General features: G+C 35.8%; 4 protein-coding genes and 2 pseudogenes across 4 annotated transcripts; 3 read left to right on the forward strand and 3 right to left on the reverse strand.

The window, feature by feature from the left end:
* Positions 1–10,753: 10,753 nt before the first annotated feature.
* LOC145003966 (putative F-box protein At4g22030 pseudogene) lies at positions 10,754–12,210 on the forward strand (annotated as a pseudogene).
* Positions 12,211–17,803: 5,593 nt separating this feature from the next.
* LOC145004077 (putative F-box protein At4g22030 pseudogene) lies at positions 17,804–19,277 on the forward strand (annotated as a pseudogene).
* A 9,964-nt stretch (positions 19,278–29,241) lies between these two features.
* On the forward strand, positions 29,242–30,687 carry LOC145004039 (putative F-box protein At4g22030). Its single transcript, XM_078962940.1, has one exon. The coding sequence runs from the start codon at positions 29,354–29,356 to the stop codon at positions 30,623–30,625; it is 1,272 nt and encodes a 423-aa protein (XP_078819066.1). The 5' UTR covers positions 29,242–29,353; the 3' UTR covers positions 30,626–30,687.
* A 4,705-nt stretch (positions 30,688–35,392) lies between these two features.
* On the reverse strand, positions 35,393–37,573 carry LOC145004269 (Glycine cleavage T-protein family). Its single transcript, XM_078963162.1, has 4 exons — positions 37,433–37,573; positions 36,566–37,134; positions 36,310–36,428; positions 35,393–36,047 (listed from the first exon to the last, which is right to left on the reverse strand). The coding sequence occupies exons 2-4, from the start codon at positions 37,121–37,123 to the stop codon at positions 35,504–35,506; spliced, it is 1,221 nt and encodes a 406-aa protein (XP_078819288.1). The 5' UTR covers positions 37,124–37,134; positions 37,433–37,573; the 3' UTR covers positions 35,393–35,503.
* Positions 37,574–40,152: 2,579 nt separating this feature from the next.
* On the reverse strand, positions 40,153–43,106 carry LOC145005494 (U3 small nucleolar RNA-associated-like protein). The gene is made up of 6 exons (XM_078964580.1): positions 42,597–43,106; positions 41,750–42,397; positions 41,245–41,661; positions 40,977–41,149; positions 40,648–40,831; positions 40,153–40,488 (listed from the first exon to the last, which is right to left on the reverse strand). Exons 1-6 carry the CDS (start codon positions 43,023–43,025, stop codon positions 40,408–40,410), a joined length of 1,932 nt encoding a protein of 643 aa, XP_078820706.1. The 5' UTR covers positions 43,026–43,106; the 3' UTR covers positions 40,153–40,407.
* Positions 43,107–43,638: 532 nt separating this feature from the next.
* Positions 43,639–46,756, reverse strand: LOC145006460 (uncharacterized). The gene is made up of 7 exons (XM_078965544.1): positions 46,410–46,756; positions 46,247–46,323; positions 45,748–45,784; positions 44,348–44,471; positions 44,102–44,234; positions 43,897–43,980; positions 43,639–43,811 (listed from the first exon to the last, which is right to left on the reverse strand). The coding sequence occupies exons 1-7, from the start codon at positions 46,663–46,665 to the stop codon at positions 43,707–43,709; spliced, it is 816 nt and encodes a 271-aa protein (XP_078821670.1). The 5' UTR covers positions 46,666–46,756; the 3' UTR covers positions 43,639–43,706.
* Positions 46,757–72,089: the final 25,333 nt, after the last annotated feature.

Below are 72,089 nucleotides of genomic sequence, written 5' to 3' on the forward strand. Positions count from 1 at the left end.
TGGTATTTGAAAAAGTCTCAAATTATGAAACATTGATTTCTAAAACTCTTGTAATTAAAAGGTGCAACTCTTAGGTTAATAACTTAAAATCAATTAAATAGTTTTAATTTTGTATTTTATGTTTAGAACCTTAATGTCTTTTGTATAGTTAAATTACACCTTATGGAATTTATTAAATTGATTAAAGTGTTTAATTAAAAGAGAATTAATTAATCCATAATCATATGGTTTAATGTTAATTAAATTAAGAGTATAATTTATTAATAGATTAAACCACCTAGTATTTTAAAATTGTAAAATACACCCTTATACTATATAAAATTATAAGTTTAAGAATTATATATGTATAAGACAAGTCAGTATTACCGTTAGTAGGCCTCATTCATGAAGCCTGACTATAAGAGGGGGGGGGTATAAGGATACTGCCTACAAAATGGTGGTTTAATTGGTGTCCACTCTCACCCACCGCTTCCTTGACTGGTGGAGAGTCGTTTGTCGAACAGGTAGGATAGGACACTAAACCCTCATTATAAGTATAATGAATTATTAAGTAACTAGATATTTTATAATTTCTAAATCTTAGTTACTTTAGGAAAAATGTGAATTTGATTCTAACCCATGAAATTGAACTTTTCACTTTGTTAAGTCGTTAGTGGAGCGTGTGTGGTTAACCGGCACACTAACTTGGACTAAAAAGGGTGGCAAAGGGTAGCTCGATGTTTGTCATAGATCAATGGAGTGTGTGTAGTTAACCGACACATTGACTACGTGATAAATGACATCGAGAGTACCAAGCTAATTTGCAAGGTTATTCACACCTTGTTTGTGATCCTCGATATCCTAGTCACAAACTTTTAGGGCATACTTGAGATTAAACATGCCATTGAAAAGTCCAATGAAGCTCAAAATATCTAGGGATTTCAATTCATTTAAAACCTAATGTTCAATTTCGTTTTTCATGGTGGAAATTGGTAAATCGTCATTTACCTACCTTCAAATATTTTGCAATTTGATTACGGCATCCCTCTTCCTAATTGTAAAATATTTTGTTGGGTCCTAGCCTTAATATTTCATTTGGGTGTTATATTAAGGACTTAAATCAACCAACTTGAATTTCTCCTTTGTAGATGTCTAGTTCTGACAACTATAATCTTTCCGAATCTTTTAAATATAAATTTCCTTATAAATATGATAATCTACAAGACGATCGAGGTGAAAGATTAATCCTTTCTTTGTGATGTAGTGGAACTTTCCTTCCTCCACCTCCTCCAATAATTATCTCTAACCCACAAGTTCAAGGTCACTCAAGCCCTATTGGCTAGCAAACACTAAGATGGAAGGTCTGCGTTTGCACATGTCTTGGAGATGAAGTCACACATTGACATGCTGGGAATTTTGGGTGTCGTTGTGTGACATCCCCAAAATCACGGCCAAAAAAGACCAGTTTGTTTATTCTTTGTTTAAAAATCAGAGTAACATTTTAAATAAAAGTGTTGCGGAATTTGTCCCAAAACAAAATATGATAAAGATTTATCAAAAGCATTTCCATAGAAATGTATTTCATTAAAAGACTCGAGATGTCATGTTTGTACAGATCAAAAGCATAAACAGTACAATATAAGCCTTACTACATTATTTCATATCTACATGCCGATATCCGTAATCCCTCGTCCAAACATCATATCTATGCTCAAGCTCCACTACCTGTAATACATAAAACTGAGTGGGTCAGGCTTGGGAGCCTGGTGAGCACATAAGGTTTTCAACCCACAATAAATAAGTTTATTAACTTCATTAAATTAAACAAACCCGATTACCCGTTCCCGTTATCCTCACATTATGTCCCTAAGCATCTATCATAAGGGACCTATCCTAAGGATTATCATCGGGATGGACACTACTGCTAAAGGGATTCCTTAGCAACAAATGTCCTTAAGGCAACCACGTGGGGGATGGAGTACATCTGGTGAGCACACAGTTCAAATAAACACACAGTTCGAATAAACACCTACAAGTTGCGAGTCTGCTAGTGTTCCACTGGACTGTCTAGAATAGTCCGTGGTCGTCATCTATACTCCGTTAGATGACTGGATCATCAATAACATCTATAACGAGGCCTCTCATTATTTTATTTTGTCACACAGCAACTATTACATCTACCCATGTTTTACCCAACACATTTTCTAGATATAAAATACATATATAGTATAAATCTTTCAAAACATGTATAAAATGTTCATCCAGCATAGATAGCAAGTATTCAGATAATATGCACACATAGCACGTAATTTATATTAAATACTTTATATCTATGTGTAAGCTGAAAGTAACTATGCACTCACTTGAAAGGTGGTGACTCAGCACTCAGACAGCGCTTCGATACTCTCACAACGATTTTCCTTCGATAAAACCTAGTATCGATACGACTAGGGTTTAGTCTAATGATAACCGTGACAAATTAATTGTCTGACTATTATTATTATTATATAAGTGTTAATAATACTCAATATAACTCATAATAATAGCCCACATAATTATTTTAAGGACCTAATAGCATTCCTATAATTATTTGAAAGCTATATTAAAAATTGCGTAAGCGTAGCACACTTACAGCAAATTTTATCGAAAACCGGAACTTAATTAGAGCAGCGTTTCGAAACCGAAAAACTCCTTTTTCTCGGGACTCCGGGAGCCTCGCGGCTTCCCTAGGGTGCTAGGGGTTTTATCTAGGGCTTAGGGGGGTTTATAGCACTTAGAGAGAGAAAGTTTGTAGAGAGAGAAGTGAAAAATGGTGTGAGAAATGAAGATCCCTCGGCCCCCTTTTATAGCCTCCAGGTCTCGGTCATTACGTTAGGCGTAGTCTCGGATAGGATTTCCAGCTTCGCACAGCTGGCTCGTACCTTCCCCGGATGGATAACACACGAAGGTACGCGGGGCGTAAAACGAGGGTGGCGTGTCACAATCCGAAGCGAGGACCGTGGGCCGCAAGCGACGGCTGGGATCGTGCCACGTCATCAGCTTCGCAACAGATTTCGCAAATTCATGCTTCAACTTTAAAAATTCGTAACTTTCGCATACGAGCTCCGTTTTCGATGTTCTTTATATCCACACGAAGGTGGGAACGTACTCTACAACTTTCGTTTAGACTCCGTCGGCTAATTTTGATTCAATTTTAAATTTTATATTGTTAACGGGCCGGGACAGGATTGGTCCGTTAAATCCCCATAACTTCTTCATCCGACATCCGGTTTTGCCCATATTTTTCTCGTTACGCTAATTTTAACGAGACCTTCGATTCTCGTTTCTGTCGTGTCGGCCAAAAACCACTCGATCTAATGTTCAAATTTCGGGATGTACACTGCTAACTCGAAACTTCGAAAAATCATAACTTCTTCATACGAAGTCAGATTTGGGCGTTCTTTTTATCGATGTTCTTAGTTTAACATATTCTACGACTTTCATTTAGATTGCTAAGTCTAAATCTCGCTCTATCATAAATTCACTATTTACGCCGGTTTTGTCGCGAAACTTTGACGGGTCATAACTTCTTCGTTATAACTCAGATTTCAGTGTTTTTTATATCCTCGGAATCCTTGTGTCGACCTCTACAACTTTATGTAGAGATATCGGGCTTATCCCACAATTTAATTTTGACGCTTATTTTTATTCTTTGTTAATTATACATTTATAATTAAATAATAAGCACATAATTACACACAATTCACATAATACTCAAATATTTCATCTTTATTACTTCAAAAAGACTTACAAGAGTTGACCTAGACTATTACATTGACAAAAATGTTTAGCCCTGAAACTCGGGCGTTACACGTTGTTTCAAGGAAATTGTTTGTTGACTTGGTTCTTCAATGACTTACTAAGTCATATAACGGGCTCTTTAAGGACTACTATGTAACGCCCCTAGATCCGGGCTAGTCAATTTAGAGACGATAAGCATCAAAAATGACTTTTTGATGGAAGATTATTTAGAAGGATTAATCTTAACTAAGTTATAATATATGTTACAAGGATTCCGTACATATAAAGAACGTCGAGTTATAACGAAGAAGTTATGACCTATCGAAATTTCGCGATAGAAATGACACAACGCTGAATGACGTAAAATACGAATTTAAGATAGAATGATATCTAGCCTTAGTAATCTAAACGAAATTTGAAGAGTTCGTTAAACCGAGAGCGTGCATAAAAAGAACGCCCAAATCTGACTTCGTATGAGGAAGTTATAATTTTCTGAAGTTTCGACTTAGCAGCATGTAGCCCAAATACTCGATTTGAGATCGAGCAGTTTTTAGCCGAAACAATCTAAACGAGAATCGAAGATCTCGTTAATAGTAGTGAAACGATAAAAGATAGGCGAAAACGGACGTCGGATGAAGAAGTTATGAATTTATAACGGAGTTTTGTTGCCCCGGCCTACTAAAAATAATATATAAGTAATATATTTATAATATATTAAAAATAAATTCAAAATTAGCCAACAGCATCTACAGAGAATTATAGATCATAATCTCACCTACGCGTCGATATAAAGAACGTAAAAAACGGAGTTCGTATGCAAAAGTTGTGAATTTCTGAAGTTCGGAGCGCGAAACCCCAAAAATGTCAGATACCATGACGTAGCAAGTCTTCTAACACCTCCTGGAGTCCCCCAGATGCAACTTGCGATGACGCATGCAGTGACGACCAAGCCCACGACGTGGAAAAAGGTGCCACGACGTGGCAAGGGCCAATTTTGCCCTATAAATAGATTTGAAGGGCCAGCCGTTTAGGGTTGCTATTTTCTCTCCACTCTCTCCCATTCTACCTCAATTTACATGCAAAGAAGTACCCCCAAAGACCCGGTATCATCCTGAGACCCGAAGCGAGTCCCGAAGCCCAAAGATCCCGAGAAGTGAAATTCCCGAGCCGAAGCTCTGCCCGCGAGGAGCCCGGTTTTTGCGAAGATCTTCCAGATCTACTGAAGAATACTACTTTTACAAGTCGTATTGCTGTCCGAGCATCATCTAATCATGTGAGTGTATAGTCACTTTCATCTTACACATAGATATGAAGTATTTTATAAAATACGTACTATGTGTATAATATAAAGTTGTTTATACGTGTGAGTGTGTGGTTACTTTCTTCTAACACATAAATATAAAGTATTAGCTATGAAATACGTGCTATGTGTTATGTATTATTTGTCTATTTTAGATGGGCTTGGAATTGATGTTTTTTATACGGTTGTTAAATGATTCAAACTATATATGTATTTTATATCTACAAAATATGTTGGGTAGAACATGGATAGATGAAATAGTGGCAACTATGAGATGTAGTGCCTATTTTATAAACCTTGGTGACTATGGAGTTAGCGCCTACTGTTAAGTAAACCTTGGTGACTATGGAGTTAGCGCCTATTGTATAAACCTTGGTGACTATGGAGTTGGTGCCTACTGTTAAGTAAACCTTGGTGACTATGGAGTTAGCGCCTATTGTATAAACCTTGGTGACTATGGAGTTAGCGCCTATTGTATAAACTTTGGTGACTATGGAGTTAGCACCTATTGTTAAGTAAATCTTGGTGACTATGGAGTTAGCGCCTGATAGCTATGGATTTAGTCCCTGATAGATAAACTTTGGCAGCAATGGACTTCATGCCAATTCCTTAGGTAAATCCTTAGGAACGAATGAATGAAGGATAGTCGATTCTTAGGGTAAAACCTTAAGAAATAAAGAAGATAATGGGGATGGGTAATTGGGTTGATTGTTTGACGATTGAATATAATAAATATATTAATGTGGGGTGAAAACCCTATATGCTCACCAGGCTCCCAAGCCTGACCCACTCAGTTTTCTTTGCATTACAGGTAATGACACAAGGGTATAAGTTGGTGGACTTGACGAGAGATTTTGGATTATAGATCAGTAGTTATAAATAACTGTTGTAAGGTCTATTTTATATTGTTTATGCTTTTGGTCTGTATCGGAACATGACATCCCGAGATTTTATTATTTAATGAAAATACATTCTCTTTGAGAAATGTTTTGATAAATTTTATCATATTTTGTTTTGGGAACAAATTCCGCAATTCTTTTAATCAAATAATTACTCTGATTTTATAAAACAAAGCATAAACAAATCGGTCTTTTCTGATCGTGAAATTGGGGATGTCACATACTATATGGGATCACGACATGACTCGTATTGATCTAACATATTTGCTTGTTGCTGTTGAATCAGAAATGGTTTGGCGCACTGGTAAAGCAAATTTGATTGGAAGATCTACTTCCCAAACCTCCATGGACATTGACATTGGAAACAATGGAAGTCCATAAAAGTCTTCTCTTCCCAATAGAAAGGGATCGGCCATGGTCAAGTCAATTGACCAAATGGTAAAGAGAAAGGCTAAGTCTGAGATAGTCTCGTGTACCATTCCTAAAGATTCCATATGTTTCTATTTCCAAGAGAAGGGAGCATTGGTTTCAAATCTTTCGTATTTATCTGAAAGATCGCAAGGATGGTAAAGTCAAAATGTTTGACTCTACTTCAGGTAAGCCCACTATCTAAATCCATTAAGTTCCTATTTGAGATTCTTAATAGATGATGTAATGTAATTACATTTTAATGTTTTGTAGGATCGAAGAAAAGAAATGAAGCTTAAAGGAAGAGTAAGCTGATTCTGATCGTGAAGAGATGGATTTTGATCGCACGGTTCGATGATCAGAAATTTGAGCTGCTGCTTAAGAGTTATGATAGGTTTCTTAGGAATATATAACAACATAGTTTTCATTTGTAATTGCATTGTAAGGAAAAGTTTTTCCACAATTTTATAAATAAAAGAAAAAAAAATTGATTTTATCTTATTTTAAATTTCCTTGCAATGGCATTTGTGAAAATTGTTGTTTATGTGTTTCCATTGATAGCAATATTGGAAAATAGATTTGATTCTTTCGTTTGTGGTAGTGTCAAGATTTACCAAATAAGGAAATATTCACATCACACAAGTTTAAGTTGGATAGAAACTTGGAATCATGCAACTTGTATTGTGTGATGAATGAGGACCTTCGTCTTTGGGAAATTAAGACTAATTCCTTGTTCACATGTATATGTGAGTCAAGTGAAGGACTAGAGGATTGGGTACACTTGGTTGTGCACTGATCAGGTCCACCAAAAAGAACGATAAGACTATTTGTTATGATTTACTTAAAGTTTAGTAAATATGGTTATACTTAGAAGATTAAGTGTAATAAGGGAGAGTACTTGAGTACTTGAGTATCGTGTTTTATGATCATCTTAGTGATTATGGAACCATGTCACAATTGATCCTCTAAGTGCATTTGTATGGCTAAGAAAAGGAATCAAGAATTGTTGAAATGGTTAAATCAAAAGGTGAATCATACTTCGTTCCAAAATCAAGTCTTAGACTCATACTCCAAGATTGTAACTTGAGTGATATAATCTTAAGAAAGGTTTATAACACTTATCAAATGTAGAGTAAGATGTTTCTTACTCTTGTACATTTGAAATTGGTAAGTTGGGATGTCTTGGATAAGACAAAGACCAACTAAGACCAATTGTGTGAAGTGTTTGTCTTAATAAGAAACCACACTAACTCTTGAACATTTGTTTGTCAATGAATGATTCTTGACAAAGGAATCTTATATGTCAAGAGGTTAGTGGGAGTCTTAAAGATCTTGTAAAGTTTCAAGAACTGATTAAGACTAACCGTATTGTTAACCACTAGCCCACGACTTGAGGTTTTTAACCTATCGTGTTGACATATTCTTGTTTCTGTGCCCATCCAATTAAAGTTGACTATGCATGTGAGTTCTATGAGTGCTCAACTGTTTGCATAACATCTTGGAAGCAATGGTAGTCCTTGAGTTTCCATGTGACATGAAATTGAGCACATACACCATAAAATCTAAGTGTCATAAGGTTTCTCTCCAATACATGAAAATGATTGTGAGGAAACGCTTTCACCAAGTAGATTTTAAGGAGATAGCATTTGTGATATTTTCATTCTCAAATTCGATTATAATTATGACATCCCTCTTCATAGTTTGAATTGTGAGAAATGGCAAAAGGTCTAAACCTTCGGGACTTATTACTATAAGTTCTGAAATTATTTAGACACACATGTGAGTTATCTAAGGAAAGGCGTATGAGTTTGAGGAGCCTAGATAAAGTTTTATCAAAGCATCTTGTATCAAAAATCTGAACTTTGGTAAGAAAGCCAACAAGTATTGATTTTTAGAAGTCCAACTGATTTCTGGGTACATGGCAAAGCTAGTGGGAGCATAAGTGTTATGCTAGTAAGATAATAATTATTATGCTAATGGGAACATAATTATTATGGTAAGTGTTGCGAGTTAGCAATGTTAATTATAGAAAACAAAAGTTCCAATTCGCAAAGTTGCAGAGTTTGAAAAGTTGTTTTGTTATAATTAAGGGAGAGGAATTCATATTTCATTTCGAATCTAAAAGCTTAGATTGAGATTTTAATCGACTTTAGTCATGGACATATGTGAATGTTATGTTGAAATGATTCAACTTAAGGAAATTCTATATGTGGAAATATTATAACGAAAGACTGGTAAAGTATCATGTCCTTATGTGAGACATTATGAATCGTATTCCATATGCATTGGATATAGGATCGATTACATATGCTATAATATTAATATGTTCTAATTTTCCAAATGCCTATGGCATTAAGAGGGAAAAGGGACTAGAACGAGATATGACTAAAAAGGTCAAGCAATTATCGAGGATAATATGAGGTTTACTAACGAATTGGTTGCTTATGGATAGTTGGAAGTATAGTATAAGTTTTGGAAGGTCCATATTGACAAGTTTTGAGAAGAGGTAACTCTTGTTCGGAAGTGCTAGTCATATGGAAATGTTCCATAAGTGAAAGTTAATCATAAAATATGTGTAAGATTAGAAACCTGAATGCAAGAAGGATGTTCAAATGAATGTACTTTGAATATAAGACTCCACTTCCATGGAATTGGTCCAGTAACCAATATCCAAAGGGAATACTTTGTAATGTCTGTTACCAAGTCTTTATGACTTTTGTGCATAGTCATTACAAGATGATCATTGCATATAAGTTTGGAATCTAACAGTTTTAGCAAATAGTAAGAATTTTGTAGTCTTATATTTACGATAAGGATTTGGAATTGTGGGATGATATTCCGTGATCGATCAAAGAGTGGCTCTCTTGGGTTGATGCCCAAGCAATATCTCAAAATAACAAGTTGCCGCTACAAGTGATTTTGGTAACAACATGTTGGGTGATATGGAGATTGCGGAATTCTTTGGTGTTTAATGCGGTTCATTTTAGGAAAATTCATTGTTTGATAGTGTTATTTTACATTCTTTTCCATGGTTAAAGTTTCGAGCTTCCAAGTTCGATGTAATTTGGAATGCTTGGATTATAAATCCCTTGTAACTGAATATCAATTTTATTCTAGCAATTTGCTAGAATTGTGAATATATCGTTATATAGTTGTTAAAAGAAAAAAACATGTCTTTCTTGAATGTGTTGCCGGTAAAGAAACAATGTTATTGGTATTTATATGGTGGGATCAAAAAGTGGGTTGGGTGAGCACTTTAGAGGACTTGGCAAGGCTGATCTCCGGACAGATGTCGAAAGACAAGGACGCAAAGGGGTTGGGTGAAATTAGACTCACTTTCGAATGGGTATTATGGCAAGTAAGAAACAAGTTGTACAATAACTTGGTGAAGTCTCAAATGTCCTTTTTAATGAGATCCAAATGTTCTCATATATCTGGATTAGAAAGAGATCTAAATGGGATAGAAATGTTTCTTGGATCTATGATGTTTAGATCCAAAAATCATTTATAATGTTGTTTTCAACTAGCATAGCAACTTGCTGGTTGATGACGTTTAATAAAACTAAAGATAAGAAATGCATCATTTTTTCCAGTTTTTTGGCGAACTAATTAAATAAATAAATAGATAAAATAAAAATAACAAAAATTTTAAAAACTAACATTGTTGATTCACTTTTTTTTACCGAATCAAATGTTGGCTCACTTTTGTAACAACTTTAATAAATCATTGCAAAAATAATCATTGATGTATTTTTTTCGGCTTTTTTGTAAGTGATATTATTTTTTATTATCAAACAATTTATTTTGTTGATTTGTTCAAAATCATACAAATGATGCATTAATTACCCTTACTACTAAATAAATAGATCTATATCCTATATATATATATATATATATATATATATATATATATATATATATATATATATATATATATATATATATATATATATATAATAGATCTATTTATATATATATATATATATATATATATATATATATATATATATATATATATATATATATATATATATATATATATATATATATATATATATATATATATTATATATTAAGTTATCCTGTCAAAAAGTTTTCTTGAACCACGGAATTATATAAAAACTAGAGACAAGCTGGTTCTTGAATAGTTATATGTACATGTAAAATTATGATACTGTCGTTCCCAATTCGTGACCATATCAATTAGTTGTGCATGTCAAATGATGGTTAAAGGTCAAAACAAGCCCATAAATGACCAAAGAAAACGAGTTAATTTTTAGATCCTTGCATATTCAAACTTCAAAGGTTTGAAAAGTTTGACTGATTCTGTGTGTTTCTGTGTATATATGAACAACTATACTAACTTCTATTAAAACAAACCAGACTAACTCTTTCATACACTAGCACCTACTCCATTTTTCTTGCACTCTTTTTAGCATTCCTATAGACCATCAAGAAGATTGCAAGTTGAAATCTAATTACACCATGGCAGCTGTTAATCAATTAGCTTCAAGCTTTTTGTGTTCCTCTTCATCATCATCATCTTCTTCTTCTCGTAGAGATGTATCAAGATCTTCTATTCACTTCCCAAAGATTGGAACGAACAATCTGAGTAACCTTATCCCAAAGATCCAATCAAACATGGGTTTGGTTGAAGAAATAGATTTCTCGACATTCACACACAAGAATACGAGAAAAAACTCTAGAACGTCTCCTGATCCTGAGGTGATGGAGAAGCTTTATGTGATATTGGAGACTGTTTCAGATCGGTTGGAGATGCATAAGAATGTCGGAGAACAAAGGAATAACTGGAACAGTTTGTTGTTAACATCTATCAACACCATTACTCTTTCTGCTGCAACCATGGCTGGCATTGCTGCTGCCATGACTACTATACCTGGTGCTCCTTTGGAAGCACTTAAGCTTTCATCTACTTTCTTGTATTTGGCCGCCACGGGGATGTTGGTTATCATGAACAAGATTCAACCATCACAACTGGCCGAAGAACAAAGAAACGCTGCAAGGTTGTTCAAGCAACTTGAAAGCCAAATCAAGAACAAAATCACTATTGGCAAGCCTACTCTTAGTGATGTGAATGAATCTATGAAGAAAGTTTTGGCTATAGATAAAGCCTACCCTCTTCCTTTACTTGGTGTCATGCTGGAAAAGTTTCCTGCTAAAACTGAACCAGCGGTTTGGTGGCCAGAAAAAAGGACAACAGCTAAAAAAACAAACGGAAACAATGGTTGGAGTGTGGAGTTAGAAAAGGAGATGAGTGAGATCATCAGGGTTTTGGAGGTAAAAGATAAAGCCGATTACTTGAGATTAGGTGATAAGGCTTTGAAACTCAACAAAGCTTTAGCCATAGCTGGTCCTCTACTAACCAGCTTTGGTGCGCTTGGTTCAGCCTTTCTTACATCATCTCCTCATAATTCATGGGCGATGCTGCTTGGAGTCATGGGTGGTGCGATGGCGAGCGTCGTGAATACTATTGAACATGGTGGGCAAGTAGGGATGGTGTTTGAGATGTACCGAAGCAATGCAGGATTCTTTAAGATGATGGAGGACTCCATAGAATCAAACCTAAAGGAAAGAGACGTGGAGAGCAGAGAAAATGGAGAAGTTTTTGAGATGAAGGTGGCATTGCAGCTAGGAAGAAGCTTATCTGAACTTAGAGAGGTTGCAGCTTCATCTTCAAGAAACGGGGTAGACATTGAAGAGTTTGGAAGCAAGCTTTTCTAAGTAATTAATTAATTAATTAATTATTATGAAAGTTTAGAAAAAGTATGGATAACTTAACTTTTTCATGATGTGTATAAAATAATTCTAACTTCTAACTAGCGATTTGGAATGAATCTTTTTGTTTGAAAAAAAACTTGATTAATTTTTTCATGATGTATATAGAATAATTAAATCATGAATTCGTAAGCTAGTTGAAAACTTTATATTTCCTTTCCCTTGTTGGCACGTATTTATTATATTATCCCTAACTAATTAAACAATGATCATTAAGTTATTAATAATGTTCTTATATTCAATATAATAACAACACAACACTACATACTCTATAAAATATATTATATGCATGACCTCTACATTGTTATATTTAAACATTAACACGTTGGAGAATAAGTCTTTTAGCAAATAAGTGGAATTAGGAATAAATTAATTAGGTTTCTCGTTTATTTGTGTGTGTGTGTATATATATATATATATATATATATATATATATATATATATATATATATATATATATATATATATATATATATATATATATATATATATATATATATATATATATATATATATATCTTTACTATCTTATAAAAGAAATCTAACTATTTCTAAAAATAGATTGATTATAATAATAATATTTTTTTAAGACGTCCAAATGATGAAGCTAATAGTACAAGTAACCATTAATAAAATAATATTAAATTTTAACCATATTTTGAATTCAAATGTTTATCATCAAATCTCCTTATATTTCTCAGCAATTTGATATGGTTCCCTCAAATCCCGGATTAATTCAAATTTTCAACCCTGTTAGATATCCTTAAATTTAGCATGTTGATTCAAATATCCCTCCAATCGCATATACCTCTTTGTTCCCTCCTCTGCTATAAAGCCCACCGTCTAGGAACAAAAAATGATTTCATCTCCCAAATAACACCATAGTTTGATTATTTTGTCTTCGACATGTACTTTCTTTTGTAACATAACATTTTTGTAGAGGAAACATATCACCGAAAGAATTTACACGTCCCGCCGCTTTGCGCAGGTATGCTGCTAGTATATACATATATATATATATATATATATATATATATATATACAGAGAGAGATAGAGAGATAGAGGTAGGTCCCATTGAGATTAAGAAAATAAAGATTTTGAAATTTAACTCCAACCACATATTTTACATTTGTCGTTCTAGCTAACCCTCCGACGTACCAGCATGGCAAACCTGTTATAATCATAAATGATTATATAGCATCGTCCGTTCTTTTCTCCTCCGTCACCATACCTACCACCACAACTGTCACCGCAACCACTACTACCACTTCTGACACCAGCCAACATCACCACTGTCACCACCGTCACTTATACCACCGCCACATCTGCAAACACCACCTTTTATGCCACAAACTATGATAATCATATATGATTATTCAATGTGAACATACATATATGTATAATCATTTATAATTAGACATATACGTATAAACATGTATAATCATATATGATTATACATCTCTGTCATATAATCATTTACGATTAGACATACCTAACTATTGTTAGTACGTTTGAACATTAGAGCAAAAAATAAGAAATATATGGCTGATGTTAAATCTCAAAATCTTTATTTTATTTAATTTCAAGTGAACTGTCATACATATATATATATATATATATATATATATATATATATATATATATATATATATATATATATATATATATATATAGGGGATAGGGAATATACATTACAGCCCCACCTAAGCTTAGGTACTAAACCTCAAAAATATGTCGTTTTAACATGCTAAATATACCCGGTTTGGTTTCACTTAGTAAATACATCATTCTCCATAACATTTCTTTCTTTCATTATCGTTTTATCATCTCCGTTTTCTTTCCTCAATTATCGTTTATTACTTCATCCAAGTGAACATTACTAAACCCTAAACCTAAACCTAAACCCTAAATTTAAACCCTAAACACTAAAGCTAAACCCTAAACCCTAAATCTAAACACTAAACCCTAAACCCTAAACCCTAACCCTAAACCCTAAACCTTAACCCTACACCCTAAACCCTAAACCCTAAACATAAACCTAAACCCTAAACCCTAAACTCTAAACCCTAAACCCTATTGCATCGATCTTGAATTTACATCTTGAAGTATTAATCATGAATCCATTAACCGTAATCTTTATATAGTAAAACAATGTATTTTCAAGAGGTTTAGTACCTAAGTTTAGGTGGGGCTGTAATGTATATTCCCTTTTCCCATATATATATATATATATATATATATATATATATATATATATATATATATATATATATATATATATATATATATATATATCCAAAACTAATATCGGTATTACAATGGTTCAAAACATAATAGAATAGTAATCATTCATTATTTCATAAATTGATTTGTACTTAACATTTCTTTTTTGTTTATACATAACAACTTGTATTTTATATTATTTTATAGAGTTATATTGTATAAAATTCAAAGCAAAAGTTGTTATATATATAAAAAAAAATTTGTTGCCTTCAAATCAACTATTTTGAAAATTTTGGATTTTTTTTTTTTTTTTTTTAATGTTTTTTGTGTAGATACTAAAATAAGAAAAAAAAAATACAAAACAATATTATATGGTACACCCCACTACTTAAAACACCGATTTATATGACTGACATACTTAATAGATATATCTTATATAAAACTAGGTTATAATCCGTGGAAACCATGGTCGGTATATTTAAAATTTTTATATAGATAAAAAATAATAAATGTCAAAAAAAAAACAAAGATATTGTCGATTGTAAATAATTATGAATTAATTTGTTTAGCAAAATAAACATAATAATGTTATTAGGATATGATTTTGTATTTTCAAAATTTGAATTTGATTTGTTACCATAAAAAAAGGAAATAATAAAAGTCATATAAAAATATCACGTGTCAAAAAGACATTCTAAAAAATTGACACGTATCATTTTGAGGTTTCATTATTAGAAGAGGTAGATTATATATTTTTTTCTTTTGGTTTAATAAAGATTGCACCTTTAGTCCAATTTTGCATTTTGTTACATCGACTCCTTGTTTTAATTTCTTGGAACTTTGGACATTGGTTTGTTTTATAATTAATATGAAAAACTATTGTACCTATAATTTGTTTTTTTTAAATAAAGTTTGTTTTATTTTATTGACTCATCCCTTCAACTTCCATTCCCTTATTTCCTCTTTGGTAGCCACCATAGTCGTGCCCAAACCATCGACGCCCACCCTATTACGTTGTCTGTGATGATGTCACCACCCTTCATCGGTCCTTAATTCATTCCCATTACCTCCTTATCCACTTACCTTCCCTTTTATTCCATTACTCCTCAAATAACCATCCTTAGTTGTCAACTTACCAGTACCACCTTTACTAGTTCCTACTAGAGGCTTGCAACTTCTAGAATCCATGTGGAATCGTGATAGGGTGACAAATGCCTTCAACGAAATTAACGCCTGAAGAACATTAAGACAAGCACTCCGCCACATTAGTATTTTTATAACGACTCACTATAGTATTATTATAACGACTCACTAGAATATAACAGTATCATTTAGAGATTCACATGGGAACACATTACAAACCATTAGCACATTGTGTTGATCGTCCCCATACATGGTGTTGATTGTCCACATTCGTTGTGTTGATCGTCCACATGCATTGCGTGGATTGTCCATAAACACCCGTCGATTACTCACACCACCCCGATCTTAGGGTTTTAAGACCACCAACGATTACACAATTTACGCGTATCACATTCTTTTGTTCATCATCAATTATGATTTTGAATATCTCGAATGAAACTTTATCACACAAGTCTTAGGGTTTTAAGACTACTATTTTTGTATATCAGAAAATTTAGGATTTTCTGGAGGAAACGATTCTATACAATTTCGAGCGATGATAAAAGAAAACACACATGCAACTATACCGGATTGGAAATAAGACTTACAGTTATTTTAACAGAAAATATTGGATTTTCTGAGTTTCTAAACTATCACAAATTATTATACAAAAACACAGATGTAACTATACCTAATTTGAAACGATACTTACTACTATTTTGACAAGAAAGTACTGGATTTTCTAGGTTTCTAAACTATCAAATTTTTATATGAAAATGCTTATGAACTCACCAACATATTATATGTTGACGTTTTTCAAACGACTTGTATTCTCAGGAAAATAGTAAGCAAGCTTTTGGATTGTGGATTTTGGATTATTTTGTTGTAGTTTGGAATTTACTTACTAATGTCTCTTTTGTGTTATTGGAGAACAAATACACGATGTAAACTATGTAAGGTTGTTATTTTAATGTATGATGTTTGGATTTGCTATGTTTCATTACTATTCAATTGTTATGATATTGTACAATGACATCATCTGTCTCCGGACGTTTCCGCTGCTCTGGTCCGAGGGTGTGACATTTGATAGTTTGATAGTTTGGTTTATGTTGATAGTTTGATAAATTGGTAATTATTAGTTTTTTAGTTTGTTATGTTGATTGTTAGTTTAACCTATAAGGTAATTATATAGTTTGTTAATTTGGTAATTGTTTATTTGATAGTTTACTTATATTTTGGTAATCATTAGGTTGATTATATTTTGGTAATTAATAGTTTACTTACATTTTGTAATTATTAGTTCTATTATAGTTTGGTTTATGTTGGTATAGTTCTATTATAGTTTGGTTTATGTTGGTAATTTCTAGTTTGCTTTTATTTTGGTAATAGTTAGTTTGTTAGTTTCGTAGCTTTTGGTTAATGTTGATAGTTTAACTTATAAGTTATAAGTTTATGTTGTTAATTATTATGTAGTTTGAGAAACTTAGAGCAATGCTTAACCACCCAGCGTGTAGTGTTGAACTTCAAGCGGTTTTTAAATCGATGCAACCACCAAGTGATACCGGAGAAAACGAGGGGAACTAAGATGAATCTTTATAAAGCTTTTGGTACTTAATTTAACATGTCGTATTGTATAAATTTTCTCTGTAATTAATGTTTTATGTTTTTGATATTTCTTATTGGTTTTTTTGCATCAGAAAAAAGGGTTGTTTAAAAATAATTATTAGCGGCGACACGTCGTGTTAACGATGACGTTAGTATCATCGGTGATAGATAGAATTAACTGCGATTTTTGAGCAATAGCAACGTCAGAATAGCAATGACTTGTCATTGTTTTTACCTTTAGCAGCGATTTCCGCACTCTTTAGCTGCAATATTTGTCGCCGGTAATGAGGGTATTTTTTGTAGTGATTAGCATTAGATTTTGTCTTTACGGGTGAATTCTACGCTCGTTACTTGTACTAATATGTCATTTTTATAAAATTTACTGAGGCTTGTCCTCTTAACCAAAAAAAATAGTTATACATGTCAAATTAAGATATGGATGTTCCAAATTCCGCAATTCGTGACCATATGAAATAGTTGTGCATGTCAAATGATGTTTAAAGGTCAAAACAAACCCATAAATGACCCGAGAAAACGAGTTTTTGGATCCTTGCAAATTCAAACTTCAAAGGTTTGAAAAGTTTGACTGACTCTGTATTTCTGCATATATATATATATATATATATATATATATATATATATATATATATATATATATATATATATATATCATAAACTTCTATATTACAACAAACCCGGCCAACTCTTTCATTCAGTAACACCTACTTCATTATTCGTGCACTCTTTTTAACATTCCTAAAAACCATCAAGAAGTTTGCAAGCTGAAATCTAATTACACCATGGCAGCCACTAATCAATTTTTGTGTTCCTCTTATTCTTCTTCATCATCATATTCTTCTTCTTCTTCTTCTTCTTCTCGAAGAGATGTATCAAGATCTTCAATTCACTTCCCGAAGATTGGAACGAATAATCTAAGTAGCCTAACGCCAAAGATCCATTCAAACAAGGGTTTAGTTGAAGAAATAGATTTTTCATCATTCTCACACAAGAATACGAGCAAAAACCCTAGAGCGTGTCCTGGTCCTGAGGTGATGGAGAAGCTCTACGTGATATTGGAGGCTGTTTCAGATCGGTTGGAGATGCATAAGAACATTGGAGAACAAAGGAATAACTGGAACAGTTTGTTGTTAACATCTATCAACACCATTACTCTTTCGGCTGCAACCATGGCTGGCATATCTGCTGCTATTACTACTATACCTGGTGCTCCTTTGGAAGCACTTAAGCTTTCATCTACTTTCTTGTATTTGGCTGCCACGGGGATGCTGGTTATCATGAACAAGATTCAACCATCCCAACTGGCCGAAGAACAAAGAAACGCTGCAAGGTTGTTCAAGCAACTTGAAAGCCAAATCAAGACAAAAATCGCTATAGGAAATCCTACTCTTAGTGATGTGAATGAATCTATGAAAAAAGTTTTGGCTATAGATAGGGCATACCCTCTTCCTTTACTTGGTGTCATGTTGGAAAAGTTTCCTGCTAAAACTGAACCAGCGGTTTGGTGGCCAGAAAAAAGAAGGACAACAGCTAAAGGAAGAAATGGAAACAATGGTTGGAGTGTGGAGTTAGAAAAGGAGATGAGTGAGATCATTAGGGTTTTGGAGGTAAAAGATAAAGCCGATTACTTGAGATTAGGTAATAAGGCTTTGAAACTCAACAAAGCTTTAGCCATAGCTGGTCCTCTACTAACCAGCTTTGGCGCGCTTGGTTCTGCCTTCCTTGCATCATCTCCTCATAATTCATTGGCGATGGTGCTTGGAGTCATGGGTGGTGCGATGGCGAGCGTTGTGAATACTATTGAACATGGTGGGCAAGTAGGGATGGTGTTTGAGATGTACCGAAGCAATGCAGGATTCTTTAAGATGATGGAGGACTCCATAGAATCAAACCTAAAGGAAAGAGACGTGGAGAGCAGAGAAAATGGAGAAGTTTTTGAGATGAAGGTGGCATTGCAGCTAGGAAGAAGCTTATCTGAACTTAGAGAGGTTGCAGCTTCATCTTTAAGAAACGGGGTAGACATTGAAGAGTTTGGAAGCAAGCTTTTCTAATTAATTAATTATTCATTATGATAATTTAGAAAGTAAGGATAACTTGATTAACTTTTTCGTGATGTGTATAAAATAATTAAATCATGAATTCGTAAGTTAGTTTAACTTTATCAAGATTTGTTATTTTTTTTTCCTTGTTGGCAACTAGTTATTATATTATCCCTAACTATAATTAAATAAAAACCAATTGAATTATTAATAATGTTTTTATACTTTACTATAATAACAACATAACACTATACTCTATAAAATGTGCATGACCTGTACATTGTTATATTATATATATATATATATATATATATATATATATATATATATATATATATATATATATATATATACTACTTATAAAAGAAATCTGACTATTTCTATAAATAGATTGAATATAATAATATTATTTTTTTAAGACGTCCAAACTATTAAGCTTGAAGTACAACCCATTTATAATATAATAATATTAAAACTTTAACCCTATCATTTATCCCCTAAAAATCTGGTATCAAATTAATAGAATAATTCATTTGCAAATTGAACCCGTCAATCTCAACACTTCAGCCATTTGAAGCGGTCAATATCAACAATTTATAGAGGATCTCTTCTCTCACATTGGTAACAAGTCATCTCATAATATCTATCTTCGTAATCCCTTCAAAGTAAGAAATATACGCACACTCTCTCGAAGAACCCTAACCAGTAACCAAGACAGTATAACCACCACCACCACAGTCGCTCTGCTTCCTTCCGCCTTCAACTAACCACTATCACGACTACTGTCCTTCCTCTCACCCACGACATGAACTTTCTTTTGGAACATAACATTTTTTTTAAAAAAAAAATATCGTTGAAAAAAGCTATTTGTCCCCGCCGCTGTGCGCGGGTAACGGCTAGTATATATATATATATATATATATATATATATATATATATATATATATATATATATATATATATATATATATATATATATATATATATATATATATATATAATCATCCACATGGCTCATTTTCAAATAATAAACGGAAACTGATATTCCTATTAAAATGGTTTAAAACACAACGGAATGGCATCCATTGACTATCTAAACTCTTGTCCTTTTCTTTCTTGTTTTTTTCGTTTTTGTTTTTTTTCTTCTTGTCCCTTCTTTTTGGTTTTGGTTTTTGTTTAGATTTTTTTTAATCATACTTTTAATTCTGCATACTTTGATATTGTAACAACCCAAAAATCACAACAAAAAAAATTCTTTTAAAAACATTAATAAAACCATATTTAATAAAACCACATCATAAGTCATAACATAATTTCCGAGTATTAATCCAAAACATAATCTTTTTATCAGAATAAACATTCCCAAGTTAACTGACTATGGTGTGTGCACTGCAACCTCTCCGAGCTCCTCTTTTGAAAACTGAGTACCTGAAACCAAAAACTGAAACCGTAAGCACAAAGCTTAGTGAGCTCCCCCAAACTACCACATACCATGTAATAACATATAAAGCACATATTGGGTCTTGCCCACTGCATTGGACCGTGGTCCGGGCTAACTGGGGCCTTGCCCCATGAATCGGACCGAAATCCAGAAACTGACTAGGACCTTGTCCCCTGCATCGGACCGAAGTCCGGACTAACTGGGGCCTTGCCCCCTGCATCGGACCGAAGTCCGGAAACTAACTGAACATAGCATAACATAAACATATCAACTAGCATGAACACACACATATACTGCATATTGCATCGGGCCGAAGCCCGGAACACATAACACATAAATCCTATCTAAGCCACGAAGGCATCAAACATACTAACTACTGCATCGGACCGAAGTCCGGAAACTACTGCTAGCTAAACGGGCCGGCACTGTGGCCTTAGACCCGTTCCTACTGGAAGGAAACTCACCTCGAAATGTTAACTGCTGAAAACTCGAGTGAAAGATCCCCGACTGCTGTCCCGGCTGCTCTCCGGCTATCATGACAAGTCAAACACTAAATCAAAAAGGGGAATCTTTTGGTGGGTAAAATGACTATTTTACCCCTACTATGGTGTGGGTCATAACCAAGGCCTAAAACCTTTAATTCTTCTAAGTCCATCAATGGCCTACTAATGGCCCAATTTTTGAATTGGGCCTATCCCTCATATGGGCCCCACCATAACCTTGGCCCATAATCTAACTTCTGGAGGTCCAATAACAAGATAGGCTTTTTAAGCTCACTATTGGCCCAATTTATTATATTGGGCCCAAAACCCTTTATTGGACCTTACTCAAGCCCAATGCTAAATCCTTGGTCCTTAGCAACCGAATTCTAATGTCCCAATAAGACCCAAGGACCCTAAGTCTTAACTCAGCCCACACTGAGGCCCAAAATGCAATAAGCCCAACTGACTACGTTACGCGGTGCGTACTCTAATGTACGCTTAGCGTACTGGCCTGCTAGAGAGTACGCGGGGCGTACCTGCAATTACGCTCGGCATACTCATTCTGTTAAGACACTTTCCATTAAGCACTTAATACTCCGACTCAAGATCCATAAACTTAGATCTAGGTCTTATTCCATGCCCTAATCCATAAAGTTGCTTACTTTATGGCTTCCATGACTTACATAAGTCCCAACTCCAAATCCCATGTTCTAATTCCATGAAAGAAGGTCTTAACTCATGCATGAACTCATTAGGGCTTTCAAGATATCAACTTTCTGTTCTAGGGAATCATTTAGCACCAAGGGTGGCAACCCTTGACCTGCAAATCGGATTCAAGCTATAAAGCTTTCACCTTTGGACCAAAAACTACCATAACTACCCATACTAGATCTAAGCACTCATAGACAAAGTTATGAGCTTTTTACCTTCCAGGTGTTCCAGAGGATGGTGTTGTCTCAGATATATAAGCCCTGGCCTCCAAGGTTCTTCCTTGCTAATCTTCATCTTCTCTTTTCCAAGCTAAGACCACCAAGATAAGCCTTCCAAGATCAAGATCTCATAATATGAAGGTAAGGACGTTATAGGGTTCTTTCTGAGGTTGGGGAGGCTGATAAGGGGGCTAGGTTCGGAGCTATAATGTCCTTTATATAGTGCTTGTCCAAGAATTAGGGTTTTTAAGTTGTTAGCGTACGCTGGGCGTAACTCTCGTACGTCGGGTGTACGCCTATAGGATCCGCGATCTTTTGCCTCTTTACATTGGGCGTACACCAGCCTTACACTGGGCGTACTCAGCTAAACACACGTGCACTAAACACTCATGCATGGCCTTCCATGCAAACTTTTCGCTATAAGGGCCATTCATGCCAAATCTTCAAAGTGTCATAACTCATTCATTCTAGATTTGTTTCTGCTGAACTTTATATCCACGAAAAGGTGACGAGAACCCCTACGTTTCTAACAACACAACCCGGCCCGAAAACTTCTCGAATAATAACTCCAAATTTAATAAAGGACTAAAATGCCCCTGGCCTTGGCCTCTGAAATTTCCATAAACAAATATTTCAGAACAAGGCGTTACAGATACCACAAAGATAAAGGCCATTTAATTGTATTTGTTTTCATAGTAAAATAATACGATACAAACCACATTATATGTACTCGGCTATTGAAAACAACAATTAAAAGAATGATATATTTAGTAGATATATCTTAAATAAAATTAGAGAAATTATCTCTTTGGTTTAGGGTGTGTTTGGCACGAAACTTATGGAAGCGTTTGAGAGTTTCTAGCTTTTAGCTTTTGACAAAACGCTTTAGTTTAAGCAAAAAGTTTCGTTTGATAATAGGAGCGTTTAGCTTTTAGTTTAAACAAAACGCTCCAAATCTAAAAGTTACTTCATGTAGCATTTAACAAAACGCTACTGAGCTTTTGAAATGAATTTACATAATTACCCTTAAAAATATATTTATATATTTATTTATTTTTAATCAATTGTCTTTTAATGTAATTTTATATATATTTCAAAAGCTTTCAGCTACTTTTGTCAAACACTCATATAACAAATAAAAGCTACAGTTTTTCGCTACCAGCTACCCATTACATGCTACATGTTACCCGCTACTAGCTACTTGCTAACCGCTTCCAGCTAACAGCTACTTTTGCCAAACACGCCCTTAATAAAGAGCGAACATTTAATTAGTCCAATTTGCATTTTGTTACATGGAGTGTCCTCATGATTTCAATTTGTTGCAATTTTAGGCAACCGACTTTATTTCTATATAATATAAAATTCCAAGTTCACCTATAGTTTAATTTTCAAAACTTATTTTTATTTTATCTCCTTATCCCCTCAATGTCCCCATCCTTTTTCTCTCTGCGGTGATCATGGTCATCATTGTCGTTCCAAAACAACCAACCCTTCACCCTACTGCGCTCACCATATTGATTCCCATGCCCTTCATCGTTCCTTCCTTCAAAACACCTCCTTATCCTTTTGTTTTCCTTTTTGTTCCCTTGCCTTCATCATTAGTAACCAGACTTATCGTCCCCTGGCCACTGCCACCCTTTTACTGGTTGCTAATAGCGGCTGGTGGAGATACCCTAATTTTTAGGGTGTTGCACCCTAAATATTCTCTTTAATCCCCAAGAGTTGGCCGCTTTATCAACCTTCATTCCCCAAAATCATCCTTTGCAGCCCTAATCATCTTTCCCTCCCATTTTTGAGCTAGTTTTGTGTTTTTTAAGCTAAAGTATGAAGAAAGTGGAGGTAGGAAGCAAAGATCCAACAAGCAAGCCCTTATTCTTTAGTTTGGCACTCTCCTGGATCCTTGCAAGTGTCCAAGATTCGATTTTTATCATTCCAAGTTGTTAGATCTTGAGTTTTGTCCCTTTAGTTTCTTGTTCTTGAATATTGGAATGGTTAGATCTCATAAAGTGTGCAACTTTATAGATCTCCAAGTCAAGGTGGTCTAGTAGTGTCTTGGATATGGTCTATATGTAACATTCCATTTGAAATTAAACAAATAATAAGCTCTAAAAACCCCGAGATGTAAATTTTCATTATTATTTTATATTATTGTAGCCAAAATCAATGATAATTTAGCAAGGTGTTGGCTTCGAGGAGTTAAAAGTCGTAGTTTTTTATCTTGGGGGTTAAAAGTGTAATTCCGGATTGATTTTGCATAGAATTCTGAAGGCTGAGGGCCGTTTGGTAAGTTTGGAAATTAATTTGAAAATATTTTTATGGAGAGGGATGTATATTGGAACATCTAGACTTAGATTGAAAGGATTCTTGGAAGAAAGGGGCTATAGGGTAAATTAGGGACTTAAATTGAAAGCTTTTCGGGATGGAGGGACTGGAAGCATCAAATGGCATGAATTTTACATTAGAGATGGGGATTAATCATGTCACCCTCCTTGCATCTTGTTCACTCAAAAAGAAAAGGAACCCTAACCCTAGAGTGTTACCTTCCATCCGTCACTATCTTTGGAACACCCTCATCCTCTACCACCTTGCCGATGGACACCACCACCATAGTACCGCTATCAGAGGCACTGTGAGCAGCTGAAACGACCATCGAAGGCCGACGAACGGGCCATAATCATTGTTGTGTAGGGTCATGAGCGACCGGGAAGCCTCGAGTAAGGTCATCTACCATCTCTCTCTCTTTCTCTCTCTCTCTCTTTCTCTCTCTCTCTCTCTCTCCTCTCCTTCGCTCTTCTCGGTGGATTGACATCGTGTACGTCGGTTGTTGATGTTGGTAGCTCTATAGTTGTCGTTTCTGCTCGTTCTAACGTCCTCAGCCGCCTAGTCGGTGGTTGGGAGTTGTGGTCTTGTGCATTGAATAAATAAGGATTGCTAATTAGAACCGTGAAGTGGTTTTGGGTGCTTGTTTGGCCAGAAAACCCGAGAAAAACCACCATGGCTGCCAACCATAGTGGCTGCCGCCATATCATCTTTTTCTTGCCGCCACAACTACCATGAGGAGGTGGTTGTGTGCGTGATTTAATGTGTATATGAATGTATTTCATTAGCTAAATGATGTATGGTTTTCTCTTGGCCAAGAAATCGAAGGAAACTCATCACTACCACCTGCTTCCGTCGTTCCGCCACTACTAGCCACCATCTCTGGTGGTTGTAGGCTTCCATGTGCATTTAAATTGATGTTTGGAGTGCTTTTGGTGTTTTTTGGCCTAAGATCATGACTACCACCACCGTGAGGTAGTGGCTGTCACCGTGAACCACCGCCAACCACCACTACCCGAGGAGGTAGTGGGTGGTACCCAACTTGTTAGACTTTAATTAATGTAAAAACTTAACTATTGGATTAGTTGATTTGTGATTTGGTTGGGAAACTCTAATTAGGGTTTAGAAAACCCTAATTTTGGGAATGTGAGTTTTGGATTTGTCAGGACCCACGTTTGGACCATTGGATTTGGAATTTTGAATTACGCAGGACCACATTGTATGTTTGGTCAAGTGGAGTGATGGACTTAATGGATTAAGTCTTTAATGGGTTAAGTAAGAACACTTAACCCTAATCGTCATTTTATGTGAAAAATTTTGCTTGGGCCTTTTGTTGAGCTTTGGTGATTGGGCTATTGATGGGCCATCCAAGAACAAGCATATGGACTATAATATTTGGATGGGCTTTAAGGTAAGTCCCATGTGAGGAGTTTGGGCTCAATTAGGAAAATTCGGCCATAGATGGGCCATAACTAGGCCTTGATGATTATGAGGTGTTGGACCATTGGAATGCCAAATGTTTGAATAGAATAAATGATTGGGCCTTAAGATAAGACCATGTAGAGGTTTGGGCCCATTTTTGAATTTAGGCCAAATGTTGGGATTTGGTTTATTGTTTGACTTTTGGGCCTTTAAAGTGTGTGTTTGGGCCTTGGGTTTGGACCAAACTAGGTTGAGGGTAAAGTAGTCTTTCACCCCAAACATGGACTTATCGTTATGTATTGGAACCCAATTATTAATTGGGTGTTGTTTTAGTGTTGATAGTTCAGGAATCTGTCAGCCAGCAGCTAGAGCTTTATCTACAGGATTTCGGCAGTGTGAGGTGAGTCTCCTCACCATACCAATGGGTTGAAGGCACCAACGCCGGCCCATTTTGTGATATGTGGTACACTAGTTGATGTAGTGATATGTTGTATACTAGTTGGTTATATGCTATGTGGTATGTTAGTTGTATATGTGGTATACTTGTATGAAAGACCATGGGGAAGCCCATGGAACTGGATATCAATAAATGTGGAGAGCCCATGGATTTCCTATTAAAGACCATGGGGGAGCCCATGACACTTGGAAGTTGGACTATATGGAGAGCCTATGGCTTTCCTATTAAATACCATAGGGGAGCCCATACTACTTTGATGTAAGACCATGTGGGGAGCCCATGGCTTTCCTATTGAAGACCATGGGGGAGCCCATGGCACTTAGGTGTAAAATCATGTGGGGAGCCCATGGTATCCTGGAGTAAGGCCCTAGGGGGAGCCCACGACATCCTTATATGTTTATATGTACGGCTTATGTGATTGATATGGCTCACATGATTAATATGACTTATTTGATTGATATGGCTCACGTGATTGATATGGCTTATGTGATTAATATGGCTCACGTGATTGATATGGCTTATGTGATTAATATGCCTTATGTGATTGATACGGATTATATGGTTATGTAGATTATGTGGGGTATGCTCTAGGGAACTCACTAAGCTTTGTGCTTACAGTTTTGTTTATAGTTTCAGGTATCATCAGCTTGGAAAGGAAGGGTCTGGCTTGATCGCAGCGCACACACCCACATTTTCCGCATTATGTGATTTTGGGACGTAACTCTGATAAATCTTTTAATTAAGCAATGTTTTTGAATGATTGGATGAAGTAGCATTTGTGTTTGACTAAAATGAAAAATGAAATTTTTACCCTTGATTTTTGGGTCGTTACACTATAATCAAGTTTTGAAGTCATGCATGGAGATTAGATCATAAATAATCATTTTGACCTTATATAGGTTCAATAAATGCATTGGACATGTATGTCTAAAAAGCACCAACCTTTGAGATGATTTGGGTGTTAGAATCACTTCTAGAAATGATGGACTTCGGGCTTTAAGGATTAAGTTCTTATTAAATAAGCCCTTGCATTATTAAGTCTTATGGTTTGAGTTTTAGACCCTTTTTTGGTAGTCCCTATGGGTAAAGTTGGAAACTTTACCCTTTTAAATCTCATTTTAGTCTAGATCTGAGCTTTGCTCTTGGAGTCAAAGAAGGTTGCTTAATGTGTTAAGCTATTGGAACTCAGGCAAACATCGCGTGTTTGCAAGCCAACACAGCGTGTTGGCTACTGGCTAGGGTTTTCCTCGACTATTTGGATGATGGCGAAACAGAGTGTGTTGGGACAACACAAACTGTTGACCTTGACCTTGACTTTTGTCTTTGACTAATTTTGACCTAAGAGGGGGTGTTGAGGTATTTTGAGTTGTATCTACGGATTGGTTACTGTTTAGGTGTCGGATAGAGCTGATATTCGAAGCCATGACCTATTCAACTATTGCTCAGATTTAGAGGTGAGTTTCCTCACTGTGTTTAGCGAGTCGAAGGCACCAATGCTGACCTATGATCTGTTATGTTAGAATACTCATTGCATGTGTGACACTTGTATATGTACTCATATGCTTACTGGGCGGGGCCTGTTGGTTACTTTGTATGCTATTACCTATTATGCTTATATGAATTGAATGTGGGCATGGCCTGTTATGCTAGTTAGGGCGGGGCCCGTTATGTGATATGTATGTATGGTATGTGGTATCTTGGGGAACTCATTAAGCTTCATGCTTACGGTTTTCAATTTATGTTTCAAGTACTTCCAGTTCCAAAGGAAAGAGTTCGGGATGATTGTAGAGTACACACCACCTCGTTTTGCCTTTTAGTGTTTTACTCTGATTGTTATGATGTTTGATACATTATTTTTGATTGGCATGTATCGATGATATTCTGGTACACACCACCTCGTTCTGCCTTTTGGTGTTTTACTCTAATTGTTATGATGTTTGATACATTATTTTTGTTTCGCATGTATCGATGATATTCTGGAAATACTGGTTTTATTAAATTAAAAATTAAATTTTTTGATCATATTTTTCGGACGTTTCAATTCCCTATCTTGACTATGCAGCATCTTCGCCGCATTGTTCGAGTCCCTATCTGTTACTCACTAAAGCAGGAATCCTAGTTCAATATTGGCTATGTCCCCGCGGGTAGTACTGAATACCAGTGTTTTAAAAACCGGTTTGAATCGGTCGGTCGAATCAGTTGGATTGGAAATTGAAGAAGTGAACGTTCAATTAGCACTGGTTTTATGTTTATTTTTGAACCAGAATAAACTGATCGGTTTTTACAAAAAAAAAAAAATCAGTTGAACAAGTTAAATTAAACCGGTTGAACCCGTTAAATTAAGTAAAAACACATGGAAATAGATCATTTTTCATAATAAACTTTGTTGTTTTTTTCATATTTATTTAGATTTCTTTAAATAAAAACACTTGATAAATGTTAGAGATTTTTTAAATACATTTGTATTCATCTAAAATTATAATTTGTTTCCGTATTATACTTTATTTTCTATTTGATGTAAGTGAATTGATGTAAAATTTAAGGTTATGTGGTTTTAATATATTTTGATTGATCTAAGACTTATATTTATATGTATTTTTAATGTTTAAATGTATGAATGTCTATGTATGTAAAAAGATAGAAAAAAAAAATTAGAATTATAAAAACCGGTTGAACCAAAAACCGATCATCATATCGGTTCAACTAGAAAACCACGTTAGTTTTTAAAACATTGCAATTGATTACTACTTGGTATAAGTTGAAAATCGGTTAAAGTCTACGATTTCAAAATATACCTTTATGGCATGTTTTTTCAACTGAACTGGCTCAACTCTACATAATTTTCAATTAATTTTAAATTTTGGTCCAGTCAAAATGGGGCAAGTTACGAAACAGTCCAGCCAAATAACCTGATGTCAACACACCCTTCATTCAAAGTTTGAATATCTTGACCATTTCCTATGTAATATCCCCCCTATATATAAGCACGAATCTATCTAACCAATTCATACCCAAGCCACAAATAAAAAACCTCCAACAACCAACAACTCGCAGAGGTCATAACATACTTCTGGTTGTGTTTGGTGCTCGAATTCAGTATACACCACCTTATAGGATCAAAGAATAAGCATATATGGCAGCCATTAATCAAGCTCCAACTTTCATGCGTTCAAAAGCATCATCTACTTCTCCCTTCCCTTCGGCTTCCCATAAATATATCACAAAAGCTGCTATCAATTTTCCAAAGATTAAAACCAATAATATAAGCATCCGCCCTCCAAAGATCCCATCAAACATAAGTCTGGTTGAAGAAACGGATATATTTTCAAGAATCATATCCAAGAACCCGACATCAAGCCCTAGAAATGTTTCTGGTGATCCTCAAGTTATGGAGAAGCTTTACCTGATAATGGAGGCTGTTTCTGATCGGGTGGAGATGCATAAGAATATTGGAGAGCAAAGGAACAACTGGAACAGCCTGTTGTTAACTTCGATCAACACCATTACTCTTTCGGCGGCAACCATGGCTGGTATTGCTGCTGCCATGACTACTACACCTGGTGCACCATTAGAAGTGCTTAAGCTCTCATCTACGTTCATGTATTTAGCTGCAACAGGGTTGTTGATTATCATGAACAAGATCCAACCTTCCCAACTAGCTGAAGAACAAAGAAATGCTGCAAGATTGTTGAAGCAACTTGAAAGCGAAATCCAGACAAAAATCGCCATAGGTAATCCTAAACTCCGTGATGTGAATGAAGCGATGAAGAAGGTTTTGGCTATAGATAGAGCATACCCTCTTCCTTTACTTGGCGCCATGCTTGAAAAGTTTCCAGCTAAAACTGAACCAGCGGTTTGGTGGCCAGAAAAGAGGAGGTCTTGTGCTAAAGGGAAAAACGATAAAAATGGTTGGAGTGTGGAGTTAGAAGAGGAGATGAGAGAGATCATTAAAGTTTTGGAAGTAAAAGATAAAGATGATTACTTGAGGTTAGGCGATAAGGCCTTGAAACTCAACAAAGCTTTAGCCATAGCTGGTCCACTACTAACAGGCTTAGGAGCCATTGGTTCGACCTTTCTTGCATCCTCTCCTCATAATTCTTGGGCTGTGGTGCTCGGAATCATGGGAGGTGCAATGGCAAGTGTTGTGAACACCGTAGAACATGGTGGGCAAGTGGGCATGGTGTTTGAAATGTATCGAAGCAATGCAGGGTTCTTCAAAATGATGGAGGAATCCATAGATTCGAACTTGAAGGAAAGAGATGAGGAAAGAAGAGACAATGGTGAAGCGTTTGAGATAAAGGTGGCACTTCAGCTTGGAAGAAGTTTATCTGAGCTTAGAGATGTTGCAGCTTCATCTTCAAAGAAAGGGAAAGACATTGAAGAGTTTGGAAGCAAGCTTTTCTAAATTACTTAATTATTTTGTTAGTTCAGAAAATACAAGTTTAGAATATATCATCTCTTGATTAATTTATTCATTTTATATATATAAAATGTATATATCATGACCATGTAATTAAATAAGTAATTTGCGATCTAATATATATTATATACTCATATCACCTACTTAATTTTCGTTGGTCGTAAATATATATTAAGTAATTTGCCAACTACAACACACACTTGTATGGTTTTATCTTTTTTAATAACATTTTACTTCTGTTTAATTTGAATATTTTAACTGTATTAATTTATTCATTTTATATATATTAAAATGTATATATCATGACCATGTAATTAAATAAGTAATTTGCAATCTAATATATATTATATACTCATATCACCTACTTAATTTTCGTTAGTCGTAAATATATATTAAGTAATTTGCGAACTACAACACACACTTGTATGGTTTTATCTTTTTTAATAACATTTTATTTCTGTTTAATTTGAATATTTTAATTGTATTATTGCTAGTACAAATCAAGCGTAATCACTTGGCCAGTCAAACATCTCCGATTAAAATAGAGTATAGGGTCCTATTTTCCACGTTAATTTTTTTATTAAAGTGTGTTTAATTAGAAAAATGATAGAAAAAAAAGAAATTAAATATCTTCCTATCTTTTGTTCATATTTTATTCCTATCCATTTAAAATGATAACAAATATACAAATTTAAAATCTCAATCAAATTTAAATTAAATTAAATGATACTTGTCACCATCTAAAATATATAGAAAGATGGTAAGCACAAAAAATAGTATGAAATTTCTCCTTGAAAATTAAAAAAATAAGCTAGTTTGTAATTAAATTAGTTGTAGCATGCATTACATTATACTATAACCTATAAGCAATGTTTTAAAAACCGGTTTAAACCGATTGGTTAAACCGGTTGGATCGGGAACCGGGGGAGAGAACGGATCAACTATCAACGGTTTTATGTCGATTTTTGAACCGGATTGAACCGGCCGGTTTTCAAGAAAACCCAGTTGAACATGTCAAAATAAATCGGTTGAACCAGTTAAATCGAATAAAAACACATGGAAAATAACTATTTGCATCATAAATTGTGGTGATATTCTTGAAATCTATTTATTTTTCTCTAAATAAAAAGATATGGTAAATGTTATAACGTTTTTTGATATGTTTGTATTTATCTAAAACTATATTTTGTTTTGTTATTATATTTTTTTTTTCTTTTTAACGTATATAGATTATGTAAAAGATTAAAACTTATGATTATGTGTTATTTTAATGTATTTAAATTAATCTACAACTTATTTTTTTGGGATTTTAAATACACCTACTTAAAACCACTCATAACTTAGTCAAAACCACTAATCAAAAGTCAAATAAAATATTAATAAAACTGTAATTTACTGTGAATTGAAAAAAGTCTAAGGGTTATATAGGGCCAACGCTTTTTAAGCTAAATGTATCAACATTTTAAAACTGTTTTCATTTTTTTTAAATAATTAATATTATATTAATATTTAAAATTATATAATTTCAGTTTTTAATGATAACTTTATACATTTTCTAATTTATATTATAACATTTCAATTAAATTTCTGTATAATAAAAATAATTTTTTATAAACTATTGTAATTATCGACTTCTCATATTAAGATTTTTTTTTTCTATATTGATTAAGCTCGTAATAATTTCCGATTATTCCTTAGGCGGTATGTGTTCGTCTTAGCCATATCTAGTTGATTAATCTCTACATAAACAAGTAGTAAAATTATGATATTGATCGTATCAACGGGGCTAGTTTTTTTCTTTTATTATTATTAACGCCAAGCACAATCATATTAAAAATCACAATTATAACTTTTTTTACCAAACTGTAACATCCGAATTCTGATAATTCCCTTTTTAAGTTTTTTTGAAAATTAAGTTGGCAAGAAGACCCCCCTCGTAAACTGGGTGTATGTGTATGTACGCTTAGCGTACTGAGGCGCGCATGATCGGGCAGTTGAGCCTCGTACGCGAGGCATACAAGGATGTACGTGGGGCGTACATGGCCTTTGTCTAAAACCGTAATCTTCGGACTTGTCCCCTATTTAAACCTATTTATGGCCTTTGGACCCTGACCTTTATTAGTCTACTTACCTTTAAACAGCCCTAAAAACCCTAAATATCCATTAGAGGTGATTTTGAGCTTGAAGTAATAAAAAGGAGCCATTTTTGGTGTGTTTGCAAGAAGAACTTGTCATGCAAGTCTTGGACGTGGTTCAGCTTCTAGATACAACATCCACATCATCTTAGGGAGCTTCTGGATATATAAAGTTCATATATGGCTTATCTATTGCTTAGATCTCTTCTTAAGCTTGTTTTGGTCCTTTTTGGTTGATCTTGAAGAGTTAAGACCATTTGAGATGCCATCTTGTAGATCTGGATGTTTAGTAGACTCCTTAATCTTAAAAGTAAAAAGTGTATGGTGTTTGTGACCTCCATGCAAGTATTAAGTCATTTATTAAGCTCTTTTGAGCTTTAGGACCTCATTAAGCCTTTCATGCACGTAAAGTTGGCAACTTTACGTGATAAACCACTTGAAGGAGATCAGATATGAGTCTTGGGGCTAATGTCTTAACCAATTAAGATCTAAAAAGCAAAGTTGGCAAATTTGAGGAGTACGTTGGCCATACAAGCTTGTACACACAGCATACAAGCCCTTAAGTGTGTATGATTACTTTGGCTAAAAAGTAATCTATCTCTACTTTCAATTTTATAAAAGACCGTTTATAATGAATTCTACTGGAAATGCGAAAACGAGGTGTTACACTTTAGTGGAGTTTTTTCCATTGGTTCGTCGATACGTCGCAGATCTGGAGATCAAGGAGTATGGCAGTTGAAAGATGTAGAGGTGATCGGTGAAGGGAAGAGAGAGGCGATCGTCGACGGATGAGGGAGGAGGCAGTCATATTTGATCGTCAGTGAAGAACACAAGAGAGAGAGAGAGAGAGAGAGAGAGATTCAAAACGAGTGTTAATGGCTTCAAATTTAAGGGAGGATCCAGTCGTCTTTGATTGTCAGTGAAGAACACAGACACTATGAATAAATGCATGGCATGTGGCACATGTTGTTTTAGAACGTAATTTATATAAATTCTATTTTTTTATCTTCAAATGGTAATGCAAAATTTTAAGTTGCGGTTAGCAAGGATCATGGATGTTAGTTTTGTGTGTAGCTCATAATTTTACTCTTATTTTTTCTATGAGAAATTAAATATCATCCTACTTTTTGGTAACAAAAAAATAGATTATAATATTATTAGAAAAAAGAAACATTTAATTACATACTACATTATTGTCTGTAATAAAAGGGTATAGATCACAAACAAATGTTTGCCATTAAAAGCCCGTCGTCATAACTCATAAATGAAAGACGGGAAGCATTTGTTTGATCTAATTTTTGAATTTTTATTTTTATTTTGAGAAGCGTTTTACGACAAAGATTACATTATTATAAAAATATATATTCTTCAAAATATATAATATTCAAACTAAAACACATTTAATAATTTCATTATATAAAATAATATCATGTATACAAATAAAAAACAGTTCATTACACAAAAATATAATGTCATAATACAAAATAATGTTAAGTTTGTGATATAAGAAGTCGCAAGCTACATCGTTCTTATCATACATATGTATCTTTCCTTTCCTTCCCCAATAAGCTTCACGTGGACACCTGCTCAGCATCTTTTTTTTTTCTTGAACATTTCTACAAATATACAAGGGTTGGTTATGAGATAAAAGGAAAATAACTATTGAAAAAATGCTATGATCCATATTCATTATTATTTGTTTGATGTCACCACTATTGAAATGTTAATTATTTGCCTCTGGGTTATGAATGTCTTTGTGCTTGGGGTTATGGCCCAATTTTTTTAAGGCAATAAATAATTTTTAATACAATAAACAAATCAATAAATAATTAATAAATAACAAATAAATACAAAATACAAAATAAATGATAAAAAGATAGAAAAATGGCAATATCATCGTTCATATCTGTTAGGGACAAAACATGTAAGTTTTAAACAAATCGTGTTAATTTTTGAAAATAAGAACTAAATATGTCTTTTATCACTTGAGTATTCTAGTAATTTACTCTGACTTATAAGCATGTGGTCCCCATCAAAAATGGAACCTAAACATACAATTGAAAGAGGACATACATTTGAATGTCACTGAGGGCTAGTTTATGAGAACTTGACCTCCAAGATTATAGATTTTTTCTGTACTTTAAAGAGATTCAAGTTAATATCTTTTAAATGATTTACCGAATTTAGAAATTTGAAAGAGGGGATGCTATTTGCCTTCAATGTCATCTGATTCACACATGCCACTAATTGTGGTTCTTCTTCAGAAAAGTCACATTACTATAACAAAGCTTAGAAACTACAATGCTATTTCTTGCATGTAACCCTACTTTTATTGATAATGATCCAAATAAGGTTAATCTGGGGACAAATTTATAGCTCTTGATCCCTATTTTTGTAGTCTTCAACACTTAAAACGTCAATGGGACAAAGTGGGATAGAGACTAATGTCAATGGGACCAGAAAAAAATGTAGAACAAGGTGGGATAGAGCCCAACTCACCATCGTTGTTCATATATGTAAAAGACATGAATGCCCTCCATAATGTAAAACAGCCTTAGAAAACTTGTCTAATGGGCAAATTGAGGAAATGTAATGCAAAAGGGAAAAAAAAAAAAAATACACAAATAGTCATCCATTCGATGCCCAGAAAAGTATTGACAACAAGAAACAAGTTAAACATAAACCAAGTAGCCATTAAAACACTTCCACTTTCAAACAAAAAAAATTACTACGGCTTGTAATATTTCGTTGCCACAAAGGGCATTTTCGTAATTGACCCTTCGTACGTCTTCCCTCGGATCGCAATCTTAATTTTAGTCCCCGGTTTATGCAACCCCGACTTGACATACCCCATAGCAATATTCTTCTTCAAACACGGACTAAATCCTCCGCTTGTCACCTCACCGATACTCTCCCCGTTCTCATTCTGAATCTCACTATGACTCCGGGCCGGTGGGCCCGCAGAAAAAAGCCCAACCCGCCTAATCGATGGGCCATCTGCAATTTGCTTGAGGATGACATCAGCACCAAGAAACCCACCTTCGGCCCGTCTTCTTTTCCCAATGGCCCAAGTGAGCCCGGCTTCCACGGGTGTTATGTGTTGCTCCATGTCATTGCCATAAAGGCAAAGCCCCGCTTCAAGGCGAAGACTATCGCGGGCCCCAAGACCGGTCAACCGTACTTTTCCTTCCGATTTTTCAAGAATTGCTTTTGCAAGATCGAGCGCGTTCTCTGAGGGAACCGATATTTCAAATCCATCTTCACCCGTGTATCTGTAAACTCATTTGTGTATTAATCATTACTATATCATTCTACTTTCGTTTTTTTTAATAAACAAATCGAGAGAAATGAGAGTAGGATGATATAATAAACAAATCGATGAAAGCACATTGATATTTCTTGCATTAAACGCTTTCTTGTTTTACTTAATTGACTTAACGGGGATTGGACTTGATCTGATAAGCTATATATGGGTGTTTCTTTTTGACTTAATGCAGAAAGAACCACTTAATAAAGAAATATTACAAAGCATACCCGGTTCTAGTTAGAAAGCATTTGGAACCATTGATGTCAATTATGCGAAACTCCCCAAAGTACATTTTGCTCAAGTCCTCTTTAGTCAAGAACTGAAGAGTAGAACCTGCGAGAGGACCCTGCAACACAACAACAAAATGGAAAAACGAAAACACCCCCAAAAATGTAGCAATTTGAGTTATATTTTATATACAATAAGTTAAATAGATTTACCAATTTGATCAAGAAAGATTATATTTTTGGATTTTGATCATACCTGGAGAGCTAAAAGAGATCTCTCATCATAAATCTGCCAGCCAACATCCCCACCTTTGGCTTTAAAAGCCTTCATATGTTCTTCAATGTGGGCCAAATCCTTATCTCTACATCCAGCATTAACAACCAAGTAAATATGATCATCTGTCACTTTCGTGATCACTGAATCATCAATGGCTCCACCCTTTTCGTTTGTGAAGACAGTCAGCGATCCAGTTCCAGGAGCAAGTCCAGCAACATCAGCAACCACGAGCTTTTCAAGAAACGCGATTGCATCTTTGCCTTTGAGACTTAACCCACACATATGGGATACATCAAAAAGACTACCGTTTTCCCTGCAATTTAGGGTCGATTCCATGATTGAATCTTTGTACTGGATCGGCATGCTCCATCCAGCAAAAGGAACCATCTTTCCGCCATTGGCGACGTGGAAATCGTAGAGGACTGTTTTCTTGAGGTCGGCCTCTGAAGCGTAGCACCTACGAGCGATGGTCTTTTTGTCGGATTGAGCAAGCCGACGAGTGATTGATTGCCCGAGTTGCCATAGTCCTCCCCTCATTGTCGTTTATGCTTCCGAAACAAAGAAACATGTTATCAGTATAGGTAAAGAAAACCAAGTCTCATGAATTCAAGATCACATTTTGATCTAAGAAAGTTGCAGCTCAACTGTTTGATAAAAAGCTTGAAAGAAATGTGACCAGAAAACCCATCCATCCATCCAATTCCCAATCAAGAAAGATCCAATTTTTATAATCTCATTAACAAATTTGTAAATAGATTCAATCAAAGAAGCAGATCTTTGATACAACCCACAAAGAATTAACATGAAACACAAAAGAAGAAAGAAATGGATTGAAATTGAACTTACGAGTGGACTCAGGAGAGCTGCACCGTTTTTCTTTGTTGAAAAAAAGCAAATCTAGATGGGGTTTTTGTTAGTGTTTTGCAATTACTTTGTAATTTTTGAATCTTGTATGTAAATATTTAATTGGAATAATATGTTTTGAGAGTATAAAATTTGGAAATGGTTGGTGGGTAAAAAGGAGTGGGTGGAGGAGGGCTTCTGGTGACAAATCGAACCCCATCGTTGGTGAGTGGTGTTGGGAAGTGGAAAGCACTTGTCATCGATAAGGGTTAAAGGGATGTCATACATTCATAATATATTTTTGAAAATACCATTTTTATTAATATTTTATCCAAAATATGACACTTGTGATTTTGTTTGTTTGAGTTCCGTATCATATTGATTTTAAAGGAAATTATAAGTTTGATCTCTATATATCGTGTAGTTTTTGTACAAATTGACCCGATTGTATTTGTAAATGTCAATTCCCTTTGTATTTATCGTAATTATATCGGTTTTAACGGCTGTTTAATACTATGTTTTTTTAGTGGATCTGATAATAGGATGGATCTAACCCAATCAAAATCAAAATGTTTGGTATGATATTTAAAAGCCTCTGACTTGATCTGAGTCCTCTAGTATGTCTTTTAATTGGTCAAACTTAAGGTATATATAATTTATTCAACAACTATCAAACAGTCTGTTTTTTACTTGGTCTTATATATGTCATGGAACAAGTCATTAATGAAAATCGGATGACAGTCAAATCATTTTAGTTTATATATAAACTGAAGTTTAAAAAACAAAACTAAATAAAAAATGTTATAAGTGCTTAATGTTCACCCTAACCATTCAAGTACATCAAGTATGTTTCAGAACACCTCATTGTACAAACTGTTCATGGACATCAAGTAAGCTTCAAAACAAGTATTGTACAAATTGTTCATGGACATCAAGTAAGCTTCAAAACAAGTAAATTAATATTGTTTGTTCCTAATATTCTTCCTCCCCAGTGACTCTACCTTTTCCTTCCCGACTTTGGTTAAAAAGGTTGTTCGATATATTGGATTATATCCCTCATGTCTTGTCTTGGTCATAACCAAGTATTATACGATATACCATGGAATCCATTGGAATAAGGTAGGGGCTAGATGTCAACAGTAATACCCCCTTGATGGGGTGAGTGTTTCAAATAGATGATCTTAGAGTTGGCAGTGGGTCGGGTTAGGTTCGAATTCAACTTATTTATTAATTGGGGTGAAGATTTCAACTCAATCCAATCTTTTTTATTTAAATGGATAGATATTTCCAACTCAACCCAACCTTTCAAATAAATGAATTGTCATCGGGTTGACCCGTTTATGTAATTTCCAACCCAACCTATTAAATAAATAGGTTAAACCTATGTTAACACATTTAAAATAAAAAAATAAATAAATTAACTAGCTATTACACCACTTAAATTAGTTCAAAACTTAAATAAACTTTCAAAGTATAATAGAAACACAATCTCAATTCACAAATACAAAAAATTGGTCAAATAACATTAAATATATGTAATTTCGAAATGATTTTGAAAAGTGACGAGTGTTGTCAGCATAAGAAAAAAGATAGGAATTATAATTGCATTTTTTAAAACATAAATAATAATTAAACATTGTAATTTATAAAATTATACTTAGATTAATACATTGTTATATTTAAATAATTATTAAATTAAATATATATTAAAGTTAAATGGATTGGTGGGTTGAAAACGGGTTGACAACATTTACCCAGCCCAACCTATTTAATTAAATGGGTTAGGTGGGTTAGCTATTTATCCTAAATGGCTTGAAAATTTCAACCGAACCTACTAATTTTGGGTTAGTTCGGGTTAGGTTGATGGATTTGGTCGATTTTTGCGAGCTCTAGATGACCTAGCATGTGTATAGTGTGGTTTTAACCGGGGCATACAAGAGGATAGCAAGTCAATGCGAGGAGGAGAAAATACATGGACCTAGGTTACTATACTATCATTATATTTAGCCGTTACATCTTAGATTCATATTATCATCCTACTTTCATCTAGGTGTTCCTTTCATCCAAGAACCATCAAATCAACCAACATCACCTCCACCTTCTAACTTCTTGTCGATAGCCTCATTTAGGCATATCTATACCAGCTCAATCTCCTCCCCTTAATCTTTCAATTACCCGTGACACTCCAAACAATTTTCTAATATTCGTATTCAATATATTATTCAACAAAATCCTACCGCAACTCTTCATTCCTAATACTTCCATCTTCTCATAATCCGTTTTCAACCAACATTCAGATCCATATATCATAGAATTACATTGTAAAAAAAAATGCTTTTGGTTTCAGCAGAACCTTCTTGTCATACAATACTCATATTGTCGTCCTCCACTTTAACCAACTTGCTTTGAAACAATGTGACACATTTACCTCCATGCACCTCCCTTATGGATTAGAGACCTTAAATACTTGAAACTCCCTTATTGATAAATCTTACTCCCTTGTAGTTACATCTATTCCTTCATCATCGTGCTATCGTTGAAATTACATCAAAGATACTTTGTTGTTTTATCGAGTGTCATACGAGCATAATCAAAGTAGGTCAGGTTACCATCGTAACCTAACTATTACATAACAATATACTTATGCAACACCGTTTAACAATCAAGAACTATACAAGTGCTTGTCTTAGGCACAAGAACATAAAACAAATACTAAATTCACGTAAGGAACATTCAAAATCTTAAGCAAGACCAAAAACATGTCATTAGCTTATGTATACACTGCTACACCTACAATACCCATAAATGGATAAAGATGATGAAAAGTTGAAATATATAATCAAAACAAAACATAATTTGATTATCATGTAGACTGTGTTCAATAAAACAATTGTTACAATTCTCAAGACTACAACCCTTTTAACACAAGTCAAAATTGCGAGTGGTTAACAAATCTAAACCTCTCATCCATAATTTCTTCAACTTAATAATGTAGCATTGCCTTTAAGTATCCTTCTTGCACGCCAATGTACTGCAGCAGCACTTTCGGATGTCCCCATCTGCACATAAACCAAGACATGACTTAATCTGGTAAGCTATATATCAGTGTCCTTTTGTACTTACTACAAAAAATAAAATAAACTTTTCCCTCATTTTAACATTATCTCTTTCATATCCTTAAGTTTAGAAAATATTTTTTCTTTTGAATTTTTTTCTACCTTTGACTCCATAGAGTGATAATCTTGCCACAATCTCGCATCTTGATCATATGTTGAAAGTGCAGCTTCATATAATTTTCGGGTTTCTACAAGATTAGCCTTTGCAGCAGTAGATGCAATGTTCATTTCCATTTCAATGCAATTTTTATAAAAAACAAGACCAGGGTGAGGCAATGCAAGAAACCTGCATATTACAAAATGTTCACAAAAAATCACATTATAAAAATTTTTCATTTTTGCTCTTAATCGAGGGTAATAACAAAAAGGATAAAAAGGGTATTCAACAAAAATCGATATTTATTAGTCTATATGAATCTTTAGTGACATACCTTTTGTACATGTCTCTTGCACTCTGAATTCCATTTTTTTGTAGAATAAAGTTTACAATTGTGGAAGAGAGGGAGAAACCATCATCACTTCCACCATCTCTGGTCAAACAACTTACAGAAATATCCACCAGCTTATCAAAATATTGCTTCTGATTTGCAAAATATTTCAACCCCTTCACAATAAAAAACAATAACATAAAAAAATATTCAAACTTTATATTTATGAGTAACTAGAAACAAAATAAAGATGATTAAAAAAATAGTATACCATAAGCCAGAGGCTCTCAGCTTGTGAAACAGCAATTTTTCTAAGAGGGTTTTGCAGGAGATTAAACACAGATAATAAATCATCTTTTGTTGGAGTGTTTATATGTTTCATTTCTATTGAGAGGCGTAAATCCCATAAACGGGCTGCTTTTGAAAGCTCTCCATTGCAAAGTTTTTCTGCTATGTTTCTAGCATCATCTAATCTTCCAAGTTCTAATAGAAAAGATACATTTTGGCATGCAAGATCTTCTGTAATGCACCCCATACTTTGAGCCTTTTCATAGACCATTAGAACATGTGAAACAAGATCTATATCAGAAACCCTGGAACCTTGATGAACAATTGCGTCCATCAAGAATTTGATGTAGAGATCGAACATTGTTGATGATGGTACAATCTTTAAAGCCTCATCATAAACCTACATAAAAAGAATGTGAATCTTGAAGTTATGAAGCTTTTACATTTACCAAAACACTAGAGATTTTTGTTTCAATTATTTGGGGTACCTGAATTGCATTGTGTAAATGATCTTTCTTTACATCTTGTGTGCTATTATGGCCTGCTGCTTCATACTTTGCAAGCCAATCCCAGTATCCTGTTTCTTTCGAAAATTGATTTCTCATGTCAGAAAGTATCTCCTTTTTCATAGTTTCTGAATTTGCCAAATTTGTTGCCTCTAGTATCTCAAGAAATTGTGTTCTCATGGTGAAACTGGATGGTAGTGCGTCCACTGCACATTTGTAAACAGTTTGAAGGATGTTCAAACCTTGTTCACGGAAGACATTGATTTTCTGTTTCAGTTCCTCATTTTGTACATCTAAATCTTTATAATTTTTACTTTCTCCATCAATTGGCATAAATAGCTCTTTGTTTTCGTCTCGCCATTGTTTATCTTCAGGCTCATGGCCATCAGTAACCAATGTTGCAACATCTTCTCCAAGAGCAGACCTACGAGCACTTAACTTATTAAGGTATGTGAGTTCCATTCTGAGATATTCCACCCATAGAGCTTCAGAAGTTGGGCAAGATCTCAAACCACTTTGCATAAGTGCACGAGCAGCTGCAGCATTTAGGTTATGATCAAACTCCCATGAAGCAGCATATATCCAAACTCCAGGTACTTTTGGGTGAAATCTAATCACCTGAGCCAGAACCTGAAAGATGCACAGATATCAAATGGAAAAACAATCAGATTATAACTGAAACTGAAAATCGAACAACCTGAATTGAAATATCAAGTTCGTAGGCACAATTTCATCTTATTTCAAGCAATAATCACAGTTATGAGCAACGAATACAAGCAGAAACAGAACGTAATGAACTGATATGCTACAAGCATTAAAAATCATATACCTTCTTCATATGTCCATTTCTTCTTTGCCTACAAAACTCCAGATACTGAAACCACAGCTCAATGTCTCCTTTAAACCTATTAGTGGCCAACCGATAAATCTCAACGATCCTTGAAATTCCAGAAAAATCAGAAACAGACTGCTTCAGCTTCGGCTTCTTTACAACGCCTTCCCCGTCTTCACTCTTCTTTTCAAGCTCACGCAACATCGCTTTCTTACGGAGGAGACGGAGAGCTTCGAGAGATTTCTCGTAGTCTATGTACGCTAAGTAATCCTGTTTCAGAGGACTTGGACGTTTGAGTCTGTACTCAAACTTCCGGCGTTGCTTGACGATTTCGGCAATTTCACGGCGAGAGAACAGGCCACGGCGCTCAAGGTCGTCGAGCTCATTGACCATACGCTCGAGCTTGTATTGTACTACGTCCGCCATGATTACTGTGTCGGAGAGAGTGAAGAGCAGGTGGCGAAGGGTTTCCGCTCGTTAGGTTATCGACGACGACGGCGGTGTTGATATATTTCCCACCTTACTTATAATTTTTTGATTACTGCTCACTTGGCCCCTAAATGTTTCAACTTTTAAAGTTTGGCCCCAAACATTGTAGTTTTATCTATTTGACCACTCTTTTTAACCTTTAATAGCAACCCGGTCCTTGTTTATATTTCCATATGTTGGGCGGTGATCTATAATGATATTATGATAATTTTTGTATTTTTCTCTGTTTATAACGTTATTGTTTGTATCAACATAAGTAAAATCGTAAAAGTTACACAGAAAAAAAAATATGAAATGTTTATCATATATTATCATACCCTACGAAAGATTTTAATGGTCGAGATACGAAATTCTATAAAAATCCAAAGTCCAAACTTAAAGACATATAAAATATCGCTAGTGTTTTATGACTGAACTCAAACGTGAAGCTTAATACAGATTAGACATCCAAATAGAATGATTTATGATTTTTATAGGTTTTGTGAGAATTAAATGTACTACATGCTTAGATTATCATATCTACCGAAAAAGCATTAATGCATAACTTCGATCCAAATGTAAATTTTACAAGTGAGTTCTTATAAGAATGTCTTAAAAAACAGGAACATTTTAACACTTTCAAAAGGCATATGGGCCTCCGAGAGTCAAGTTTGTATCAACACTAGGTGATTTAGACAAAGAAGCAACAATCGCATCTTCATAGTTCTCCGTATCTTCATTTTCCTGTATTGATTAATGTAACACTTCATGAGTTAATCGGAACCATTAGGTCATACAAAAAGATAATAAAAGAAAGGGAGGTGTATACGTTATCATTTGAGGTGAAACCACTAGCTAGAAAGTCTTTGTCTTTTTCTCCTTCGTGTGTTCCATGATAACTGTTGGGGCTTCCCTAAACATTTCAACCCAAGTACAAATTCAAGTTAAAATGGCATCGAATATCATTATTGGTTTATTTGTTTCTTCATATTAAATGGAATAAGCTTGAGGAATGAGGTGTTAGATATGCATACGTGATGAAACTTGCTCTTAGGAGCATGGACGAGTTGTTGGGAACGACTGAAAATAGAGCGTTCCATTTGGCCCAAAACAATACTTGTCAATTTCTCGGGGTTCAACGCTAGTAAAGGCTCGTCAGCCATTTTCCTACATTATTTCAGTTATAGATATGTCAACTTAGTTATATTCTCTATAATCAATTACTTAACTCAATAGCTAATTAAATTGAAATTAAACAAGCAAAATATATAAATAATTACGTGTTCACGACCGATGTAGAGAAACTGTTGTGCTTATAATATTGCTCATGAGGTTCAAGCCCGATATTGACCGATACGCCATGATAGTTGTTGTAACTTTCAAGTCCTTTTGTTTTTGGAACATCTATCATATTGAAAAAGAACAAACATAATTAATTAATATAAATGTGAATCCTAGTCATACTTAATAATCACTTTAAATGTTTATGTGAAATGATTACAGTTTTAATCATCTATTTTATTAAGGTTATATTGTGCAATTCCAATACTTGTTGGTTAGCATAAATAAACTAACTTATTATATTTAATCGTTTTGATATATAATATTATAAAAATAGCTTATCATAGATTATAAAAGGGTTTATATCATTGTTGTTCACTTAACTTTTTATTTTGTATTCATTTGGTTACTTAAATCTTTTTAAATTTTGAAAGGTCATCAAACTTTTGGTTTTGTGTTCATTTAGTTACTTAATTTTTGGTTTGGTCACTTACCTTTTGGATTTGTGCTCATTTAGACACCTAATTTTTAAAATTGTGTTAATTTAATCACTAAACTTTTAATTTTTTTTTAAAGTTCAGTGACTAAATGAGTACAATTTTAAAAGTTGTGTGAGTAAATGAGCACAAATCCAAAAGTTAAATGACTAAATAAGCACAAAATCAAAAGTTGATGACTTTTCAAATCTTAAAAATAATTAAGTGATCAAATAAATACAAAATCAAAAGTTAAATGAACAAAAATGAATTAAATCCATTATAAATATCTTATAAACTAATTTTTTAATAAGCACGTTCCAAATAACTTATTAATAAGTTAGTTTATATGTTTAAAAAGTAAGGTTAAAATCATTCCAATCATTTGGTTCAATGTTAGAAGCAAACATGGTAGGAACTTGGATAATGACCATCGATTGAAATAGTTGTTTTGATTGTTTTGTTCTATTGGTTTCTCGCTAGTATTAGGGTTTTATTGAAATTGAAATTGAGCTTGAAAAAAGTTTTTAGTATTTGAAAAATATGTGAAACAAAACTAATTATTCAAAGAAAAAAAATTAATTTATATATTATTCAACTTTTTAACCCTTAATGAAAATTTTTTTTTCTTAAAAAATAAGTTAATAGATTCATATTTCTAATGGAACTAAAAATAATTGTCAGGATTATGGATGAAAATTTTGCTAAACCTGATAAATAATAGGTGAGAAATATTATAATATTGGACAGAAATAAGTTTCACATTATAAATTTTAATAATTCAATATATAATATCATTTTTGTGTATTTATATATTTGTTTTTTTAAATATTGCCTAATATACAATTTAATTCCTACCTTTAAGAAACATGATTTGGTAAAACACACACACACATTTAAACAATATTGATATGTACGCATACCTTGTAGAATCACCTCGTTCTTCATGCTCCTATACATCTGTGCTCATTGATAAGCCATATATATGTTTGAGTTTGATGTGTGTACATAGATACATATGTATAAGTATATGTGTGTGTGTGTGTGTGAGAGAGAGAGAGAGAGAGAGAGAGAGAGAGAGAGAGAGAGAGAGAGAGAGAGAGAGAGAGAGAGAGAGAGAGATTAATATATCACCTTATCCAATTCACTTACTACATACTGATTTTTCAAACAGATCATGTATTATTGCAAATTCATCTTTCATGTTTAAATATGCAAGAAATCACCGATATATGGATACACTCGCAAGTATACATGCACAAAATTGTATTTTTATGCTCCTTTCTTCAAAACGTTAACAGCTCAAACTGAATACTATGAGATATACTCCGATTTTTTAAACTTAATGAAGAACTCATGATACACATATGCACATACATGCATGTGTGTGTGAATGTACGTATATGAGATACAATAATTGACCTGAAGATGACTCTTGATATGAGATACAGATAATCCTTTCACATTCATCGTCTGCAAGATCATCTTTGGAGTTGCTCCTATTCCAAAAAACGAAAACAATTTAATGGAATGATGAATGATAGCAATATATACACACATACATATACATAGAGCAAGACATTACTATCTTCGCCTCCAAGTTTTTGAACTGCATTCACAAAGAACTGATGAAGTTCATCTGTCCATTTAAGTCTGGGAACCCTAGACCGATTGTAAGACCGAACAGTTGGCTTCCTTAATTTTGAGGTGTTTTCTGGCACGTAAGTACCATCCATCCTCCGGCAAACAACCATAGATGAACCTTCACGAGAGTCTCCCATGGCTTCAATGAGCAATGGCAACTCTTTTTGAGATCTTTGATCACTCTTTACCCTCTTCATTTCTAACAGAATATGATTAAATCAAATAAAGATCTCTTGATTTATGCAACAAAAAAGATTTCAAAAATCGTGATGAGTGTTGCAATTTGTCCATTTCTCTGCCTTCTAACGTACCATTTTCTTTGAGATAACCCAGCTCAGAGAGTGACATTTGTGTATCATCCGTTTATTATATGGGATTTGAACGGATGGTTTCTAGGTTACAGAAAGATTCCGACCATTTTGTGGTACTATTTTCTTTGTTGAAAGAGTAATCAAGTCAATTGAGTTTTCAATTGTTGTGAATAAAGCTTACTTGTATACAGAATTTTCAGAGGTTTCAGACACTTTCAAATTTGCATTCATGTTGAAGATGAAAATTAACATCATACATGGGTCAGTGTCAAAACATTCCCCTAGAAGCCAGAGCATAAACTGACAAAGGACATTATAGACTTTTCACAACATGGGTATCCTTGATCCTTCTATAAAGATATAGATGTGTGTAACTGAATATCTTAAAAACATACCAGTATATTAAAATGTTGGTCTGGTGCTTGCTTGTTTTTTATTATTTATATCTTAATGACATATATATAGCAGTTTTGCAATTCGCTAATTTGGTAAAATATATAACCACAAGTGACGGAAACTGCCACAAGCTCAAATGTAGCCGACAATTACACGGCTGCAAAAAGCATTAATGGAAGCCAACATATATATTGCGGCCAATACAACGAACCGGGTCTAAGAGAAAACGGATGTCAATATGGAATGAGATCAATATACTTCCTACAAAACAAACATTTATAATGAAACGACAATAATACGACTTATGGAAAGCCTCAAGAACACAATCAAGAAAGAGGTATCCCCAAATATACCACAAATCGACACCACTCCCCATAACGATACACGTATAAGTAGTTAGCCAACCTAGGTGACCAACCAGGGAAAAGTTATGAGGGGCCCCAAAATTTTCAACAAATAAAAAAGAAAATCATAAAAACATAGGCCAAACTCTGAAACGACAAAGAGGAGAGGAAGATGTGATCGATATAGCAAAGAGAATGAGGCAATCATCAAGGAAAATGAATAAATGAATATCTTTGAAGTCATCAAGGCAAATCAAAAAAGTCTTCAAGTACTACCTATTAGTTCTTTAAACCCTATTTTTTAGGGATTTAAGCCATATAAATACATCATTATGTCCCAAACCCTAGCCTCATTACCAGCCACATTGACTCAGAAACCCTAGAATCCTATCATTCTCTATCTCTGTGTGATTTTGACCTTGTGAAGTCTATTTTAGTGGCTAGAAGCTTAGAAGGAGAAAGGAGAAGTTGGGGAATAAGAACTTGAGTAGCTTGAGCTCAAGGATCTGAGATATCATCATCATCATCTAGTACTCATTTTAGGTAAAAAAAAAAAAAAAAAAAAAAAAAAAAAAAAAAAAAAAAAAAACTCACAACTTGCCTCGTGTATGCTTAGATCTATGGTAAAGGTATCTTGGACCTTTTTGGTCCCAAGAATGGATTTTTATGGTCCAAATCCGTTTCTAGGCTTAGGGTTTCCACCCTTAGTACTATATGAGTCCTAAGAACAGAAAAGTTTCCATCTTCAAGGTCTTATTGTGGCCATGCATGAATTTTAGTCATTTCCATGGAAGTTAGTTGTCATATTTCAAGTTTGGGTCCAGTTGGTGGTTTGCAAGCCACCAAGTAATTGACTTTATGGGTTAAGACACTTTAGTGGACTTAGATCTGCATTTCGAGCTTAAGGTCTTAAGGGATTAAGCCTTTTGGAGTTTATGGCTTAATTGGTTAGTACGTTGTGCGTACAAGCCATGCAAGCTGTACGCTTAGCATATAGAGGAGTACGCCCCACGTACTCACTGGATATGGGTTTTCGTCATTTGGGCTCGGTTTGGGCCGATCCTTGGACTTCTTAGCTATTGGGCCTTATTGGGCCATCAGAAATCAGTTATTAGGCTAAGGACATGTTTGGGCTTAAAGGAAGGCCCATTTAAGGAGTTGGGCCTAATTTAGAAAAATAGGCCATAAGTGGGCCATTAGTGGGCTTGGAAAGGCTTTATAGAATTGTACCATTGATGTTATGGAATTGCGCCTATGTAACACCCCGTTCTTAAAATGTTTAATTGTGAGTCCCTGAGATTTAAGAGGAAGGGTAATTCTGGTCCTTTTTCGAGAAATGGGTTTCATCCGAGAAGGTTTCGGGCTGGTGTATGTTGTTAGAAGCATTGGGCTTCTCGTCGCCCTCGTATGAATGTAAAGTTATTTGGGAGCGAGTTTAGAGTAGAGGAGTTGCGGCGTTTTGAAGATGATCATTGTTATATGTGACATCCCCAAAATCTCGGCCAGAAAAGACCGATTTCATTTATGCTTTTTAAAATAATTTTCAGAGTAAATCCTTTTAATTTTAAAAGAGATGCGGAATTTGTTCCCAAAGACAAAACATGATAAAATAGATATTTATCAAAACATTTCATAAAGAAATATGATTTCATTACAAAATCAAAAGTCGGGATGTCATGTTCCGATACAGGTCATAAAGCATAAACGATAACATTACAAGTCGTTCAACAAATATATACATATACAGACTTGTAAACAAAACAACTTGATGTTCGCCCATCTTAAGCTCTTGCGCCACTTCCTGTAAAATAAATCAATTGAGTGGGTCAGGCTTGGGAGCCTGGTGAGCATATAGGGTTTTCAAACCCACAATAATTATATTTAATTTCAACCATCAACAATAAACCCGATTACCCATTCCCGTTATCCTCACCTTACGTTCCTAAAAATAACGTCTATTATAAGGAACTTATTTTAGGATTTTTCATCGGGACGGATATTACTGCAGAGGGGCTTCCTCAACAATAAGTATCCTAAAGGCAACCATGTGGGGGATAGAGTACACCGGTGAACACGTCGTTCACAACACCTACAGGTAATGAGCCTGCTAGTGTTCCACAGGACAGTCTAGAATAGTCCGTGGTCGTCATCCATACTCTGCTGAATGACTAGAATAACACCAATAACACCGAGGCCTCTCATCTGTTTATTACACACCAATTATCTACCCATGTTCTACCCAACATATTAGTAGATAAAAATATACATTTTTATACATAGTTTAAAAACCTGTATAACATGCTTTAAGCAATACATATTCCACATAACAGATGAGGCATACACACATAACACGTATTTCATAGAGAATACATCAGATCTGTAAGATAGAAGAGAGTGAATATACACTCACACATATAACAACCAAATATATACACATAACACGTATTTTATAGAAAATACTTCATAATATTGCGTTGGAAAGAAAATAACTACACACTCACTTGATCAAAAGATGATCGGGCCGCACTACGGCTTGCAGAAGAGGTGTTTCTCCGTAGATCTGGAAGATCTTCACAAAAACCGGGCTCCTCGCGGGCAGCGTTTCGGCTCGGGAATAACGCTCTTCGGGATCCTCGAGGCTTCGGATCTTACTTCGGGGCTCGGGAATATTACCGGGGCTTTGGGGTATGATTGGCATGCAAATCGAGGCAAAACTTTGAGAGAGGGAAGAGTTTGAACAAGAGAAAATGGTTGAATTCGAGTTCTATTTATAGGCTGCTGGGTCTGGGATTACGCGGGGCGTACTCAAATTACGCGGGGCGTACTCAGGTTACGCGGGGCGTACTTTGACGTCACTGCGTGCGTCGACTGGTGGCACTCGAGTATTGGTCAGACAAGTTGCAACCGACTGAGTACGCGGGGTGTACTCAAATTACGCTGGGCGTAATTGACTTGTCAAACTTCTAAATTGCGTAACTTTCGCATACGAGCTCCGTTTTCGACGTTCTTTATATCCACGCGAAGGTCAGACCATACTCTACAACTTTCATTTAGACTCCGTCGGCTAATTTTGACTTTTATTTTTATTATTTATTTTTAGAAGGCCGGGACAGAAAAACTTCGTTATAAATTCATAACTTCTTCGTCTGACGTCCGTTCTCGCCTAACTTTTCATTGCTTCGCTACTAACAACAAGATCTTCGATTCTCATTTAGATTGTTTCGGCTAAAAACCGCTCGATCTCAAATCGAGTATTCGGGCTGCATACTGTCACGTCGAAACTTCAGAAAATCATAACTTCCTCATACGAAGTCAGATTTGGGCGTTCCTTTTATGCACGCTCTCGGTTTAACGAAATCTACGACTTTTGTTTAGATCGCTAAGGCTAAATATCGTTCTATCTTAAATTCATATTTTACGTCACTCGGCGTCGTGCCGGTTCTGTCTCGAAACTTCGACAGGTCATAACTTCTTCGTTATAACTCGGATTTTGGCATTCCTTATATCTCCGGAATCCTTGTTTCGACCACTACAACTTTATGCAAAGATATCGGGCGTATCTCACACTTTAATTTTTGACGCTTATTTTGTTCTTAATTCATTAAATTATAAAAATCAAGAAAATAAACACATAAATCACATAATTCACATAATTCACAAATAATACATTCTTATTATTTCAAGTTGAGTTACAAAGGTTAACCTAGACTATTACATTGCTAAAAATGGCAAGCCTAGAAACACGGGCGTTACAATTCTCTCCACCTTAGAATGATTCCGTCTCCGGAATCACACACCAGCAAACAAATGCGGATAGCGACTCATCATGTCACTCTCCGTCTCCCAGGTGAGATTTGGCCCATTCGTGTGTTTCCATCGGACAAGCACTAACTCCACCATCTTACGTCGCAATTTCTTAGTCTTTCGGTCAACAATTGCCTCCGGTTCCTCAATCAACCTTTTGTTCTCATCGATCCTCAACTCTGAAAGTGGAATTATGTTGGGAACTTCTCCCGTGAACTTCCTCAAATAACACACATGGAAAGTGTTATGAATTCCATTCAGTTCTTCTGGTAGTTCGAGCTTGTAAGCTTGGTTCCCAATCCTCTGAAGAACTTTAAACGGTCCAATAAACCTTGGACTTAACTTTCCCCTTTTTCCAAATCTTATAAGTCCCTTCCATGGCGAGACTTTAAGCAAAACCGAATCTCCAACTTCAAAAGTCATCGGTCTTCGCTTTTTGTCAGCATAACTCTTTTGACGATCCTGAGCTGCTAACATACTCTCCCTAATTATTTTCAACTTTTCAGCAGTTTGATGGACTATCTCCGGCCCCATAAACTGTTTTTCCCCAGCCTCAAGCCAACAAGACGGCGTACGACACTTCTGTCCATACAAAGCTTGATAAGGTGCCATCTTTATGCTCGAGTGAAAACTATTATTATAGGAAAATTCTACCAAAGGTAAATGTTCATCCCAATTACCTAGGAATTCCAAGGTACACGCTCTCAACATGTCTTCAAGTGTTTGTATCGTCCGTTCGCTCTGACCATCAGTCTGCGGATGGTAAGCTGTACTTAAACACAACTTGGTACCCAATTCCTCTTGTAGACTTTTCCAAAATCGTGAGGTGAAACGGCTATCACGATCCGACACAATTGTTAGCGGAACACCGTGAAGTCTCACAATTTCCTTCACATAAGAATTCGCAAGCTTTTCCATAGACCATTTCTCATTGGCTGCTATGAAATGCGCACTCTTAGTGAATCGATCGACGACCACCCAAATCATGTCGTGACCATTCTTTGTTCTGGGCAGTTTAGTGACAAAATCCATAGTAATGTCTTCCCACTTACCCATAGGCACAGGCAATGGTTCTAAACTCCCGTACGGTTTCTGATGTTGTGCCTTGACTCTTGCACAAGTCACACACTCAGCCACATACTTCGCAATGTCGAGCTTCATCGTCGGCCACCAATAATAGGGTTTCAGGTCCCTATACATTTTAGTGCTACCGGGATGAATTGAGTACATGGTCTTGTGAGCCTCTTCCATCAGAAGATCTCTGACTCCTCCTGTCTTAGGTATCCAAATCCGATCTTGGAACACCTTCAGTCCGTGACTGTTTACACCGAACACCAACGTTTTGCCCAAACATTCTTCCTTTCGGTCATTCTTCTCCGAAGCTTCCTCTTGAGCTTTCTTTATACTTTCCAAAATAGTTGAGACAACTTCAATTCTCAACGCTCTTGGCCTTCTCCTTTCAAGATTGACTTTCCGACTGAGAGCATCAGCAACAACATTGGCTTTACCGGGGTGGTAAAGTATCTCACAGTCGTAGTCTTTAAGTAATTCCAGCCAGCGTCGTTGCCTCATATTCAATTCTTTCTGACTAAAGAGATATTGGAGACTCTTATGATCAGTGAAAAGTTTGCACTTCGTGCCATGGAGGTAATGCCTCCATATTTTCAGAGCGAAAACTACCGCTGCCAACTCCAAATCATGAGTCGGGTAGTTCTTTTCATGCTCTTTCAGCTGTCGAGATGCATACGCGATCACCTTATCTCTTTGGGTCAAAACACAACCCAATCCAACACCAGACGCATCGCTATAAACAGCGAAGTCTTCAACTCCATCGGGTAGAGAAAGTATCGGTGCCTCGCATAGTTTCTTCTTTAGCTTCTCGAATGCTTCTTTATGCTTATCACTCCAAGCATAAGTAGCTCCTTTGTGGGTCAAAGCTGTTAATGGACTAGCAATCGAAGAAAAGCCTTGGATAAACCTTCGGTAATATCCGGCTAATCCTAAAAAGCTTCGAATCTCCGTGGGACTTTTCGGTTGTTCCCACTTCATTACAGCTTCAATCTTTGCTGGATCAACCATTATACCTTCTTGGTTGACCACGTGACCCAAGAATTGGACTTCTCGAATCCAAAAATCACATTTGGAGAACTTCGCATACAACTTCTCCTTCTTCAAGACTTCCAAAACTTCTCGCAAGTGTCTGCCATGCTCCTCTTGGCTTTTTGAATAAATCAAAATGTCATCTATGAACACTATCACAGATTTATCAAGGAACGGGTTACAAACTCTGTTCATTAAATCCATGAATGCTGCGGGAGCATTGGTTAGTCCAAACGACATAACCAAAAACTCATAGTGTCCATATCGGGTTCTGAATGCAGTCTTCTCTATATCCTGCTCTCTTACTTTTAGCTGATGATATCCTGACCTCAAGTCGATCTTTGAGAAATAACTTGAACCTTGTAGCTGATCGAATAAGTCATCAATCCTCGGCAACGGATATCTATTCTTTATTTTTGCCTTATTCAGCTCTCGGTAATCAATGCACATCCTCATGCTTCCATCTTTCTTCTTTACGAATAACACCGGAGCTCCCCAGGGTGATGAACTAGGTCTAATGAAACCTTTGTCCAATAACTCCTGAAGTTGCATCATTAGCTCCTTCATCTCCGTCGGTGCTAATCGATAAGGTGCTTTTGCAATTGGCGTTGTTCCGGGCAACAAGTCAATACGAAATTCTACTTGTCGATCGGGCGGTAATCCAGGAAGATCTTCGGGAAATACTTCCGGATAATCACACACAACAGGAATATTTTGCATCACCTTCTTTTCCTTCTTAGCATTAATCACGAATGCTAAATATGCTGTACATCCCTTGGTCAAACACTTTCTGGCTTTCATTAGGGAAATGATTCCAGAATTTACTCTGCGTTTATCTCCATACACCATAAACGATTCCTTTCCAGGCGGATTCACTTTCACTATTTTCTTCTTGCATAATATTTCGGCATCATTGGCACTAAGCCAATCCATTCCCAAAACGATGTCGAAACCATTAAGTTCTATAGGTAATAATTCCTCGTGGAACTTATTCCCATTCAAATCAATTAAAATGTTTTTCATACGATGGCTAACAGGTACAATCTTGCCACTAGCAACTTCGACTAATAAAGCATTATCTAGTCTCACAATAGGCAAAGCTAGTTTTCTACCAAATTCATGCGATATAAAGGAGTAGTTGGCTCCAGAATCAAATAAAATTTGGGCAGGTAATTTGTTAACGAGAAAGGTACCTGAAGCGACATCAGCTTCATCTTTAGCAGCTTCCAGTGTCATCTGGAATGCTCTCGCCTTTGGCTTTGGCGGAATGTTGGGTCTTTCTGCCTCCTTCTTCTTCGGACAATCCCTTGAGATGTGCCCCTCCTCACCACAACCATAACAAACATTCTTGGTGAAGGTGCATTCGTTGGCATAATGCCCTGGCTTTCCACATTTGTAGCATGTGGTTTCCCCGCCACACTTCCCATGATGCTTCTTCTTGCACTTGTTGCACCATTTCGCATCTACCTTTCCTCCACTTCCTCTCGAACTAGACTTCGAGAATTTACTTTTCTTGCTGGACCCTGAAAATCCATCGATTTTCCTTTTCTCACCAACCTCTGACCTTTCTAGACCTTTTTCCCTGATCTGGATCTCAACATTTCTAGCAGCCCAGATGGCGGCTTTCAATGTGGTCGCTTGCTTAACCATTGGACCATAGTCCGCTGGTAGTCCAAGGGCAAACTTGTTGACCTTAGAGAGTTCTGTAGGCACCAAATATGGGATAAACTTCATCTTTTCCGTGAAACTTGTAGCGTATTCAGTAACGCTCAATTTCCCCTTCTTCAAATTCTTAAACTCATTACTGATTTCCAGAAGGTCCTGCTCGGAGCAGTATTGCAGTTTTAGTTGTTCCAGAAAGTCTTCCCAAGACATTTTGATTGCTTCTCCCTTGGGCATAGAGTCAGCTAACAGCTTCCACCAACTCAACACGCCAGATTTTAGCAGAGGGATCGCAAGAGCGGTCTTCTGCCTGTTGCTGCATTCGCAACTTTCAAACATAGTCTCCATTTCAGAGACCCAGTCCATAACTTGTACCGGCGTCGGGTTTCCGGATAGGCATGGTGGTTTGGATGCCATGAAATCCTTATACTTGCACCCACGACCATCATTTCCTCCATACTGGTTATTGCGTCTAACCACTGGTTGTTCGTCTTGACCAATGATCCCACTAAAGTTTTCTCCTTCAGACTGCCCTCCATTCTCCTCGGGCTCTTCCGCTTGAATTGACAGTTCTTCACGATTCTGCCTAAGCAGGCGTCTTGTTTCTTCCATCTGACGATCCAACATCATTTGAATCATCATTTGTACACCAGCCATTGTTATCGGCTCAGGTGCAACAGCTACGACAGGTACTTGCTCGATTACAGGCGGTTGATTCCTGTTTTCATTAGCATTTCCAACTCCGCTTCTTGTTCTCACCATTTTGATCTATACACCGAATAATTTCACCTTATTACTCCAAACGATTACATGCTAGTTCTAATATCGTATACATACGCTTAGAATCCTAAACACATAAACCTTCAGATCCGGTTGGCAATAAACCGTAGATCCGAACAAACAATATCATATATGGCAACATATAACATTTAGCACATAAAAGCATTTTAGGCAACTTTCCTAAAATAAACTAGTGCTCGTGTCTAAGATCCAACAGACACACACCTCGCAATCTCCACTTAGAATGCTAAGTTTAAGTTTAGAAATCCTACAAATTCCTAGTTCGCTTAAACTAATGCTCTGATACCAACTGTGACATCCCCAAAATCTCGGCCAGAAAAGACCGATTTCATTTATGCTTTTTAAAATAATTTTCAGAGTAAATCCTTTTAATTTTAAAAGAGATGCGGAATTTGTTCCCAAAGACAAAACATGATAAAATAGATATTTATCAAAACATTTCATAAAGAAATATGATTTCATTTCAAAATCAAAAGTCGGGATGTCATGTTCCGATACAGGTCATAAAGCATAAACGATAACATTACAAGTCGTTCAACAAATATATACATATACAGACTTGTAAACAAAACAACTTGATGTTCGCCCATCTTAAGCTCTTGCGCCACTTCCTGTAAAATAAATCAACTGAGTGGGTCAGGCTTGGGAGCCTGGTGAGCATATAGGGTTTTCAAACCCACAATAATTATATTTAATTTCAACCATCAACAATAAACCCGATTACCCATTCCCGTTATCCTCACCTTACGTTCCTAAAAATAACGTCTATTATAAGGAACTTATTTTAGGATTTTTCATCGGGACGGATATTACTGCAGAGGGGCTTCCTCAACAATAAGTATCCTAAAGGCAACCATGTGGGGGATAGAGTACACCGGTGAACACGTCGTTCACAACACCTACAGGTAATGAGCCTGCTAGTGTTCCACAGGACAGTCTAGAATAGTCCGTGGTCGTCATCCATACTCTGCTGAATGACTAGAATAACACCAATAACACCGAGGCCTCTCATCTGTTTATTACACACCAATTATCTACCCATGTTCTACCCAACATATTAGTAGATAAAAATATACATTTTTATACATAGTTTAAAAACATGTATAACATGCTTTAAGCAATACATATTCCACATAACAGATGAGGCATACACACATAACACGTATTTCATAGAGAATACATCAGATCTGTAAAATAGAAGAGAGTGAATATACACTCACACATATAACAACCAAATATATACACATAACACGTATTTTATAGAAAATACTTCATAATATTGCGTTGGAAAGAAAATAACTACACACTCACTTGATCAAAAGATGATCGGGCCGCACTACGGCTTGCAGAAGAGGTGTTTCTCCGTAGATCTGGAAGATCTTCACAAAAACCGGGCTCCTCGCGGGCAGCGTTTCGGCTCGGGAATAACGCTCTTCGGGATCCTCGAGGCTTCGGATCTTACTTCGGGGCTCGGGAATATTACCGGGGCTTTGGGGTATGATTGGCATGCAAATCGAGGCAAAACTTTGAGAGAGGGAAGAGTTTGAACAAGAGAAAATGGCTGAATTCGAGTTCTATTTATAGGCTGCTGGGTCTGGGATTACGCGGGGCGTACTCAAATTACGCGGGGCGTACTCAGTACGCGGGGCGTACTCAGGTTACGCGGGGCGTACTTTGACGCGGGGCGTACTCAAATTACGCTGGGCGTAATTGACTTGTCAAACTTCTAAATTGCGTAACTTTCGCATACGAGCTCCGTTTTCGACGTTCTTTATATCCACGCGAAGGTCAGACCATACTCTACAACTTTCATTTAGACTCCGTCGGCTAATTTTGACTTTTATTTTTATTATTTATTTTTAGAAGGCCGGGACAGAAAAACTTCGTTATAAATTCATAACTTCTTCGTCTGACGTCCGTTCTCGCCTAACTTTTCATTGCTTCGCTACTAACAACAAGATCTTCGATTCTCATTTAGATTGTTTCGGCTAAAAACCGCTCGATCTCAAATTAAGTATTCGGGCTGCATACTGTCACGTCGAAACTTCAGAAAATCATAACTTCCTCATACGAAGTCAGATTTGGGCGTTCCTTTTATGCACGCTCTCGGTTTAACGAAATCTACGACTTTCATTTAGATCGCTAAGGCTAAATATCGTTCTATCTTAAATTCATATTTTACGTCACTCGGCGTCGTGCCGGTTCTGTCTCGAAACTTCGACAGGTCATAACTTCTTCGTTATAACTCGGATTTTGGCATTCCTTATATCTCCGGAATCCTTGTTTCGACCACTACAACTTTATGCAAAGATATTGGGCGTATCTCACACTTTAATTTTTGACGCTTATTTCGTTCTTAATTCATTAAATTATAAAAATCAAGAAAATAAACACATAAATCACATAATTCACATAATTCACAAATAATACATTCTTATTATTTCAAGTTGAGTTACAAAGGTTAACCTAGACTATTACATTGCTAAAAATGGCAAGCCTAGAAACACGGGCGTTACATTATAGCTCTTTGTGAAATAAGTGGGAAAGGTCCCATGCATGCATGAGTTTTGAAGTTTGGTTGGGTACGCCCAGCGTAAGCTGGACGTACGCCCAGCGTAATAGAGAGAAAAGTGTGGGGTGGCCGGGTGAGTACGCCCAGCGTACTCTTAGAAACCCCAAACCCTAATTTAGGGTTAGCCACTATATAAGGAACATGTTGGTTCATACCTTAGCCTCGTTAAGCTCATCCTTAACCTCAGAAACCCTAGAAACTCGTATTTCCTCCATTATTGGGTGTGTTTGACCTTGGAAAGCTCATTTTGGCAAAAGAAAGGCTAGAAGGAGAAAGGAGAAGTCATCAAAGAAGAAGAGGAACGATTGGAGCTTGTAGATCTGAAGAGATGCCATCCTTTGGAGCTTGTTTGTGGTATAAAGCTTCTTGCTTGACATTCATATTGTGTAGATCTATGTATTGTGAAGCTTTGACACCATTCTTGTCCCAAAAGTCCTCACCTTGTTGCATGTTTCGAGTTGATCAAGATTATCTGTCCTTTCAGACCTTTGGAGAGGTCTTGAGTGAGAAAAATGAGGTCCTAAGGGCTGTAGTTGTTCCATGTGTGAGATATATAGGTCTTAAGGGATTAAGACCTTGGATTAAGAGCTTATGGACGTCCCAAGTGATAAAGTTTGAGACTTTATGAATTCTAATCATATTTGGCCTAAGGATCTGAAGTTTAGGCTTAATAGCTTAAGCCATTAAGGAGTTATCATGACTTAATGAGTAGCGCAGTTACGCCTTGCGTAACCTTTGATTACACCCAGCGTAGCGGGCCAGTGCCCCGATTCCTTTTTTTGAACATTGCAGTACGCCCAGCGTACCAGAGAGAGTACGCCCAGTGTACTCCCCCTGATTGGATCTTAATATTGGGCCTTTGAGTTTGGGTCGTTTGTGGGTAGTTGGTTATTGGGCAAGTCTGGGAATTTATGGATAGAGTATTTTGGGCCCAATTATTGTTATGGACATTGGATCTAGGCCCATTTGGTGAGGTGGGCCCAATTTGGTAAATTGGGCCAATATTGGACTTTGTATAAGATTTGGACTTTGGTCTTGGCCCGATAAGTGGATGTATGATTGGCCTAAATTTTTATTTTGTTATGATGGTTAGTTCGGGATTTGCGGTGAGTTGGTGATTCGAGAATCTGCTCCTTCAGAGTTTCGGCAGTGCGAGGTGAGTTATCCTCACTATATCGACAGGGTCTAAGGCACCAAGGCCGGCCCTTTATCGGATCGAGATTCGGATATTTGTTGTTATGTTATTGCTTTGATATGTCTGCATCCTGGTAGCTAGGATAGTATATGTTAGAGACCTGGTTAAGGTCGGTTTCCTGATATGTAGGGTGATGCTATGCTAGTGACCGGTTAGGTCGGTATCCTGGTTAGGGTAATGATATGTTATGTGATCTGCTTGATCGGCTTGTTGACTATGAACTGTTATATGATTGTATGTTATGTGCACATGGTTGTTTGGACTGGAGTTGGGTTGAGGTGGGTCCTGTTTTGTGTTGTAGGCCAAGATACCCAGGGCGGACCGGTTGTTCCAAAGGCCCAGCGAGTGGTCCGGATAGGCTGTAGGCCCCACGAGGGCGGACCAGACGTGCCGAGGCTCGGGGAGTGGACTAGGCCGAATGAAGGCCCGATGCAGGCGGACCATTCATACTGTAGACTCAGAGAATGGACCAGGTGGGTTGAAGGCCCGGTGTGGGTGGACCAACCACACTGCAGACTCGAAGGACATGACTAGACTCGGAGGATGAACCCGGTGGACTGAAGGCCCGATACGGCGGACCAGTCACACAGTAGACCCAATATGCATGGTTGTTCTATGTTCTATTATGTTATGTATGTTATTTATGTAATGGGCCGGAAGGCACTATGTTATGGGCCAGAAGGCATTATGATTTGGACCGGAAGGTCGTAGCCTGGAAGGGCGTATATGTGGTTGGTATTTTGGGGGTATCTCACTAAGTTTTCGGGATTACAGTTGTGGTTTAATGTTTTTCAGGTTCTTCAGGAGACCGTAGCAAGGCGAAGGCGTGATCGTACCGCTCCTCGTGTTTATGGTTTATGTTATGGTTCTGGGAATACTCTGATAATAAATGTATTGAAAACCTTTTTGTAATAACATTATTAAAATGGGTTATTTTTGAAAAGTTTAAATTTTGTTGAAATTTTTGGTCGTTACAGCCTAAGTCATGGACTCGTTTAAATTAGGGGTAAAATGGTTATTTTAGCTTAAGAAGGATTATTGGATTTTGACTGAGTGATATGTTGGTAATGATATCCTGGGAGTCAGCAGATCAGCTGTTAGAGATTTATTACCGCGAGATTCAGCATTCAGGTAAGTTACCTTCCTGTATGAGTGGGTCAAAGGCACCAATGCCGACCCACTAGTAGTTGATTATAGTAGAGATGATTGTTTTTGTGATAATTGTTTGGTGTGCCACTATCTGTTGAGATTTAGGTGATGTTATGCTATGTTATTATGTGGTAGTGGTAGGGGTAAAATAGTCCCTGTAGCTGGTCGAAAGGACCGAAAGGGTAGGCCAGCACCTAGATATGCTAGGCAATATGTGATTTATGTGTTTATATGCTAGGATATTATGTGGTAGGGGTGAAATAGTCTCCGTAACCAGTTGAAAGAGACCGAAGGGGTAGGTTAGCACCCAGGTATGCTAGGCGGTTACTGGTTAAAAGAAACCGAATGGGTAGGCCAGCACCCAGATATGCTAGGTGATTACCGGTTGAAATAGACTGAAGGGGTAGGCGAACACCGAGATATGTTTGGCAGTATGTTTATTGTATGGTATGTGGTATGATGGGGGGGCTCACTAAGCTTCATGCTTTCGATTTTCGGTTTTGGTTTCAGGTAACTCTTCTTCAAAAGGAAAGGAGCCGACATGATCTCAGCGCATCACACCATGATTTCTGCACATGAGATCTTTGGAAAATATACTCTGATGATGTTTTATTATGATATGTATTAATTATTGACATCTTGGTTTGGATATAGGATGACACGATGAATGTTTTTATACTAATGGTTTTATAATTACTTAATTAAAAATGAAGTTTTCGGTCTTGAATTTTGGGATGTTACAGCTCCTGAGCCCTCAGTATGAGTCTGGCATGCCTGATGTGCACAAAAGTACCCACTAATTTTATATTTATAACCTAACTAACTTAACTAACTAAAATGCACCTATGTAGTGTACCTAATCGATTTATAGAATAGTTGGGTAAGTCGGTGTCGATCACAGGGAACAGTGTTGACTAATTAATGTATCTACTACTAAATTAACCTAATTACTAACAAATGAAGGGTTTTTATCTAATTTTGCAAGTTTAGATGAACTTAATTCTTTAACAAAGACGATCAATAAACAAAACATTTCTGTTAGTTCGAATCCACTGTCACTCAACGGTTATACATTAGCTATGACTATTACTGTTGGTTATCAATTAATGAAGTATTAGCATTTTAGTTCTAAATATACTAATTATCATGGTTGCAGAATTCGGGATTAATCGGCGATTAATCGTTTGGCGTTCTCCAACCGTCGAGGATTAGGGCATTAATCGGAAATTTAGGATTAATCGGGTTTGGCGGGATTAATCGGCCTTGGCGGGATTAATCGGTCAACAAAAGTAAAAAAAAATCGAAAAAAGTCAAAAAAAAAAAAGGTCAAAAAAATTTTAAAATTTTCAAAAAACCAACTTTCTTTTTTTACTCGAAAATTTTAAAATTTTAAAATTTTAAAATTTTCAAATATTATACCAAAATGTTCATATTTTCGTATTTCCAAATTTCCAAATTACAATTTTTCTTATTTTCTAATTTTGAAGTACTTGTTTTTCTTAAGATATATTAATATTTAATTAATTTTAATATTTTATTAATAATCTATGGTCCCCGATTAATCCTCAATTAATCCCCGCCAATACCGATTAATCACTTAACACCAGTCGACCGTTGAGCTACCGTCAAGCGATTTTTACAACCTTGCTAATTATTAATCAATTCATGTAAATCTATGTATGGTCACACAATAGTTAACACAAAATCAATTATTAAATAAGATTGGAGCCATGAAAGATTGATTAATCAAAACACAATTACAGTCATAATATGAATTCTCTAGCACAACTTAATTCAATGATTCAATTACTTATCTAATATTAGTTTGATCTTAGCTCTAATAAACTAGTGTTCACTGAATTATTAGGTATTCAAATTCATGCAAATTTGTGTTCACTAACTACACAGAACAAGAATTTAAAGCAATCAAATATTTAAATTAAACATGCTAGGTAAAATCAATCAACACAATCATATTACTAACAAGTAAAGTCAAATATAATGCATTAAAACCATGAGTTCCAGCTTCATCTAGCTAACAGAAGCAGCTAGATTTAGCTGGACATACTAACAACTAAACAAACAAAAACTATAATCAAAGACATGTTTAAGTGTACCAACACTACTAGAAAAACAACCTTTTACGACGCTCATTGCGCGTCGTAAAAGGCTCAGACGATGCGCAAATGCGCGTCAAGGAAGGCCCTGTCATAAAGAGAGACGACGCGCTTTTGCACGTCGTGTATAGACGACGCGCATTTACGACGCGCAATTATGACGCGCGTTTACGACACGGAATGCGTATCAAGGAAGACCCTATCATAAAGGAAGACGACACGCATTCGTGTGTCGTAACCTTACGACGCGCATGTTAATGACACGCAATGCGTATCAAGAAAGCCCCTGTCAAGAAAGGCCATGTCATAAATGAAGATGACACACATTTTTGCGTATCATAATTTTAAATGTTTAAAAAAATATTATTTATAGATTTACTAATTTTCAAATTAAATTTGTATTTAATGTCTCATAATAGAAAATAAAATATCATATACAAAAAATACAATCCATTTGATAAAATTTAATGTCATACAAATAATCGTTCCATAAAATGATAAAACAAATCAGTAGAGTTGTAACAGAAATTTACAAACTAATAGTTCTAATAAACTAATGTGTGCCTCACCATAAACAAGATTTGTGTTGATTTTTTTAAATGTGTGCCTCACTTGTCTCCACTCTTCCTTAGTAACACCAATCAAGGACTCTAAATCTATGAACTTGCTCAAAGTATCTATATTGCTTGTAAAAAAAAAATTAAAAAAAAAAAAAAAACTACAAAATAAGTGTGAAGATGGATTATTACATTGTAAGAGAAGTAAAGAACCTTGAGCTTCCTCCAATGGGTCACATGGATAGTCAGACTTGATACACTTTGCAACATGTATATCTCCTAATGCAAGATTAACTTTATTTCTACAACTGGAAGGCCATATGAACCTCTTTAGTTTATCCTTAAAAAGAGAAACATAAATTAAATTATTAGATTATTTATTGAGCAATCAAAGTATACTATAAGGAGCTGGTTGGGCATAGCCACCACCTTGTGGGGAAGCATTAGGAGACTACTGTGGCGGCGGCTGTCCATAACGGACCAAATAAGAAGGGCAGAAATGGGAGGTGTAAGAATCTTTAACTAAAAGATACCCAATTTGTTTTAAATTGGCAGAAAGTTCTTTAAAAAAAACCATTTTAAAGAGTTTCATTTTGAATCATGCAGCTATTGGATTCACATATTGAGTAATCAAAGTATACTATGTTATCCAAGTAAGAATAAAGATGCTATGTATACTGAAAAGCAAGTGCAATCTAGCATACTGCATACAGTTTCTGAAACCAAGTTGATGCTTGGTCTCCTTGTAAAACTGCACATACCTCACTGATTACTTCATTAACCAACTGTTTTGCAGCCTCAATCTGCTCACTGGATCCATCTATCTGTACAGTCCTCTCTGTTGAAGTATCACTAGGGGGTGGGTGTAGTGGTATCACATGATAACATGTACAATAATCTTTTCAGCTATAATCATTTCTCTTGTCTAGTGTAGTCCTCAAAAAAGAGACTTTAACACTCGATATAGAAGATAGGCTCATAGAGAACAGAGAAACTTAAATAGACCTGAATACGAGCTCTGTACTGACTTGCATATTCTTTATGGTCTCTTGCAAAGCCTCCCTATCCTCATCATCCCCACACATCTCTTCATCAGCCTCAAAACGTGTTCCCTACGTTATGTAACATCTTTAGCATTGACTTGTACCTAAACATAAAAAAACATGTTCCCTACTTTATGTAACATCATTCTCAGTCTCTATTGTATTTCCTTTGAGGACCAACTCATATCATATTAGCCCTAGATAATATCATTCCAGTACTAAATACCAGTCTTTAATATTATCTCATTTGGTCTTTAAAATGCTTGTTTAGTAACTGAATATCAGTCTCACATATAATGTCATTCAGTTCCTAATCTATTTTTTCAATGAGTGGATATTATTCTCAAATACAATGGCATTCGGTCCCTAACCTGATTTCTTAGTGACACATGATATCAATCTCAGATCATTTAGTCTCAAACTAGCATTTATAATGACTAAAACAATATAAAAGCACCTTTTATTAATATACGAAATGAATCAGTAATATATAAATGAATCGTAATCATTTGAAATCATACAAAATTAAAATAATAAACAAAAAAAGGTATAAGAACAAGTCAATAACTAAACAATATGTGAAAAAGTTCCAAATTTTGACGAACAGTCATGACTATTATTCTTACTCTAATGGATTTGCGATGTCATCATGCGTAAAACTCCTTCTCTATAAGGTAGGCATACCTTGAGCCTTTAACAAAATATTTTTAGATTGATACATCTCCCTAGCCTGAACAGATTAACAAGATATATATTTAAAATATTTCCTATAAAAAATTAACAGTAACAAGATAGACAAATTTATCAGATTAACAAAGAAGGCCTAACAAAGATGGCATGAAACGACTACGTACACATCGAACATCTAAGTACAACTTGAAATATATATATATATATATATATATATATATTGAGAAGCAATTGAAAAAGGAATCTACATTCAAATCTAGAAATTAAGTAGTCTAATCATGAAAGTAATAGACTAATGGAATTATTGAAATAGTGGGAAAGTAATCGACTTTGGAGTTCCAGACTTACCTTATGATGTTTGTGAAGTTAAACGACTGTTGGTCGTGCAAAGGAAGCAAAGTGGCGGAAGACAAGCGGGGATGGTGAGCAGATAAGCAGTGGAAAGTAACCACTTTTCTTCACCTTTTGAAGCTAATTGAAAATTCTAGACAATTGAGGATGTTATTATCTGCAAGAGCAACAGTTATCTTTCAGCAAAACCTAAAACCCTAAAAAACAAGATTATAAACATAAAAAAATTAAAATAATAAAAAACTTACTTTTTTCTCACAAAGGCGGCATGTAAGAAGTGAACTTCCAGTTCTACCACTGTCCTTACTGCAATATTTGCATGCCAATTTGGACAACACCAATCACCATCTGGAAGCATCTGAAATAAGAGAAATACAAGAAACCGATTCATCTGTTATCTTTTGGACTAAACATGGTAAAAATCAGAAAGCACAGGGGACCATTTATGTAATTTTCTCAAATCTGACCTGCATATCAAAATCCCCACCATCTCCACATAAGCCACAATTGTAGTGGGCCTAAAAAGAATAATGGGGCCAAAATGAGAGTGTTGGAGTCGAAGTCGGATCAGATAATAGACCTCAACTCAGTTATGACAATTAATAAAAAAAAATAAGCCCGTACCTCATTAAATCTACAGCGAGAAAGTCAGTCCAACATCCTGGCGAGATACCACCATATCGCACCTCCACCATTTCTCTATCGATCATAACACAATTGACAACCTCTCTATGTATCTTCGTCTGTTTCTTTACCGGGGCACGTACGACGTTGTTGTTGTCAGGTTAGAAAAGTTTTATTTTCTTATTCTTCTACTCAAAAGTAATTATTCTCTGTTGGAATGGAAAGTCAAATCAGAATCATGATTGATCCCTAAAAATCTGTCAAAGGGAATCTTTATTTTAATGTGATTATTTGTATAGCTAGCTTGCCTAGATTAGAGCTCTTTCCATGTTTATTCTTGTCTATAAATTGTAGCCCTGAATGTAATTCAGATGCAGTTTTCAGTTTAAATTTCAAATTCTCCTTGTTTTCATGGTATCAGAGTTGTGCAACCTCTACCGGCTAAAGTTGTTGCTGCCAAATAACCATTTTTGATCATCTTATTCTTGATTTTTTTTACCACCGTAATGCCGGGCTCTGTTGAATCTTCAAACCCAAATTCATCTCTTTTTCCACCATCTGATATCAATCCCTCTCTTCAAATTACCCAACATAAACTTAATGGATTGAATTTCCGTGAATGGTTTCAATCATTTCTTCTTGTCAACAGAGGGAAAGGGAAGACCGGGTACCTTACCGGTGAAACTAAAGCCACGGACAAAAAGGATGCTCACTACAAAGTATGGGAGGCAGAAAACTCCATTGTCATAGCGTGGTTGGTTAATTCTATGAACCCGAATATCGGAAGAACCTATCTCTATTATAACACAGCTCATGAAATCTGGAAAGCTATCCAAGAGATGTATTCTGATCTTGAAAACACCTCACAGTGTTTTGAGATTCGTTCAGCTCTTCGGAGTACCAACCAAGGAGGACGATCGGTTACTGAATACTACAATGTTCTAACAGAACTGTGGCAAGAGATGGATGCGTTTTACAACATAAACTGGTCATGTCCTCAAGACGGTACTCTTCATGCAAAAATGCTTGAAAAAGATAGAATCTTTGATTTCCTTCAAGGTCTCAAAAAAGAACTATACGAGGTTAAGGGCAGAATTCTTGGCACCAAACCACTTCCCTCTCTTCGAGAAGTATTTGCAGAAGTTCGACGAGAAGAAAGTCGCAAGAAGGTGATGCTACATACCCCAACAAGTATCGATGTTGAAGGTTCTGCCCTTGCTGCCTACAAATCAAAAGGACAAAAGAATTCTAAGTCTTCAAACGCCAAAGTCTGGTGTGAACACTACAAGAATCCGTATCATACAAAGGACCAATGTTGGGGCCTTCACGGAAATCCCGCAAACTGGACTCCTCGAAGGGTACAATCCAAAACCACATCTGCACATGTTGCAAAGACTTCACAAGAAAATAGTTCCTCTCCCAGCCCTTTTACAGCAGATCAAATGGAAGTACTCAGGTCACTCTTACAATCCACCAGTTCATCCTCCACTCCATTAGGTAATGGGGCACAACAAGGTAAACAAATACCTTCTTTTCTGTTAAAAAATGGATCATTTGAAGCATGGATTGTTGATACTGGTGCTTCTGACCATATGAATGGGAGTAAGAATTTACTAAAAGACTTTAAGCCAAGCACCAATTACATTACTGTAACAGTTGCTGATGGAAAAGTCTCTCGTGTTACCAGAATACGGAATGCTATCTATGATGATTTACAACTAAATTCAGTTTTATATGTGCCAAATCTTCGGTTTAATTTAATGTGAGTCATTAAACTTCTTAAAGATCAAAACTGTATAGTAACTTGTTTCCCTAAACATTGTGAATTCCAGGAGCAGTCTTCGGGGAAGATGATTGGCATTGCTAAAGAATACAACGGTCTCTACTACTTCACAGGCTCTTCATTCATGTCGCATTACCCTAAACACCTATCTCTTTCTGTTACTTCTGAGTCTAATGTTTTGTTATGGCATCAACGTTTAGGACATCCTAGTTTTGATTACTTGCGTCGTTTGAATCCAAATTTATTCATCAATAAAGATTGTTATGGGTTTCAATGTGAAATTTGTGTTTTTCTAAACAAACCAGAAATACATACCCAAGCCATGCATATCAACCATCCCAACCATTCAATATTGTTCATAGTGATATATATGGGGCCCATCCTGTACTCTTAACATAAATGGATCCCAATTCACATTCATCGATGACCATATACGTGCTTGTTGGGTGTATCTGTTAAAAAAACAAATGTGGTTGTGGTGAAGTTTTTAAAAAATTCCACAAGCATGTAGAAAATGTGTTCCGATCCAAAATCCATGTCCTTCGATCTGATAATGGCGGAGAGTATTTTGCTAATGATCTTAAAGCTTATTTAACTGAACATGGTATTCTCCACCAATCTTCTTGTACCAAAACTCCACAGCAAAATGGAGTGGCTGAGAGAAAAAATCGCTATCTTCTTGAAGTGTCTAGGGCTATCATGATAAACTGTCATGTCCCCCACTCTTTCTGGGGTGAAGCTGTGCTTACTGCTGCCTATTTAATTAATAGGCTTCCTTCAAAAGTTCTTGATTTTTCAACCCCAATACAATGTCTTCAAAAATGTTTCCCTAAACTCAGAGTTCTAAACTCTCTTTCGCCATGTGTCTTTGGTTGAAAAGCCTATGTATACAATACATGTCCATCTCGAGGGAAATTGGATCCTAAAGCTATCAAATGCATTTTTTTGGGATACTCGTCAGCTAAAAAAGGATATAAGTGTTATTGTCCATCTTCAAAAAGGATGTTTGTAACTTGTGATGTCACATTTTTTGAAACACAAAGTTTTTATCCCACTACATCTCTTCATGGGGAAAATCTTAGTGAAGAAATCCATTGGGATCCCTCAATTTCCCTTCCTATGTCATTTTCCGAGCCTATTTCTACATCCCCTATGTTTTTTTCAACACCACCAACCATTGAGGATCCTGGTCAAGGGGAAGAACCACAACAACCCACATTCAAAGTATACTCCAAAAGGCCACGACCTGGTAATTACCAATCATCATCTCCAGAAACATCTGCTCCAAAAGAAGCTCAAACACATGATCCTGATGATCTTGATGTCCTTATTGCTATTCGGAAAGGAGTTCGATCTTGTAGATACCCGATTTCTGTGCATCTTTCATACAGTAAGTTATGTTCAAAATACAAGGCCTTTCTCTCACAAGTGGATAAAGAAGTGATTCCTACAAGTATCCATGAGGCCCTACTTGATCCGAAGTGGAAGAAAGTTGTCATAGAAGAAATGAATGCCCTTAAGGAAAACAAGACTTGGGAGGTGGTCAAAACACCTGAAGGAAGAAAGATAATTTGGTGCAAATGGATTTTTTTCAATTAAAGTTGGTGCTGATGGAACCATTGAAAGACACAAAGCAAGGCTAGTTGCGCAGGGGTACTCCCAGACCTATGGGATTGATTATGAAGAGACGTTTGCTCCCGTGGCAAAATTGAACTCCATTCGAATTCTTCTCTCTCTTGCTGCTAATATAGATTGGGAACTACACCAACTGGACATAAAGAATGCATTCCTCAATGGAACACTAGAAGAAGACATATACATGAAACTTCCTCCAGGGTTTGAAGAAAATAAGGGAATGGATCAGGTGTGTAAATTGAAAAAATCTTCGTATGGTTTTAAGCAGACACCATGTGCATGGCTCAATAAACTGAGCTCAGTTATGAAGCAATTTGGGTACATGCAAAGTCAAGCTGATCACAGCTTATTTATAAAGCAATCTAGTGATGGTAAGAAGTCAATATTACTTGTGTATGTAGACGATATGATCTTCACTGGGGATGATATTCATGAGATTGAGAACTTGAAAAGAAGGTTACATTCCATGTTTAAGGTTAAGGACCTTGGAAAGTTACAATATTTCCTTAGAATGAAAATTGCTCGAAGCAAGCAAGGAATATTTGTGTCCCAACGAAGATATGTTCTCAATCTTTCGAAAGAAACAGGAAAACTTGGATGCAAACCAGCAAGTACTCCTCAAGAGCGAAACTGGACATCTAAAATCAGTAATAATGACCCTCCAGTTGATCGAGAGCAGTACCAACGCCTTGTAGGTAAGTTAATTTACCTATCTCTAACACGTACTGATATTGCATACAGTGTGAGTGTAGTAAGCCAGTATATGCATTCACCCACAAAAAGACACTACGAAGCTGTTCAACAAATTCTACGGTATTTGAAAGGCACACCTGGAAAAGGAGTATTTGTTTAAGAAAAATGAACAACGAAACATTGAAGGGTTTGCTGATGCAGATTGGGGAGGCTCAACTGATGCCAAGTCAACAACACGTTATTGTACTAAAGTATAGGGAAACATAGTTACCTGGAGAAGTAAGAAACAGACTGTGGTAGTTAGAAGCAGTGCTGAAGCAGAGTATAAGGCAATATCTCAAGGAATTTGTGAGCTAATCTGGATTAAAAGGCTGCTGGAAGATCTTAAAATAGATGATGATTGTCCAATGAAGTTGAATAGTGATAGTAAACCCGCAATTGCAATTGTCCATAATCCTATTCAACACGACAGAATGAAGCATGTTCGAATAGACAGAAATTTCATCAAGACTGAAGTAAAGAATGGTACCATCAGTCTCAACTATGTACCAACAAAGCAGCAGGAAGCTGACATGTGATGGGTTTTAGTCCTAAGAACATACTATGTGCTCATACAAACCCTAATGCTCGGATCTAGGTTTCTCTATTGTACATGCAAGTTATCCAAGACTATAAACCCTAATTCTAGCATTCAAATAATCATATTAACATGAGAATAGGTTTATAATGTTACCTTGATTGTTATGTAGCAATAACAATCCCAAATCTCCTTGTATTGACTTTGGAAGGCTTAGAGTCACAAGTGTCACTCCTCTAATGGTTCACAAACACCATAAGCAAGACGATGAAGAGGAGAGAGGTTGGAGGCTGCCCAAAAACGTGTGAAACCCTAGAAAGATCATTAGCCACGTTTTTGGGTCATAAGGGTCTTATATATAGTAAGGCTATTAGGGTTATCTAACAAGGAAACCCTAATTTGGATGCTTAAGCCCTAAGCAACCCATGGAGCCTTTTCTTTAAGGCCTTGGGCGATTTCATATGGGCTTCCCCATAGAATTCGTCCACCTTATAATATAAGGCAATCCATGGCCCAAATTGCAATTATCTTATAATTACAATTCCAGTCCCTTAAGTTTAATTAATCTCTTTTAGTCATAAAACTAATTACCAATTAATTATTGACTAATATTAATTAAACAATATGATTTCTCCTTTAATATATTATTCTCATAATACATTAATAAATCATATTTAATCCTTTCTCTCCATAATTCATCCTATCAAGTTGCTTTGGTGAAGGCAACCCAAAAGGACCATGCACCATCGGGTCAAGTACATACCAAAATAGTTATGGACTTAGACACTAATCCAACAACATGTTCACTAAAGCATTGCTGAAAACAGATTTCGAATGCAATGTTTCCAAGTTGGGAATGTGGGATATACATTCACCAACTTGAGGGGGAGTGTTGGAATGGAAAGTCAAATCAGAATCATGATTAATCCCTAAAAATCTGTCAAAGGGAATCTTTATTTTTAATGTGATTATTTGTATAGCTAGTTTGCCTAGATTAGAGCTTTTTCCATGTTTATTCTTGTCTATAAATTGTAGCCCTTAATGTAATTCAAATGCAGTTTTCAGTTTAAATTTCAAATTCTCCTTGTTTTCATTCTCAGATACTTAAAAAGAATTATGGGGACTGGAAACTGACTCCGCCTGTGAAGACCATTTACTAAGAGAAGTCCTTGTTGGCTAATGGGGGAAGTTCATAATAAGTTCACGAGCTGAGGTAG

Source organism: Lactuca saligna, chromosome 7 (genome assembly GCF_052625555.1).
Source record: "Lactuca saligna cultivar CGN05327 chromosome 7, ASM5262555v1, whole genome shotgun sequence".
Taxonomy (NCBI): domain Eukaryota; kingdom Viridiplantae; phylum Streptophyta; class Magnoliopsida; order Asterales; family Asteraceae; genus Lactuca; species Lactuca saligna.

Bases quoted from the DNA above. Each gene is read 5' to 3' on its own strand.
- LOC145006460 (XM_078965544.1), bottom strand. From the start codon at position 46,665: ATGAAGAGGGTAAAGAGTGATCAAAGATCTCAAAAAGAGTTGCCATTG. The intron at 46,324-46,409 runs GTAATGTCTTGC...TTTTTGGAATAG, and splicing joins AAAACTTGGAGGCGAAGATA to GAGCAACTCCAAAGATGATC. The intron at 44,472-45,747 runs GTATGCGTACAT...TCAATATGATAG, and splicing joins GAACGAGGTGATTCTACAAG to ATGTTCCAAAAACAAAAGGA.
- LOC145004039 (XM_078962940.1), top strand. From the start codon at position 29,354: ATGGCAGCCATTAATCAAGCTCCAACTTTCATGCGTTCAAAAGCATCA.
- LOC145005494 (XM_078964580.1), bottom strand. From the start codon at position 43,025: ATGGCGGACGTAGTACAATACAAGCTCGAGCGTATGGTCAATGAGCTC. The intron at 40,832-40,976 runs GTATGTCACTAA...TGTAATATGCAG, and splicing joins GCAAGAGACATGTACAAAAG to GTTTCTTGCATTGCCTCACC. The intron at 40,489-40,647 runs GTAGAAAAAAAT...GTTTATGTGCAG, and splicing joins ATCACTCTATGGAGTCAAAG to ATGGGGACATCCGAAAGTGC.
- LOC145004269 (XM_078963162.1), bottom strand. From the start codon at position 37,123: ATGAGGGGAGGACTATGGCAACTCGGGCAATCAATCACTCGTCGGCTT. The intron at 36,429-36,565 runs GTATGATCAAAA...GTTGTGTTGCAG, and splicing joins GATCTCTTTTAGCTCTCCAG to GGTCCTCTCGCAGGTTCTAC. The intron at 36,048-36,309 runs GTATGCTTTGTA...ATGAGTTTACAG, and splicing joins TGCTTTCTAACTAGAACCGG to ATACACGGGTGAAGATGGAT.